The sequence below is a fragment of the Clarias gariepinus genome, chromosome 18 (assembly GCF_024256425.1).
Source record: "Clarias gariepinus isolate MV-2021 ecotype Netherlands chromosome 18, CGAR_prim_01v2, whole genome shotgun sequence".
NCBI classification, from domain to species: domain Eukaryota; kingdom Metazoa; phylum Chordata; class Actinopteri; order Siluriformes; family Clariidae; genus Clarias; species Clarias gariepinus.
In genome coordinates, this window is record NC_071117.1 from 26,207,906 (window position 1) to 26,279,994 (window position 72,089).

Consider the following 72,089-nt stretch of genomic DNA (forward strand, 5'->3'; position numbering starts at 1 on the left):
GATGCCATCTGGTCCTGCTGCTGTCCTGGTGTTCACTCTCTTGAAGGCTCTCCTCACGTCGTGCTCGGTGATGATGAACGCGTTTCCGGTGCTGGCAGTGTCTTCCTGTCTGCAGCTGTTAGCGCCGATAGCATTAGCATCGCTAGCGTCTTTAGCTGCAGCCTGGAAGCAAGCATAGAAGGTGTTCAGCTCGTCTGCCAGAGTCACGTCCGCCTTCGTCATACCGGATGTTGGTGTTTTATAATCCATTATTGTCCTAAATCCCTGCCACAGGCTCCTACAGTCACTCTGTTGGAGTTGTGAATCTAGTTTTCTCCCGTAGCGCTGCTTCGCCTCTTTTACCGCCTTCCGGACGTTGTATGACTCAGCCTTGTATGGTTCCATGTCCCCCGACGCGAGTCCTGTGTTGTAGGCAGCGGTGCGAGATCTCAGAGCGTCGCGGATGGTTTTATCCACCCACGGCTTCTGGTTGGGAAACGTTCTAATAGTCTTTTTCTCTACGGTATCATCCGCTAGTTTCCCAATGAATCCCACAACCTCTTCCGTAAACACGCTGACGTCATCGGAGCTGTTCCTAAACATGTCCCAGTCTGCATCATCAAGTGCGTCCTGTAACACGGCCACCGATTGGTCCGTCCAGCGCGCGACCTCCCTCTGAACCGGAACTTCCTGTTTCAGCCTTTGTTTGTATTTTATTTTATTTTGTTTGTATCCTTGACTGGTCAATAGCAGTGGTCCAGTGTCCTTTCACCCCTGGTGGGGCAAGTGATATGCTGATAAAAGTTCGGTGTTGTGTTTGGTGCTGTGTGAGTGCCTCGTGCAGCTCGTATAAGGCAGTGTCCATGCCGGTGTCGGCCGGCTGAATGGCGTGGTCCGGCACCTCTGGGTTCAGCGATGTCTCGGTGAAGCAGAGGAGATTTCAGTCCTGAATGTCTCTCTGGAACTTTATCCTGGCCCTGAGGTCATTGAGCTTGTTCTCCAGTGACTGGACGTTGGTGAGCAGGATGCTAGGCAGAGGTGTGCAGTGTGCACAGGCTCTCAGCCTGTTCCTGACGCCGGCTCGTTTTCCTCGAGGCCGCCGCGTCGCGCCCTTTGTTGTCCCTCAGGATCTCACTCGGCCAGCTCGGATCTGGAGTTAAAAACGTCGAATTGTAAGTACATTGTACACCAATAGAAACGAGTGTGTCTCTATCATAACTAATGTACTCCATGGTGGTTATTTTGCCGGCTTTAAAACGCTGTAAACTAACTTAAAAAACAAAAACAGAGAAAAGAATCTCATCCCAATTCACCCAGTCTCGGGACTAGCAACCTGGGGATTAAGCGAGAGCAGTTACCAAACTATCTTGGTTATGTAGTGGTAGACATGGAGTTCCTTGAAAGTGTTACAGGTTCTAGAGAGTCTCTCTCAGTCCTGGCCCTGATATGTCCCAGTCCCAGAAGCCCTAATCAGACTTCAGTTATTTTAGGTACCAATGCTAACCTTTTTAAGCGATTGGCTAAACTGTGCCAAGAGAACGGTGGAGTGGATATTGTCCAGACCCTAGGTATTAGAATGGAGGGACTAGCCCTAAGTGGTGCTATGGTGGGTGGTAAAGAGGATGATTCTGTGGGATGGGTGACGTTGAAGGGTCCAGGTTCACTGACTGTCCCTGCTAATAGTGATTGTTGCGCTGTGTGTAATGTAGATTTGCATCAGTCTTTAGCCAAAGAGGTGCTGATGCTGGAAGCTTCCCCCAAGTTTCCCCTTCCAGCAGGAGTGCTGCTACAGTCAATGGTGGTCCCAAACTCTGAGGTAAATGTCACAACCCGCCAAACAATGTCTACACCACAGACAAGCCTGGCTCCTTACCGTCCATACTCCAGTCCGCGTATTACCTTTCGCTGATCTCAGTCACCGCTCCGAGCACACCTGTTGCCTGTTTACCCTGATCGGTTCCTCTATTTTAGTCACTCGGAAAGCTCGGCTCGCCGCCAGATTATTGTGCCTTCCTTGCCAATATTCCCGCGTTTATTTTGCCAAAGTGTTTTCCGTGCTATCGACCTCGTTTTGTTATTTGACCTCGTCTTGCTCAGCGATTTGGATTATCTGCATGTGTTATACCGGCTTCTGACTTCCGCATTGTTATCGACCACGAGAACTGCTCAGCGATTTGGATTATCTGCATGTGTTATACCGGCTTCTGACTTCCGCATTGTTTATCGACCACGAGAACGGCTCAGCGATTTGGATTATCTGTGTGTGTGTGTGTTATACCGGCTTCTGACTCCCGCGTTGTTTATTGACCACGAGAACTGCTCAGCGCTTTGGATTATCGTGTGTGTGTGGATATATCACACGTCTTCTGGATTACGGTATTTGGAATCTGCTGCACACTCCGGATTACGGTGCTAGTGGATCTACTGCACATTTAGGACTGCAAACCTTCATCCTCTGAATCATCTGGAACTCCTCTCCTCCCCAACAAGAACTGTAAGTGCACACTGTTATTGTTCTCTGCTCTTGGGTCCTACCTTTCTCTTTCTGCCGCTATACCCCGGCGCGTGACAGTAAAAGGGAAACGATTTTCTGTGATGTTACACAATGAGTCTAATCGCGGTGTAGTTCTTCCAGTAGGAACTGTTATGGGTCAGTTATGTATCGCAGATCCACTAATGCATGCATTAATGCTAACAACAGAGGCAAGAACTGAGACAGAGTCAACTGAGTTTGATGCTGGCCTCATTGATTTTGGTGACTCACCTATACCTGAGCAGTGGAAACTACGCCTTCAACAGCAGTTGTGTAAGCGAGCTAGTGTATTTTCTCTACATGAATGGGACGTGGGAATTGCCAAAGGCGTTGAGCATAACATTCGTTTGTCAGATCCCCGACCATTTAGAGAGAGGTCCAGGCAAATAGCGCCCGCCGATATCGAAGATGTTCAGAAACATTTGCAAGACTTTGTGGCAGCTGGTATCATTAAGGAGTCTCGTAGTCCTTATGCGTCTCCCATAGTGGTGGTCCGAAAAAAGAATGGCTCTATCCGGATGTGTGTGGACTACCGAACCTTAAATAATCGGACCGTGCCTGATCAATATACTACCCCTCGTATTGACGATGCGCTTGACTGTTTGTCGGGTAGCCGATGGTTCTCTGTATTAGACCTAAGAAGTGGCTATTATCAGATTCCAATGTCTGACATAGATAAAGAGAAAACAGCCTTTATCTGTCCATTGGGGTTCTATCAGTTTGAAAGAATGCCACAAGGAATTACCGGAGCTCCAGCAACCTTTCAAAGGTTGATGGAAAAGACTGTCGGTGACATGAACCTTCTAGAGGTATTGGTTTATTTAGATGACTTGATAGTCTTTGGGAAGTCATTGGAGGAGCATGAACACCGACTCCTCAAAGTACTAGACAGGCTTGAGGAAGCAGGTCTTAAGCTTTCACTGCATAAATGTCAGTTCTGCCAGTCACAGGTGAAATATGTGGGGCATAAAGTCTCTGCAAAGGGTATAGCCACGGACCCAGAAAAGATTACGGCAGTTGCCAACTGGTCTCAGCCCACTGATTTGAAATCTTTGCGGTCTTTCCTGGGATTTTGTGGATACTATAGGCGATTCATAGCCAACTACTCAGCTATTGTTTGACCTCTCACAGAACTTACCAAAGGGTATGCACCAACTCAAAAGTAGCGAAAGCCGACAATAGGGGGCAAAATGTATCTAAAGGAATCTGAGCCGTTTGGTGATAGATGGACTGAAGCATGCACTGATGCATTCCATCAGATTATTCAGTGTCTTACCAGTGCGCCAGTTCAAATTCAAATTCAAATTCAAATTTTATTTCTCACATACACAATCATACAGAGTACAATATGCAGTGAAATGTTTTTGTGCGACCACAGAGTCGCGACGGCAGCCGCCTAAACAGCGCCATCATAGAAGATAAGAAATAGATACATTAGGATACGAGGGTAAAAAAATCCCCTCCCAGACTGTCCTTCGAAAAGGGCAGTGTGCGATCAGGGGTACAAAAATACCTCAGCAACAAGCACATAAAAACATGTAAACACAAGACATAAACATTGCAACGATTAGGGTACAGGGGATAGGAAATGTCCAATGTAGGCAAACAGCTCCAGTCCCTGCAGCTAGAGAGCGCTGGTCCCGATTCCGCCTGCCCACACTGAAGGGAATAAGCACATGCACACGAAGGCGTTGGATATGGGGAAGGTAGAGTGTCTATCTGTAGCTGTTATGTGTGTGCGTGAGTGCGTGCGTATCAGTTTGTAAGCCTGTAGCATCCCGTAATAGTCTGCGCCAGGTGTCCTTGAAGGGGGAGGGAGTAGGATTCCAGAGCGTCTCGTTATCTTGGTCTTCGGGGAGTTTGTTATGACTCCAGCCACGGCCTTGAATGCAGTAGCTGGAAGAAAAAAGGGGCAGCCGAAAAAGAAAATCATATTTTCCAGGTTTCGAACAATATCTGCCAATTTCACAGATATTTAATGTCCATCACTGGTCTGCAGGTCTGTCCAAATCACGTTGCATAGCTGCTAGTCTCTCCAAGATATTATCCAATTTGCGGTCCAGAACCACAGTCTGATTACCGACAGCTCTCGTCACCACTATTTCCCAGCCAGCCAGTCTCTTGGGGTTGAGACTGACTGCTTTTAAGATTTTTCGATATCCAAGTATCCCACCTAATCCAATCAGCAGAATCCCAGTTATCAGAGTTCCGAATAGGTAGATATCTTCAACATTCTCCAGAGACAGTGCGGCCAGGCACACAATGCGCCACTTCTCCCAACTGTCCATCGTGTATCCAGCAGCAAACGTCCCAGCAGGACAAGTAGGTTCCCCAGAACCCACACTTCTCGTCGAGAAGATCGTGTCAATTGCATTCAGAGACCAGTTGATCAAATCCATATTCCTTTTTAATTTTCAAGAGCAAGACGAGGAGAGTCTCTGAATATATTCACAAGACAGACAAGAGAAGCAAGCGGGGAGAGATAAGGGAGGGAGAGCAGATGCGACCGCCTTCGTCAAGAGCCAAGAGGGATCTAGCGTTTGCGGATTCCCATAAGCCGTATGTTCTCCACACTGATGCCAGTTTGAAAGGGCTAGGAGCGGTTTTATATCAGGAACACCCTGAAGGGTTGCGGCCAGTAGCTTTTGCAAGCAGAAGAGTGAGTTCAGCTGAAGAAAAATACACTATACATCATCTTGAGTTTTTGGCTTTAAAATGGGCAGTTGTGGATAAATTCCATGATTATCTGTATGGAGCTAAATTCACTGTAGGCACTGACAATAATCCCCTCACATATGTGTTAACGACAGCAAAGCTGAATGCAACTGGGCATCGCTGGCTGGCTGCCTTAGCTACATATGACTTTACCATTCAGTACCGTCCAGGCAGGAACAACATTGATGCTGACATGTTATCCAGGAGAGGACAGTGGGAAGAGATATCCCAAAATGCTGTAAAATCCATTTGTGAGAAGGTCAGTATCCAAGATGTTCCGAGTTTTCCCCATAGATATGTGGATCAGTTAGGCTCCTCTCCTGAGGGTGTGCCAAATGTTTATGCTTTTCCTATGCAGTTGGACCTACTTTCATTAAAGCAGATGTCCAGGACAGAGTTGGTAGAAGCGCAAAGTAGGGATAAAACTCTCAAGAAGGTGATTAAGGCATTGCTAACAGGAGAATGGCCCGGAGATAGAGAGTCAGATGCGGAGTTGACATTAATGATGAGAGAGAAAGGGCGTTTGATAATGAAAGATGGGCTGCTCCATCGGATAAGCACAAAGCCTGCTGGTGAACAGGTGCTACCGGCTGAACTCAGAAAGCGTATTCTCTGTTCCTTACATGATGATATTCAAGATTCAAGATTCAAATAACTTTATTAATCCCAGAGGGAAATTGCTTATGCTCGGTTACAGGTGCTCACAGTTGTTAACTAAGAAAGGTAATAAAGAATAAAGGTAATAAATAATAATAATAATGATCTTAAAAAAAAAATAAATAAATCTCAAAACAGTAAGTACCATAAGAATATGACTCAGGGCCACTTGTAAGTATTGCACAGTAATCTAGTATTGTTTATGTAATATTGTATTATTGTATGTAATCTTGTATTACATATTTTATTGGGAAGTAGTATTGCAGTAATTATATTATTAATATGGTAAGTGGTAATGTCCTGTCGTGTACCAGTTAGTGAAAAATCCACATACATGTGTGTATGAGTTACAGGGAAGAGTTGTAAATTTTTATGGCCGTTGGGAGAAAGGATCTTCTGTGGCACTTCATAGTAATCAGTCTTTGGCTGAAACTGCTCCTCTGTTCAGCAAAGACACTGTATAGCGGGTGGGAAGGATTGTTCAAAATGGCTTGTACTTTGGATAGAATCCTCCTCTTTGCTACTACATCCACAGAGTCAAGCTTCATGCCTAGCACAGATCCGGCCTTTTTAATTGACTTGTCCAGTTTGTTCTTATCAGACACCTTAATGTTACCACCCCAACAGACCACAGCATAAAAAATGACACTTGCCACAACGGTTTCATAGAACATCCGCAGAATGGTGTTACAGACGTTAAAAGACCTGAGCCTTCGAAAAAAATACAACCGACTCTGTCTTTTCTTGTAGAGTGCCGTTGTGTTGAGTGACCAGTCAAGTTTGTTGTCCAGATGGACTCCGAGATATTTGTATTCAGAGACCATGTCCACTATCTCTCCCTTTACAGATATAGGAGTCACAGGGGTCTTGCTTCTCCTAAAGTCTACAACCATCTCCTTTGTTTTCCTGATGTTTAGTTGTAGGTGGTTACGCTCACACCAGGAAACGAAATAATCCACCACAGACTGGTACTCAGAGGTGTCACCCTCCTTTAAACACCCAACAACCACAGAGTCGTCAGAGAACTTCTGCAGGTGGCATGACTCTAAGTTATATCTAAAGTCAGATGTATATAGAGTGAAAAGAAACGGAGACAGTACAGTCCCCTGGGGAGCTCCAGTGCTGCAGATCAAAGTCTCGGACACACAGTTCTGTAGTCGGACATACTGGGGACGGCAGGTCAGATAGTCCATGATCCAGGAAACCAAGCGGGTGTCAATGTTTATGTTCATTAGTTTCTCCCCCAGTACTGCCGGTTGGATGGTGTTGAAGGCACTGGAGAAGTCAAAGAACATCATCCTTACTGTGGTCCTAGGCTTGTCAAGGTGAGAGTAGGTCTGATGTAGCAGGTGTATTATGGCGTCATCGACTCCCATGATTGGCTGATAGGCAAACTGAAGAGGGTCCAGAGAGGACTTCACCAGGGGACGAAGTGTATCCAGGATCAGTCTCTTGAACACCTTCATAATTTGCGATGTCAAAGCAACAGGCCTGAAATCGTTCTGGGCACAAGGACGTGGTGTTTTGGGTACCGGCGCAATGCATGATGTTTTGCACAGTGCAGGGACTTTTTGCTTCACCTGATCCACTGAGATATTGATTGCTGGGAGTGCAGGAGTAGTTTGTGTAGGGGAGGATATAGAAGCAGGAGAGTGTGGATTGGGGCTGAAGCCGGGAGAAGTGTGAGACATAGGGACATCAAATCTATTAAAGAAAATGTTAAGGTCGTTTGCACGTTCCACATTTCCCTCAATAGTCTGGCCGCTTGTCTTATAGCCAGTGATGCTTCTCATGCCCCTCCACACCTCTCTCGTGTTGTTCTGTTTCAGCCTTTGTTCCAGTTTTCTCCTGTATGACTCTTTCCCCTCCCTGATTTTGCCAGTTAGCATTTTTTGAGCCTTCTTCACTGCTTCCTTATCACCAGCCCTAAAAGCATTTTTTTTTTTTGCATTTAAACACGCTTTAATGTCCTTGGTGACCCAGGGTTTGTTGTTGGGACAACAGCGAATATCTCTCATCGGTACACATGTGTCAACACAGAAGTTAATGTACTCTGTGATGCAGTCCGTCACTCCATCAATGTCCTCGCCCCTGCACTGAGAACCTCCTAGTCCGTAGCCTCGAAACAATTCTACAATGTAGCAGTGGCTCCTTCTGACCACCTTCTTACACTCCTCACTATGGCAGGCTGTCTCTGAACAAGGGGTTTGTATGTTGGCATGAGGTGGACCAGGTTGTGATCCGACTTCCCCAGGGGGGGAAGTGCTGCAGCACTGTAAGCACCTTTAACATTAGCATACAGCAGGTCTAGTGTCCTCTCCCCCCTAGTGTGGCAATCCACATATTCAGTGAAAGTGGGAATAGTCTTGGTCAGCGATGTGTGGTTGAAATCACCGGAGATCAGGAGAAAGGCGTCAGGGTGTCGAGTCCGGCACCCGGAGTTTGGCAGTTACAGAATGAATGACGTCGCAGGCGGCAGCAGCATTCGCGGATGGAGGAATGTACACAGCCGTTATTATCACATGGGAGAATTCTCTGGGTAAATAATATGGGCGAAGTCCGACAGCCAACAGTTCAATATCTGGACTACAAACGCGCTCCTTAACAGTCACATGACCGGGGTTACACCACACGTTGTTGATGTAAACAGCCAACCCCCCTCCTTTCCTCTTACCGCTCTCTCTCCTCGTCCTGTCGCTCCGTATCTCATCCGGAATGTTTAAAGTCCTGTACAGAATCGGGTCTCTGATGCCGGACGGCTTCAGTGCGATCAGCTGTTCCCTGGTGTAAACAAAGGAGCCGGCTCCTTGCTGTTGCGCGCTGATCACCCGGAGCGCCGAAAATGTAATTAACATTGCGTAACTCAGAACAAGAACACTTTCAAAATGCATGGTTTGAAAGGGCGACCTTACTTGGTAAATACAAAATAAAGTTATAAGTAAATAATGGAAAGAAAGTATAATAAAAAGTAAAAACACACGAAAGTTCAGAGAGCAACCGCACCAAGCTGCTGCACTCTTGCGCATGCGCACACAGACACAAAGTATGGGTCATCTAGGAGTAGAGCGAACCCTAGATCTATTACGAAGTAGATTCTATTGGCCAAGAATGGGAGTGGAAGCCGAGCAATATATTAAAGACTGTGGGGGTTGTACTACTCGTAAGACTCCTGGCCGGAAAACAGCTCCTTTACACCAGATTGTGAGTAATGGTCCGATGGATCTGGTTTGCATAGATTTTTTTTCACTTGAGCCTGATTCCAAAGGGATCAGTAATGTGCTAGTGGTAACCAATCATTTTACTAGGTATGCGCAGGCATTCCCTACCAGAAATCTGAAAGCTCGGACGGTAGCTGAAAGTTCTTTGTGCATTACGGATTACCTGCACGAATTCATTCCGATCAGGGTAGAGATTTTGAGAGTCGGTTAATAAGAGAGCTCTTGATGAAGCTGGGAATTCGTAAATCTCGAACTACACCTTACCATCCTCAAGGGGACCCTCAACCAGAAAGGTTTAACCGTACTTTGCTTTCTATGCTTGCTACATTAGGGTCTGAGAAGAAGCGCTCGTGGAGTAAGCATGTCCCTTACTTAGTTCATGCTTATAACAGCACCAAGTGTGATGTTACCGGATACTCACCGTACCTGCTGATGTTTGGCAGAGAGGCTAGGTTGCCGGTAGATGTCTGTTTTGGAACTTCTCCCAATGGTCTTGAAGAGAAGAACTATTCTGAGTATATAGGAAAGTTGAAGGGTGATTTGCAAAGAGCCTACAGCCTGGCCAAAGAACTGGCTGATAAGAGACACCAGCGAAATAAGAAAGCATATGACCAGCAGGTGCGATTCCAAATGGTTGCTCCTCGTGATCGAGTGGTTTTGAGAAATTTAGGGCTTAAAGGCAAACATAAGCTCGAAAGTCGATGGAATTCTACGCCGTATGTGGTGGTGGGAAAGCTTCCCAACCTACCTGTCTACCGATTAAAACCTGAGAATGGTAGAGGGAGAGTGAAAACACTACACAGAGATCACCTTTTGCTCATTAGTCAGTCCATGAGAATGCCTTTTGATGAAATTCAAGAACCTACACCACAAAAAGGGAAGGCACATACTCGGATTGAGGGCCGACACAGGAGAAGAAGGGAAACATTACTGGAAGTGAAAGCTGAGGGGGATTTGTCCTCTGAGGGGGATAGTGTTGTGATATGTACACCTTCTAGAGAGAGTCTAGATAAGTTCTTGAAGAAGACCGGCTATGATAAAACTTCTAGTGCTGTGTCTAGTAATGAAGATCGTGAATCCTTTGTGGGTGATTTAAGTGAAAATGAACGAGAATTCTTTGTTCTCAAGGAAGGTCACCGTAGTGTTCAAGATGTTCAATCTCCAGAGGAAGATTGCCAGGTAGACAGTGATGGTCCGGCGAGCATGCCTGACTTAGACCATTCCGGAGGTGAGATGGAACAAGAGGTTCTGGAAAGCCCGGTTAGAAATACTAACCATAGGTCCAGTGTTATTCCAGACAGGACTAAAGATTTTAAGCTAGGTCTTGGACCTAAGAGACCAGTAAAGCCTGTACTTAGACTAACTTATAACGGGTTAGGAAAGGCTAGTGATCAGCCTATCACAATTGTACACAAAGGCATTACCATTCAGATAGAAAGTTGAAAATTTATTTAGAGTATGGCCCTTCCAGAACTCTGTAGGTCTTATTTGAAAGTCTCATGAGGACATGCAGACGGTTAAGGGGGGGGAGGGTGTAGCCCAGGGTAAAACCTTGGTAATGTCTTTAATATGGTGAAAGCATTAGGTGTTAAATTAACTCAGCGCATGCGCTGTGTTGCTGTGTTATATAACATAGTTTGTATGGAGTGTACTAAATGGCCATGAGGTCGCACAACCTAATTTCAGTGCAAATAGGGTTGGAATAGGATTGCTCGCCAATTCAGTGTTAATATCCCTGTTGGCCGATCGGAGTCATCCTGGAACGGGACTACCGATTGGGGGCGGGGAATGAAAGGGAATGGAAAGGGTGTGTGTGAGTTTTTTAGAAGAGAGGAGCTAGAGGAGACGTCACTGCCCGTGAGCCTTCAAGAAATCTAAAAGTCTCTTTAACAGTTATTTAGGTTACCAAAGTTCTCAAACAGGTGCTGTGAACCTCTTTATGTAAAGTGTGTTAATTCACACGTGTTCAGATAGAAGACGGTGTGTAGTTGGAGTGTTAGCAGGCTATGCTAATGCTATTGTGCTCTACTAAAGTGGTTTGCTACCAAGATTGAGGACCAGGACAATTGGTGAGATTACATCTGAAAGCAGAGCTGACGGATAGCACCCCGTTCTACCGGGAACGTTCGGGGTTCCTCCGTTTGGCCAATGAGGGACACGAGGACATCATGTGGTGACCTGAGGTGCTGACAATCTGGAGTGCAGGATTTTGCCACTGAAACGGGAGTTTGCTGTTCAAGACTCTGGTTGCAACGAGCGACTGGGAAGTATTCCAAACGTTGTGGTGTAACATTTCAACGGAGACTGTGAGTACAGAGCGGTGAAACAGGCCTGCAACGAGTTAAGTTTATGCCGGCATTTTAGTTTGTTTGTTTTACAGCTAGGTGACCTGTCACTTTAGTTAGTATACAGAGGTATACCTAAAAGGATTTGTGTACTAAGGGCAATAATTGTTGTGTTGCTATTTTGGTTTATTTCCAGAATTAGACTAAGTATAGTATTTAAGTTATTCATTTTATTTATATCTATATTTGTTTATTTACAACAGATTGTTTTGTTTATTTCATTTCGATAATTGTTTAAAGTACTTATTTGTGTAAATAAGTAAACAATATAGGTGGTTATTCATACACTCGAGGGTGCGTCTCTTCATTGTTTGTAGTTACTGGGGTTGAGTGTGTCCACAAGGTAGAGCCAGTTAGGCAACGGGTGAGAACCCAACACAAGAATCCAGGTTAAACTGTTAGATATAATTTAATATTCAGCGCCCGGGTTGCCAGGGTGGCCAAAGGGGCGCTACATATATATACAGTGGTTACGCAAGAACGTACACGAAGCTCTTCAGTTTCAAATAATCATTCAACGCTAAACACAAACAGCAAAAGGAATGATGATTTCTGTTCAGCATTGAATGATTATTTAATCATTAATTTAAGCTGCTAAAATCAAGCGCGTGCTTTCACTTTTAAAAATGCAGTGTATAATCAACAAGTATATGTCGCCCCTCTTTATGTATATTCTGACTGAAACAAAGCTGCTTGTGTCGGCTCATATTGGGAGCATTTTGATAAAAGGGGAGATGAAAAGTGAAAGTGTAAACCAACAAAATAGCACAATGCATGTGTGTAAAGGGCTGAAATGTGGTTGTGAATAAAGCTTTTAGTAAACGTCAAATAAATAATAAATAATACACCTTTTAGTGAACCTGAACCCACGGCGAGCGTGTGCGCTCTTTTACTTTGCCGAGTTTTGATCTAAAGTCAGATGAACGTGCGCGTTGATATGAGCGATTTATAAGAGATTTCTCTTTCCCAGAAATACAACAAACACAAATTTATGTGGTAAATAAGCACTGTCTTTGCGGCGCTGTGCAAAACACGCGCCGATTTGAGTCACTTTATTTCAGTCATAATATTCTAACATATTTTTTCACCGCACTGGCAAAAGTAGACTAATGATTATGAATGCGTCGGGGGAAACAGCAAGGAAACTGACTGGCCAAACAAGCACTAACAACAGCTCAAGGACTTTTTTATTATTTAGACTAGCTAATGATTATGTTTGTGGAAAGAATGAACGGTTATATAGCTTCTGTTTGTATCCGTTTATTGTTATAATAAAAAAAAAGTTACATTTAAAGACATCAACATATAAATATAGAAATAACTGGAAAAATAGACTTTCAGAATAGAACATTAGAATAACAAATAAATACACACATCTATGGTCTAATATGGTTACAGTATAATATATCGCGGCTGTGTGACGCATCCTGTACTTTATGTTCCAGACTTTTTGGTGGAAGTTGTTGATGTTTATTTTATTTATTTGTTTTTGTCTTTGATGTTAATTACACAAAGCAGTGTCCTCCCACCTGGGAGTGTCTTCAGCATATTGTATATCAGATAGATGGACATGAATCCTCATCTGTTACATTTTTGGTGACAACAGTTTTTTCAGCACACACTTAATCAATAATATTTTTTAAAGTTTGATCCAGCTTAATAATTCTCCTCTTTAATTTCCTACATAGTCTAATCAGCGCTTAACCGCATGCATAAAGTTTTCGAAAGCGCGGAAAAATTTTGTTGTGCTAAATAAATTTATGCAGTATAATCAGGACCACTTATTTCTATTTACTTTAGGTTGTTATTCTTGCAGTGTTACTGAGTGTGCTATGCCATGTCAGACAACATTTTAAATGAAAACTATTTACCCTCCCCAGGTGTGAATCAGCTGTTCTCACCTATAAACTTGGAGAAACTAAAATGCACCCCTCCTCACTGTGCATGGTTTCAGCAAACTGGGAAGCTGGGATCTTGGATCTTGCTTCAGGCCTTTTCTTAAATTTTTGTAAATTTAAAATCTTTTGGATTCTACATTCTAAAATTGACATTGTTACCATTTTTAATACCTTGAATGAGATTTTTCTTATCATAACATGCGTGGTATTGTTATTAATCACTCTACACTGTTTTAATCACTCTACAATGTTTTAATTTTAGATTTTATTTAAAAATAAGTTAAATAATTAACCAAATAAAATTATTCCATTTGTTTTTTTCCTTTGTAAAATAGCATAAAAAAATGATAGGTTGTTTATCGAGCATTAAAAACAATACAAGGCGTGTTATGATAAGGAAACTTTCTTTCTCTTTTATTCCAGTGATTAAAAAGCTGTCAATTTTGGAATCTGCAGAAGCTCAGTGGTCCGAGACCAACGTAATATTTTTTGTATGATAAAATGACTCGTGGCATGAATTTACACGAATTGCTTTAGTTTCAAATAATCATTTAACGCTGAAACCAAACAGTAAATAATAATAAAAAATATATAATTTCTGTTCAGCATTAAATAATTATTTAATTATTAATAATTAAATGAAGATGAAAAGTAAAATTGTGTACCAACAACACAGCACAATGCATGTGTGTGAATGGTTGAAATGTGGTTGTGAATAAGCGGCGCGCACTGTCTTTGCAGCGCTGTGCAAAACACACGCCGATGTGATCCGCTTTATTTCAGTCATAATATACTAACATATTTTTGCACAACCTCTTGAAGGGCACTTACTGCACAGACCAAACTGTCATCTCCTTGTACTGTTATAAAAATTATAAATATAAACAAACAAACAAAATACGGCTTTTTTTTCTCAGAGGTAAATGGAAAAGTAAAGTCTGTGGTCCGTTGCCTAGCAACACTGAATTAAACGAGGCATAATCGTGTTTGCTTCGGTTATGACATAGCATATTTTATTATCTGCTGTGGTAGATCTGATTTATTCAAACGCAATAATAAAGCTTTATATCCTCAAGAGGGGTCATTACATTGTTTTAGCAATAATTTCACGGAAGCGAGTTCAGAACTAAATCGCTGCTCCTGCTCCATCTAAAGCACAGTTACACTAAACAAACATCCAAGCCGTTCAGAAGCTTCTATTGGATTTTTTTTCTCTCCCTTTGTCCTCTTAGAGACTTTGTAGTTGGTTTTCTCAGTTGAATATGAAAAAAAATATATCACTGATTGTTATTGATATATTAAGTGCAAGTTGATCATGTAGCTAAACTATTTGCTTTGTGTAAAAGCACCATCTAGCGATCATTGTGTGTCAGTGACAGCTTCCCATTAAAAACAGTAAGTGGTCAAATGACCGGTGAATCACTTCTAGGCGCTTCTAGTGTTAAACAGTGAATTTTGGCTAATCAAGGATCAGAATTCTGAACTCCTCAGAGCCTCTAGTGTTCACATAACAAGATCAGAAAGAAATTCTGGGTTCTTTTAGATTAAATAGTTTATAAAAAAATATTATATACAGTAGATAGCCTACACTGGAAATATGAAATGATTATCATCTTTCCTGTATAAGTGTGTTTTTTTCCTTGTAAGTGTTTTTTTCCCTTGTAAATGTGTGCTTTTTCTCTTACAAATTATTTTTTTTTTTCCGTAAAAATTAGCTTTTTCCCGTGTAAATGTGTGCATTTCCCTGTGTGACCGTCTGCTCTTTCCCGTTTGTAGTTGTGCGCAACTAAAGGGAAAAAAAAGCACATTTATAAGGGAAGATGCATACATTTATAAGGGGGAAAAAAGGATGCATTTATAAGAGAAAAAGCACACATTCTCAAGGGAAAAAACACACATATATGGGAAAGATGATTTGCCCTTTTGGCCACTGTAAAATAATATTTTTATGGTCATTATTTTTCCCAATAACAGAGATTATCGCAGAGGCATTTTATTCAATTCATGCCGTTTTTATTTTAAAATGTAATTTTTTCAAGTTCACTTTTTATTTCAAAATCCCGTTTTTCACAATGGCCTATTTATTACATAATGCGACTTTTCAGCAGAATGAGTCGTTCTGTCAATCAAAAGCGATAGGGCGGAGCCAGCTGTGTGATTGGTTTCTCCTTTATTTAGACGTAAGTAATAGCGCATAAAGTATCAATTTAGGTCTAATGGTGCAATACATATTCTATGCAGTAGGTGGCAGTACAGTATCTACTGGTAAATTATCCCTCTCTATCTGATCTGCTAAAATGAGCAGAACACCAGTCCGTCATCTTCCGTGACTTTTGACTTAGCACACAACTTACTAGTACAGTGGAACCTCGGATAACGAGTAACGCGGTTTACGAGTGTTCCCGGAAGACGAGCAAAGATTTTAAATAAATTTTGACTTAAAAATCGAGCGTTGTCGTGGTTTACGAGCTACAAGTATCATGTATAACGCATGCGCTTCTTGTTTTGACACTGAGCATTGCGTCATCACAACTGAGCCAACAGTTTTTCTCTCTCTGGCACTGCAGGTATTCATCTTCCCTGCTGGGTCTTAGTGCTCGTTTCTTACTGGTATAATCAATCTCTGTGTGTGTGTGTGTGTGTGTGTGTGTGTGTGTTTCTTTCTCTTGCGCTGCAGAGAAAGAAACACACACACATGCTCTCTTTCTCTCTCGCCTCTACTGTGTGTCAGTGTTTGAGTGTGTGTGTTGTGTGTGTGTTTTTCTTTCTCTTGCACTGCAGAGTGTGTGTGTGTTATATGTGTGCGCGCATAATTTGACACTGCGCCTGTTTAAACACAAACACACACGCTCTCTTTCTCTCTCGTCGTTAGTGTGTGTCAGTTTTTGAGTGTGTGATATGTGTGTGTGCGCGTAATTTGACACCGTTGCCGGTACACACACTTGTTTTCTCTCCTTTAATGTGTTTGTGTGTGTGTGTGTGTGTGTGTGTGTGTGTGTGAAACAGAGAGGGGGTGCTTCACTCACACACAACCGGCACGGTGTCAAATTACGCTTGCGCAAACACATAACACACACTCAGCAGCGGAGGAGAGAGAAAAACACACACAGCGCCTGTGCGCATAAATGGAAACACTTATTGGTCGGGATTTATTTGTACTTTTTTTAAGGTAACATTCAGGTTAATTTTTTTTATTTTTACTTTATATTTTTTGTTAATTATTTCTATGTATTAATTTTTTGGGGGCTGTGGAATGAATCATTTTAATTTCCATTATTTCTTATGAGAAAATGTGCTTTGATTTATAAGTGTTTTGGAATACGAGCCCGCTTCCAGGACGAATTATGCTCGTAATCCGAGGTTCCACTGTATAAAAATATAATGCAATGCAGAAATAAATGCTTTTTAAGTATATTATTCAAAGTATCACTGTTCCTGATTTTTATTTCTTTCTACATTGTAAAGGAATGCTAAAGGCGTCATCTTGATGCAGTCAGTGTAAGATATACCACTCATCAGTGTAAGCTGCAAGTGCAGCAGGTCAGTGATGATGAACCACTGCCTGCTGATGATGACCAACACCTCTCCCCTTCTCTACCAGAGTGAAAATGATGCCAATCAAACTGAACAGGTAACCTGGAATAAAATTAGTAGCAGCATCAGCTCATGCTAGTAATTATTATTGTAGTCAATATTATTTCAAAATAATATTTTTTCAGCCTCATTTTAAATTAATATTGTCTACAATAATAATTAAAATGAATAAGTTTATTAGCCCGAGATAATGATGCCTCTGATTTTATTCCAGTTTATCTGTTCAGTTGATTTTCACTTGGCTCGGGTACAGATGGGAAGAGGTGTTAGTCATCATCATCACTGACCCTGAGGCTGCTGGATGCAGACTCACTGTCGCTGACCGTAATGTTAGAGCTGTCAGAGCCTGCGGATTTGTAATTTCTCCTCACGCCAGAGGCATAATCTGTTAATTTGAAGAATTTCAGAGCATCTGCTTTTAAAGCTTTTTCTTCTTGTCGCATAAATTTTCAGCTCCTTTTTTTTTTTTTTTCAATTTTCATCCATGGCAATTATTCATTCTTTGCTGTATCGAGAAAGGATCCATATCTCTCCCTCAATAAATTAAAAGTAAATGGGGGCATAGTTTTATAACACGTATGGAATAGGATTATAATACATTCACATGCACACAAACTGTGCCGCTTTGAACAATAGCGTTCAGCGCAAAACTTTTATTAGCCTTTTTCAGCGTCACAAAATTAAAATGTAAAAGGAAAGAAAAAAATAAAACAATAAAGCGTTTTGGTGGGAAGCAGCACAGCTGCGCTCCTGCTCTGTTCTCTCCTCCTCATGCGCACACCTCTGCAGCGCGCACGCGCAGCAACTCTTAAGGTTTATACATACTGTACATACATCTTGTGATATACAACATAGTTTTGGCCATTACAAAAAACAAGCACTTTATCGGCGGCGCCTGTACGATTAATGCACTCATCTATCTGCATAAAAAAAGAGATGCAATATTATAGTTTCCGTCATTTTAAAATAAATTTACGTACTGAATGGGCCGGCCACATTGACCAGTGGCCCACCGGGAGAACGCCAGGTACTCTAGACGGCCAATATGCCACTGAGCCTAGCACGTTATTGCTAGCTGTAGCAGCGGTCCGCAGAGCAGGTATCCAGGGATACTAATCAATGTTAAAGGATCAGCAAATAGGCGCGCAGGTCCATAATAATAAGTAAAATTATATAGCAGAGAGCAATATATTTCACAATAATAAGCTTTTTTTCAAAATATGTTCCATTATTTTACAATATCATTCTCATATTACATTTCTGTGTCTTATTTATTCATGGAGTGATTTATTTCATCATGTACTATTTATTTATTTAATTTTAAACACTTTGGAGTTCCATAATTGACTGCTTCAGTTAACTGCAGTGTCCAAGCAGTCATATACTATTGTGGCGTGGGCGGGGTTTCGATTAGGAACCATCATGCTTTGCGGGAAGGGTTGTTATGTGTTCACCCTGTTGGGGAAAGGTGTTTGGGTTAGTGACTTCGGCCAGGTTGTGTGTGTGTGTGTGTGTTAGAAGTGTGTCCTGTTGATTGTGTGACTTGTTGAATGTACCGAGCTGAATAAAATACTCCCAGCCATTTGCATTGGGCAGCAAGGAAGCTCACTCGCCTCTCCAAGTTCCTTCTTAGCGGTGAAAAATGCTACACTATATTCAATATATAACATAACTTTCGTCAACACAGTTTTTTTAAATAGATGATGTGGTAAAAAAGAGGGAGAAAAATGATTAATAAAACTGATTTAAATCACTTAATACACAACCCATGATGCTTATGCTATTTATAATTAATAAATTAATAAAACTACTTTTTGTAAAAAATTTTACGACATCCTTAACAATACTTAAAGACATAGTAACATCTATAATTTATCTATACCAATCGTTGTAGGTACGGAATACAAGTGCGGGCTTCAGTATGTACAGTATTTTACATTACCTTGTATTTTTCTATTTCCGTTTAATACACGGGTAGATAATAAAGCTTAAAATGTAACTTTTGCTTGGGTTTGTTTTCGTTATATTTTTTATGTTTTCGCTGATGTTTTTTTCGCTGATTTGAAATTGGCATAACAAATCGATTAATGGCACATATCTGGAACAAATCTGTCCATATGGATCAGTATTTATTTAGTCATTTAACCAGCATAACGTCCCCCATCAAAGATCTGATGGGACATTAATCACTTATCACAACTGTGAATAGATGCGGCAGGAGAGACAGATCACATCCCCTTAAACATTCACACTTCAAACAATACTAAAATAACTAAACTGTTCCAGAGGGTCAGCGCCTGTTATCAGGACAGGAATCACTTACAGGATATTACTGTATTTTTTACTGCTTATATATTTTAGCCATAGTTTCATTTGATTTTACACGATTTCATGTGTTATTTGTGTGTGTGTATGTGTTTGTGCGAGAGAGTAAGAGAGAGCTAACGCGTGCGTTATAAACCTATGAACACAGTTGTTCAAAAGAAATACTAAACAGACACATGGTCTTTTTTGTTCTCAAGTGAAATACATCAATACGTTAATAATTTACACCATGATACCATTAGTGCAGAAGGATCTGAAGAGACTTGTCTCTATTAAATCATGACTTTCAAATGTTTACAGTATATTTGAACCGTAGGCAGTGTTTATTTTGCTGAACATTACAAAACATTGGGGACAACATTTTCACACCGTATCGAGTGTATCCCTTTGAAAGGGAACGTCTCGGGTTACTTTGCTGTAACCCTGTTCCCTGAAAAGGCGGAATGAGATGCTGTGCTCCAATGCCGCACTGCCTGCGTGACCGGACGTCCCTTCAGATAAAATCGATCTGAGAAATGTTTGCGGTTTACTCCTATTTATGAACTGCAGGTGTGTCTCATCAGAAGACGTCACCTGACCGAGGTTATATAACCCAAAATTTGGCGTGTTTAATACACACATGCTTCACAACTGGCAACACGAAAAGATGTTCCCATAGCGTTTTCACGCAGCATCAAGTGTAGCCTTTGAAAGGGAACAGTACATACAGATATTTACAAAAACAAAGACTAAGAATTTTAATTTAGTAAATCGGAGATTATAAACTGAGACAGATGTTGAGTCTTAATGTTTTTTTTTTTTTGGTTTATACAGATAAAAATGACCTTTTTTATGCTTAATAAACTGGACATTTCTAGCACAACATTATTTGTGCAGCAAAGATGCATGAATAATGCTGTGCCAATTTCAAAAAAGAATCCTCTAGTTAAAAAATACACCAACACCAACAATGGCCATTTAGTTAAATAAGCTTCATATGTATCTACATTTTGTTACATGACATGAGCTATAGGTTAGAATTCTAAACTCCTTAGAAATTGTAGTGTTCAGTGACTACATACAGTAGGTAGACAACCAGAATGCCTATTACCGTCGTGCTCACGCCGTGGGAAATCGTGCGCATAAAGTTTTCCAGAGCGCGAAGGAATTTTGTTGTATTAAATAAGATTTATGCAGTATAATCATGACCTCTTCTTTCTATTTGTCCTGGGATGTTGTTCTTTTAGTGTTACTGTGTGTGCTTTACAATGGCAGACAACATTCAAATGCAAATTATACACCCTCCCCAGGCGTGAATCAGCTGTTCTCACCTATACATTCAGAGAAACCTAAATGCACGCCTTCCCACTTTAAGACCTGGATTTTGAATACCTGCAGTGATTCAGGCCTCTTTTTAAATTTTTGCAAATTTCATCTTCTGGATTTTAGATTCTAAAATTGACATTATTACTGTTTTTAATCCCTGGAATAGAAATGGAAATTTACCTTATCATAACATAAATTGTATTGGTTGTAATCACTCTATACACAATCATTTTCTTTGGGATTTTTTTATAAAATATTGAAAGTTATTTTTTTAATAAAATATAAAAATAAAAAACAAAAAAAGGTCCATTTGTATTTTCCTTTCCTAAAATAGAATAAAAATCACTGGTTGTGTATAGAGTGATCAAAAACAATACAAGGCATGTTGTGATAAAACTTTCTATCTCTTCAATTCCAGCGATTAAAAAACATTACCAATGTCAATTTTAGAATCTGCAGAAGCTGAGTGATCTGAGCACAACCTTTTGCGGGCGCGCTTTTCTCTGAATACGCTAAGAAACACGCATCTCGGTTCATTCATTTTACCCTCTTTTATTTGGGGTAAAGTGAATGATGTGCTTAACTTTTTTTTTTTTTAGCAGAGCTTTTGTTCCACTGAATAATCCACTATTAACACCTTTCAACGCACACACACACCAAAACACAATGAAAGCAGATAAAACGTCACACCAGCACATCCCTCCCCCAAACAGCGCAGCAATGAACATTTACTTACATATAAATTTAGTTGTTTACATAAATCACTAATCAATAGCTCATGATACATACATTTAAACAATTTCTTTATACAGATGTACCTGTTTTACATGAAAATTTACAGTCTTGTAGCTGAATGATTTACTCCGATAAAGAGCAGTATAAGAACAGTGGTAGCTGGTGCACCTAAAAATAAATGCAGGATTATTTTTTACAGTCTAAATAAAAATGTTTTTATAAATGTGGGCTATTTTTATCTACTTCAAATATTTGTTAATTTAGTTTAAATGAGTTTCAGGGCTCAGGGCGTTGAGCATCGTGATCCTGCTCTTTACTGTTCTTTACTGACTCTGACTATTTTAATAATTTCTTAATAAATTAGTGATTTTTTTTTTTGTTTCGGCTGTGATGAAGATCATGTCATTTCGTCGTCTCCGCAGCAGTGGACGCGCCTATAATTAACTTTTCATATGAATTACATAATCTTAAATTTTTAAATTTATTTCAGGTAATAAATCTACTACAAATTTAAAGAACACAAAATATAAGATGACATAAGACCCTAGCTTTTTTAATTACACATAATAAAATCTAAAGGCTTAATGTGTTAACGTTTACGTTTCTTAAATTCTATCTTAAAAAATATTTAATTTAATTAAAATTATAAATTTGTACTGTAATGTACCTACTGTGATTATGAATTAATTCACAATGTTTTACTTGATTTTATCTGCAACTACGTGCGGCTCTCGATGAGCTGCGGCTCATTAATCCTGGAGAGAATGAACTAAGGCGTGAGACGTCGGTCTATAGTTATATAGCGCCACTCAGCGGTAAAAGCCAGCAAACACACAAACCCAAATGCTGTCGCCATGCGTCGCGACTGTAAAAGTAACATACCGCTTGTCCACCTACTGTAGCAGCAGATGAGAAAAAAAGCTTTTTCCTTAAATTAAATACCATATTTTAAAAATTAGATAAAATGTGCAGTATGTAGTCTAAATGATGAATCTTAATAAAAAGATTATACAGATGTACATGATAAATACAATATAAAAATCATATAAAGAAAAGACAACAATTGTATTTGCAATGCAGGAAAAACATATGAAAAGACATGTTTAAAAAAAACATTGACTAACTGTCATAAGTAGAGCAGATGAAGTTGAGTTGAGAGCTCTCAGGCAGGTCGATCCACTGCTGCTTTCTTCCAGACTGCACTGCTCCACTTCTCATTTCTTGGTTGCAGTCTTTATTCCATTTCCAGTTCAGTGCCCAGTCCTCATAGCAGATCATCGATCCAAAAACCCAGAACCAGATATGCTGAGTGCAGTCATAACGCAGGCCGAGCCACACGTGTTCACTGGAGGCATTTTGAGCCACTTCCTTCACCCAGAGCTGCATCTCCTGAGTACGCACTGAGACCAGGTCATAATAATTCTCCCTGCAGTAATTTAGAGCTTCTCGCCAGGTCAGATTCTGCTTGATCAGGATCAGTTTGTCTGAGGAAAAAAAAAATTATAAATACATTTGTATTGTTTTGTACATTTGTAAACACTTTCATTGATATTTTTTAATGCATATTTAGCAGAGGAACATTAAACCAGCAAGAGAATCTAGATACAATATTCAAAATGTTATTGTCACTTGCACATTTTATCCAGAGATCAATGTGTTATTGTATTTATAAAATAAGCTGAATTTTATACAATTAATGACAAAACAATACTGTATCATTAAATATTACTAATTAGAAAAAGCACATCATTGTATTACAGTTAATTAACTCACTCTCATGGCAGATGAACGGGAGTTTTTTTGTACAGTCCACATCACTCCAATAGAGTTGATCAGATACATTCACTGCAGCACAGTTCAAACCTCCACTGGGTTTGTTAGAGCTCCAGTATCTGAATGAAAAATTACTCTGATCTGCCCATTTCCAGGAGTCTTTAAACAAACCAATCCAAACCATTGAAGATGGGGAACTTATATTAGTGATCTTCTGATTCTCAGTTTGGTTTCTCACACTGACCAGGTCGTCGTAGTAATTTCTGCAGTAGTTCTGAGCATCACACCAGCTTTTCGTCTGATTAATCAATATGTATTCATTGCTGGTTTTGTTCTTTCCTAAAAGACATTGAATTTACGACATGAACAATTATTTTAGATTTTTTTTCTCTAAAATAAAAATAAATTAATTTAATAAATTTTCTTAACAAAATATATTTCTGCCATATTTATTTAAATAAATAAAAAGATATACAAATAAATCAATAAAATCCCCCCCCCCCAAAAAAAAAAAAAACTACAAAGAGTTTTTTTTTTGTGTGTGTGTGTGTGTGTTTGGGGAGGGGGGCTGGGTGGATAAGATTATTCTACCAAATCATGTGACTTTTTTTTTTTTTTTTTTTTAAAGCCACCTCAATTAAAAAAAAAAAAGTAACAACTTGCTGGTCAAACAAAATATTTGACATTGCTGTTTAGTTTAAACAATGTGTACTGATTTCAAAATCTTAAGTTGACTTAAGTCAGCTCAAGTAGTATTGGTTATGGGCTCAATTATATTTCTCTAGGACTAACTTTTCATTTACTAGCCCAACTTTTCATTTATTTAAAAAATGGTAAGTTGTCTTTTATTGTAGCCCATTGATGGTTCAAGTGATGAACAAGTTAGCCTAACAACACCCCAACAATTAAAACACACAAACATTACTTTAAAAAAGAAACAAATAACTTTATTCTTCTAAAACTTATGAAAGTTAAAATCTGTGTAAAACAGGAGAATACAGGTTCTATTTTGCTTAAAGGTCAATAAAATAGCTGGATAACACAAGATGCATATCAGTGCATACCAGATGCTTATTTACATTTACAATTAGGCATTTGGCAGACACAAACACACACACACACACACACACACACACACACACAAAAGAGTCTATGGCAACAAGAGTTATTATTATTTTTTTTTTTCTCAACATGAGACTCTGAGGGGTAGCATGTCTTCCTAAGTCCAATAGTAATAATAACTTGCATGGCTTCATACGTGTATGTCCAGTCCTTTTGGAATGTACAGATCACAGATCTGTCCAAACATCACTCCTAAAGCTGCTGGATAGTTACCCAGGCCCACTGCTACTACAAGTTCAACAGCTTGTTCATGATCCTCCAGTAGCTCCAAAAAAACAACTGTCACCCCTTTGCCTTGATTTTCCACAGCAAAGCTCTGGTTATAAAGACAAAGATGATACAATTCACAAAATATCTAGTTATGATATTAAAAAAATAATATTCATAAGGCTATACACCACAAAAGTAAAATACTGTTTCTGGAATTCTAATTATGGATTAAAGCTACATTTAAAAGAGTTATATATTTTCTAGGGTTTTACTTTGTCATTCTCAGGGGTAACTATTTGTTTTACATAGTTATAGTTTTTTTTTATTGGTTTAAAATAACTGGGTATCTAATCAATTTGTTTTTTTATACAAATAAGTTAACTGATATAACACTCATAGATGAGCATTAGTGACTCTAAAGCCTCACTAACATGGACATTTATATACCTTAACTTATCGAGTACTGAAGCACCACTAATCCTTAACCGTTAAACACTTCTAGGTTTTTCTCAATCTTTTAATAGTTAAACGCTTTTGCTGTTGCAAGGAAAAAGTTAAGGCAAAGTGAAAAAGGATAGATACAATTTAGCTTAATAGCTCCTGTACAGTACATTAGCTAAGCTCACCTTAATAATGTCAGTAAGCCTCAGTATAATGATAAGCTGAAATACACCAGCCTCACATATATAATGTTAAGTGTTTAAAATACCTGTAATTTATTTAAATAAATAAATACTTACCCAGAATAAAGAGTCTACAAAATGGCCATCTTCACCTCTTTATCAGTCTGCTGGGGGTGGGTCACAGGATTGCATCACATGAAAGGTAAAATTTAGGCTTAACTTAATTTTTTGAACTTGAAAAAAATAATAATATTTGTCTTCAAAGTTTTTAAGAACACAATGTTACCTGTTTTCTGCTGTCTAATAGTATCCTTAAAAATACATTGGTTTGCAACAAAAATACACAGCCTAGAACAACCCAGAAGTTTCATTTGTAATCCAGACAAACTTAATGAGTTTTAAGGATGTGGAATACCTTTTGCAAAACATTCATTGTTAATGAAATAGCATTCTTTTTTAATTAAAATTAATCCAGAACATCTTACCATCATAACATACAAAATAAGATGTAGAATTACAGGGGTAATCATGCCAAACGCCACTGGGTACCTCCATTTGAACACAGAACTCGATTCCACCATAGTTGTTTGGTTGACCAGAAGCCCAGTTTCTGTAAGTGTCATCGTCTTTGTAGAAATTTTCACTTGCAAATGACCACCACCATTGTGAAGGTTCCTGCTTATTTAGGCCAATCCAAGATTGAATTGCAGTTTCTTTGATCAGGGTGTCATTAAGCTTATTAATTTCTTCCATATTGTTAATGGTGGCCATGTCCGTGTATTTCTGTCTGCAGTATGCCTGAGCTTCAATCCAGGTTTTATTCTCATTAACAAAGTGATAGCGATGAGGAATATATGCCCCTGTACCACATAGTACTGTCAGAAACATAAAAAAAAACCTCATTATTCTGTCTCGCTATACATTATTCTAATTTTATCCAGTATGTAAGTAAAATGCTTAAACGACCGTCCGTGACCCTAAAAATAAAAGATTATTAATAAAAAAGAAATACAATAGAAAATAAATTTAGCTAAGATATAAATAATATATCAATATTATTATAAAAGACATATATAGTCTTTATATATAGAAGACAAAATATATAATATAAGGAAAATATTTGAAAAATATAGATCTCGCCATTAGGAATGCATGTTTCGAGAAAAGGCATCCTGCGACAGTTGTTGTGGCCATCCTGTACCTGTCACGCAGGTGTGATATCCGGATGTACTGATCCTGTGCAGGTGTTGTTACACGTGGTCTTCCACTGCGAGGATGATCAGCTGTCCTCTCTGTCTCCCCTTAGCGCTGTCTTAGGTGTCTCACAGTGCGGACATGGCAATTTATTGCCCTAGCCACATCAGCAGTCCTCATGCCTCCCTGCAGCATGCCTAATGCACGTTCACGCAGATTTTTTTTTTTGTGTTTGTTTCATTTCATGTCTGTAGTTTTATCAATGAATCTGCTCATATCTGCGCACACGTTTATCAACCTTTTGATCAAAAAGCGTGTACGCGCAACTCACTTTCACTTTGCAAAAGGCTGTGTTTATTGTTTAGTGTATATTAAAAATGCATATACACAATGAAACAATATTGTTTTAGGCTAACTTATTATACATTTTTGTATTATTTGTTGTATTTCGTTTTTTTGCACTCGTGCAGGTGCGTTACAATGATAACAACAATAATAACAATAATAAATTCGGAGCACTACTACTACTACTAATAATAATAATAATAATACTGAATGGAGAAAGTGCAGTTAACAAAGTATCATCATAGAAGGAAAGAAGAAAATGAAGAATAAATACATATCAGTATTTACAGTTTGAGCTTGACATGTTTATGAGCTCCGTCGCTTGCTGTCATTGGGCGCCTAAGAGAGAGAACACATTTTTGGCTTTAGTAGACACACAATACTTCAGACTGAAACACGACTGCCCCATACCGGTAATGAAGGGCATTTTCACAGCTTCGCGGGATCCATTTTCTCGAAACATGCGTTTTTAATGGCCAGATCTGTAGTAGTTATTCAGTTACCAATTTTTCCACTCGGTAACTTTTTAAGTTGACTTCTACAGGCTAATTTACACTGATCAGCAGTCGGCGCCTGCTGTAACCAGCAGATCAAAGCAGCAGTTATCGGCTATGTAGCCTTCTTTTGTTTTGGAGGCCAGGGTTGGTTGGTTGGTTAAAAGCACGTTTGAAGTAGAAGATAACATTAAAAGCACATACAAACTCTACATATATACATACACACCTGCAGTATGAGACGCGCACGCAGACACACACAATCTCTTCGATGCGAGTCGATTTGTTTAAGTCATAATACAATATACATATTTTTGCTGTGTAGTTTTTTTTTTTGTGCAAAAGGATTGCATTTAAATAGAAGTTTTATTGGTGTTCCAAATGGCCAGTCATCTACTGCTCGACTTTCAAGACAATCTACCAGGTCTGTTTCTTCTCCAGAGAAAGCATAATATGAGAAAAGTCTTAAATCTAACTATTAAGTCTGATTTAATTGCTATCATTAATTTTATGTTTTCCTAGGGAAATAAAATTTTGGCAGAAACGTCTGCTCTGTCTTGTTAATTCATCTAATCCCCCCCCCCCACACACACACACACACACAGTAGTTGACAACAGCGCACACAGTTTGATAAATTTACACCTATCATGAATAAAAGGTGAGAAGAGATTCCGCAGAATCTTCTGACAAAATGCTTGCTCTGAAGGACTATACTTAACAAAAATATAGAGACTAAAAATCATATTTATATTAAGATAATAAATTAAATAATACATTTATATTAAGAAAGGACTTTATCTCAAAGCCTGACCGACCAAGTTTCTCATTCACTGCTCAAGTAGTTAAATATGCTTATACTGTAGATATGTAGGTTACATTTTAAAAGTACAATTGCAAGTACATTACAAACTGCATGTAATGTTGTAAAATATGATTAAAACAGTATTAGACACGTATATATGATATGGTAGTATATACAATAAAAAAGCTATTTACACATGTGTGCCTTAATGTAAAGCAAATGCAATTATTAATTTATTGTGTATATTTAACTTCATTCAGCCATTTACGTTATATGAAAAACAATGTGCTTATTAGCCCACTCTTATTTTCTGTTCAAATTTAACGATGCTCGGGCATGTGTGCTAGCCTAAAACAATATTGTTTCCAATGTTGAAGCAAACATGTTTTGTTTTAGTCTATTCGCTTAATAAAATACGACAGCGTGCTCCGAGGTGAACACCCACAAAACCCCCAGTTACAATAATTACTGTAATACCTCTTTTTACCTTTTATTCACGGTAGGTGTGAAGTTATCAAACCAGTTTCTCTGATGGGGGAATTCACAAAATTGAGGTGTTTAAAACGAATTAACAAGACCGAGCAGACGTCTCTGCCTAAAATGTATTTCGCCAGCAAAGCAAAAACATAAATTAAAACATAAACATGAATAGAAATAAAATGTTTAACAGTACCAATTAAAACAGACTTTATAGTGTAATTCATAAATTTACCGAATATATTCAGATTTTGTAAAATATTGAAACCTGTTTCTTCCTAGACCATCACAATAAACTTAAGCTTAGCATGTCTACTGTACTTTACTTGTTTTAATCTGTAAGGTTTAAGTGGAATACATTTTGTGTATAAGCTTAAATATTCCTTTTTATTTTTGGACAGGTGTATTATGTTTGATCTGCATTATTGCGAGAGTCTTTTGATGGTGCTCGATGTCGACACATTTTTACATTTTACATACGTTTTAAATATTTTGGCATATTCACGAATCAGGACATTCGTATAGTTAATATTATCAGATAAATCAGGAAATTAAGTGAATTTTAAGACCATTTAAACCAAGGCATTGCCATGAGGCATTGTTTTGTCCCTATTACAAAAACTATATAGGAAACCTATTAAGAATTTTACAGCACAATTTTGGGCATTATTATGAAAAGCACATATACACACATTCTTTATAAACGATCTATTGTAAAACAAAATAAAATTCATGTTTGCTTCAGCATTGGAAAAAATATTGTTTTAGGCTAACTAATTATACAAAATTCTTCGTTGTACTTGGTCTGGCTTTTAGATAAAGTCCTTCTACAACCATCTGGTGGATATTCAGTAAAGCACAACACATTTGTTTAACCCTCTGAGGTCCGGGGTGATTTTGGGGCCCTTGAGATGTTTGGACATGTTCTGATATTTGTGCTTTTTTCAGCTACTTATAATATATTATTGACCAATCTGTATTTTTCTTTGAACCAGCACAAACTGTTCTACAATAATACGTGACCAAAATGAATGTGTGTTTGCATTTTTTAGGAAAAAGAATATTATGCATGGTTAGTAAGTTTTGTGAAAATAAAAGAAGCTTAAATAAGGCCATGAAACTCATACAGAACATTTGTTCACAAGACTTATTGAGAACTGGACTGGTGAACTAGTGTTTTTGCTTCAAAATGATGTGAAAATGATATTGTTTACTTGCTCACAGAAAACAATATAGTGATTAAAATTTTTTAAGTCACTTTTTAAGTGTAAAGGCTCCATGCGAGAAGGCGTGAACTATCATTACTAATGCAGTGATTCACACCTGAGAAGAAAAAGGCCTGCATACTGATCTGCATAATGAGCCATCAGACAGGTATGTGACTGACAGAGGGAGGAAAGTTTTAAGAAAGAATCTGATGACAAAATAAGGTATATATTTTCAGTGTTAAGGTTATTTGAGAATGTATTTGACACACACAAAAAAACTTAAGATTTACTTGTGAGTTCAGGTAAACAGTTTATTAGGCCTAAACAATTAAAGTTGACTTTTTAGCTGCATTACTGCAGTCACTATAACAGAATATATAGCTGTTATCACAAATTACACATAAATTACATGTTAAAATATAAAAGTGTAAGAACAGTGCCAAAAAAACACTGATGACGCCAATAAGAACCTAAATTACACTTTTAGTTTTCATCGTACAGACAAGACCTATATATTAATCGAATCTGTAAAGTGTCTACTTTTATTTGTATGCACACATGTTAAAAATTAAACTTTGTGCATTAATAAAATATAGAAAACAAACCGGGTGCGCTGTCTGTCGCTTTGGTCTGCGTGAACTGCAGGGAGAAACACGTCATTAAAATGAACTGAAACTTAGCAAATACTCCACAGAGAGACACAAAATACATATCTATAGAAAGCTTGAATTGTCTACATTTACATTTACCAATACAACTCAAAAACAAATAATCAGTTTTATGCTTTTTTTCATTACAACTAACGTGATCCAGCCTCCCTGTGCGCGCGCTGTTGATGAGCCATTTGCTTGAGCTTTAGTATGGCCACCAATTTCGAATATTCTAATAATATGTTAGATTAAACAATCTTTCACCGTTCTAATACCAAGGCATCACCAAGTTGTTGCCATTTATGACCAGGTGTACCTTGCATGTGTTAAGGACATAATGGGGCATCCTGGTGGGGCATTCAGAAAAAAAAAACATGCTAATCTTGGTTCCTTATGTTCAATTGATAATGTTGTCTATGGATTAGATTATTTGGCTTTGGAGGAGAGCTGAACACAAAAGAATCAACTTTAGTGTTTTCTGGATTTTTTTTTTGCTTGCAGTGCTTCCTATATCACTCTATATAAAGGGATACACTAAAAGACCAGTTAAGATTCTAGGATTGAAAAATATATGTATAACAAAACAGACAGATCAAAAGAATGACTTTAAGTTGTTTTGCTCACTTTGAAGTGAAAGTTGAAATAAATTAAAACATAAACTTTAATAGCAAAACAATACAGATACAATACAAAAATGATATTTTTTTCTTTTCCTTTAAAACTAAGTTTAAGGTCTTTTGTAGCCAGTAAACCTAGATATCTTATTTTAACTCTTTTTGGTGTTTTGCTTTTTGTTTACTGGTCTGAATTAAAACCTCTGACCCACAAATTAAAACAAAATTACAATAAAGGCAATCTAAAATTAGAAATAACCAACTAACTGTTATAGTACAAACACTCAAGAACAACTGCAATATTTGAAAAGTTCTATGAGTAAAAGAGTCTCTATGTGTACTGCAAACTCTTGTAGTGCAAATGTTCAATAGTGAAAAATGTCAAACAGTGTAATAATCAGAATGAGGTAGTTTTGTGAGAAACACCACTAGGAATGGATAAATTCCACCTGTAATAATGGACAAGGTGCCAACCACTTAATGAATCGCAGGATTATCTTCTAATAGTCTTTTTCAACATTTTCTAACTAGGTAGCTAGCCATCTCAGGATCACATCTTAACTTAGGCTCAGGAAAAACCCTGACCTGTTAATACACTGTGTCACACCATTACAAACAATAAATATGACTATTATATTGAACATATCTTTTATATGTAAACTTGAACTAATCAAAAAACTTTTTAATTTTCTTAATCTGAGCATGTCACTTAACGCACATAAAATCAGTTACATAAATGATTAGTTGCTGATTTGCAGTTTTGAGCCCTTCAGAAATACAATCCACAAAGTTACAACAACATGTGAATACTGGATGCAGATAAACTCACATAAAACATTAACAAATCATTTAAAAGATTTGCTTGTCATATTTTGAGACAAGTCTGGGGAATTTCAACACACTTTATACCAACCACATCAACACTCACAGGGTTTACAATCACATGTCATCCACTTCAATAATCATGAAGTATCATGCTTGGATGACCCAAATAAGATTTTTACAAATGTTAAGACATTATCCAATGCATTATTTATGCATTTTAAACTAAGATGACCAAATCAGTGTTGACACTTAAAAAAAATGCATTTCTGCATCTGTGTTACATACTGGTGACATCATCGCAGTGCGTATCTCACAACAAGCATCAAAAGGCAGTCAAAAGGGAGAGCGGAAATTTGAGAACCGGTAGATCAAAGGGCGGGGTGTTAAAAACAAAACCGTAGACGAGAAGCCGAAAACCAGAAGAGGAAGCGCAAGGTCAAAACCGGGAGATCAAAGAGCAAGGCAAACAAATCCGAGACGAGAAACCGAAAGCGAAAATGAGAACCAAAACAAGATTGGCAACGTGAAATCAGAAGAGAAAACAAACGTGAGAAAATCAAGGCATGAAACACACAATAACCCAGCGGTTAGAGCCACGCACAGCATGTGCTAAAATGCTGGATTAATCACAGGGAAATGAGCAACCGGTAAGCAGACGGGGCGGAAACGGGAGCGTAGGAAATGGACATGAGGCGAGGAGGCGTAGCTGGGATACATGAAACGTAGGGTTGACTTGTCGCATTGTAGAGGGGAGCCAGACCTTGACGGCGCATGGATTGACAATCTTGGTGATGGTAAAGGGCCCAATGTATCGGGGAGGGAGTTTACGAGAGGCGGCCTTTAGGTGGATATCTCGGGTGGAGAGCATGACTATCTGCCCCACTCTGTACTTAGGGGCCTGAGAGCACCTGCAGTCTGCTTGTTCTTTGTACTTATTACCGACTCGCAATAAGGTCTTCCTTGCTTGCAGCCATGTCTTTTTGCAGCGTCGGATGAAGGCTTGGGCGGACGGAACTTTTACCTCCTCTTCCTAAGATGAAAACAGGTGTGGCTGAAACCCTAAAATGGAAATGCCAATTAGCCTAACCTGCATATCTTTGGACTGTGGGAGGAAACCGAAGTACCCAGAGGGGAGAACGTCTCGGGTTACTTTGCTGTAACCCTGTTCCCTAAAAAGGCGGGAACGAAGTGCTGCGTGAAAACGCTATGGGAACATTTTTTCGTGTTGCCGGTTGTGAAGCATGTGTGTATCAAATACGCCAAATTTTGGCTTATATAACCTCGGTCAGGTGACATCGTCTGATGAGACACACCTGCAGGTTATAAATAGGAGTAAACCGGAAACATTCCTCATATTGATTTTGTCTGAAAGGACGTCCGGTCACGTGAGCAGTGCGGCATTGGAACGCAGCATCTTGTTCCTGCCTTTTCAGGGAACAGGGTTACAGCAAAGTAACCCGAGACGTTTTCTTTCAAAGGCTACACTCGATGCTGCGTGGGAGCGAGAATACCAACGCCGCCACACTGCAAGTGTCTGGACCCCCGGGTTGTGTAGCGTGTGCACACAAAGACCGAGGAGGTCTCAGAACTATCTCTGGGAAGCTGACTCGAGGACCCGTGACCCCGGAGTAGCAGGCACATCCAGGCTATAAAATCTAACAAATGTGTGCGGAGAGGACCAACCTGCCGCGTCGCACACTTGCTGCAGGGGAACACCTCTTGCCAGAGCGATAGATATGGCAATCCCCCTGGTCGAATGAGCCCTAATTCCTAAAGGCCAAGTGAGCCCACGCACCTCATAGGAGAGGGCAATAGCATCCCTCACCCAGTGTGACAGAGTCTGTGTAGTGGCGGCTGCCCCCTGGTTGCGGCCCCCATAGGATATAAAGAGCTCTGTTTTATGCCACTGGCCGGTGCGGTGGACGTAAATCTGAAGAGCACGTACTGGACACAGTAAGAGAAGTCTCTTCTGCTCCGGAGCTGTAAAAGGCGGAGGACAGAAGGCCTCAAGAACAACAGGGTGCATGTTTGAGAATGGAACTTTCGGAAGATAGTTTTGGTGAGGATGCAGAACAGCCCTGACTAGCCCAGGGGCAAGGTCTAGGCAGGATGGGGAGACTGACAAGGCGTGCAGATCTCCAACTCTTTTCAGAGAGGTAATGGCCATCAGAAAAACTATCTTAAGGGTCAGAAACCTGACAGGCGCTGACTCTAGAGGTTCGAAAGGGGTGTCAATTAGACCTTCGAGCATGACAGATAAACCCCATGACGGGACAGTGGCTCTAGTGGGTGGCCTCAACCGTTTAGCTCCACGAATGAAACAGGCAACTAAAGGGTGCTTTCCCATTGTTACCCCATCAGTAGGAACGTGGCAGGCTGAAATAGTGGCTACGTACATCCTGAGAGTACTAGGGCACAAGCCCGAGGACAACTTTTCCTGCAGGAACTCCAGTACTAAAGCCATTCGGAAACGTACATTCACATCAACTACCAAACAGAGTTTTATCAGTAATCTCCCAGAGTTCCCAACTTCGATTAGATCACCGTCTGACCCCACAGAACTCGATCAGGCGACTGAATATTTAGAGTCGACGTTTCGCAATACCTTAGATAATGTAGCTCCAGTCAAAAGAAAAATTATTAGAGATAAAAAACTTGCTCCCTGGTATAACGATCACACGCGCACTTTAAAACAGACCGCTCGGAAATTAGAACGTAAATGGCGTCAAACTAAATTACTAGTATTTCAAATAGCATGGAAGGAGAGCATCCTGAACTATAGAAAAGCTCTTAGTGTAGCTAGATCAACATATCTTTCCACTCTTATAGAAAATAACAAAAATAATCCTAGATTCTTATTTAATGCTGTAGCCAAATTAACCAGAAATAAGACCACTGCAGAAATCTCCACAACAACATCATGCAATAGTGAGGACTTCATGAACTTTTTTAATAATAAAATTGTAAATATTAGGCATAAAATTGAGGTTTTGAAACCGAACAATGTAATTGATGCAGATGTTAATCTAGCCATGTCAGATCAGAACCTAGAATACTTTACTCCCCTTGAAGAGAATGAACTAATTTTTCTCATCTCTTCTTCAAATTCATCAACCTGTATATTAGATCCTGTACCGACACATTTTCTTAAACAGATAGTACCAGCAATAATAGAACCCCTGTTGAGAATAATTAATTCTTCACTCAGCATTGGATATGTTCCAAAATCTTTTAAATTAGCAGTTATCAAACCAATAATTAAGAAACCTGACCTCGACCCCTGTCAGCTGTCCAGTTACAGACCAATATCAAACCTTCCCTTTATCTCTAAGATCCTGGAAAAGATAGTAGCGGAGCAGCTATGCTCATATATACATAGAAATGGCATACATGAACTGTATCAGTCAGGATTTAGGCCTCATCACAGTACAGAGACAGCGCTCGTTAAAGTAGTAAATGACATTCTATTGGCCTCTGATCAGGGTTGTGTAACTATGCTTGTATTACTTGACCTCAGTGCAGCTTTTGACACCGTTGATCACGCTATTCTTCTTCACAGATTAGAAAATGTAGTGGGAATTAAGGGTACAGCCCTCTCCTGGCTCAGATCCTATCTGACCCATCGTTATCAGTATGTAGACTTAAATGGTGATTATTCTGCATGTTCTCTGGTGGAGTTTGGCGTTCCGCAGGGTTCAGTTTTAGGTCCACTGCTTTTTTCCCTTTACATGCTTCCTCTGGGCAACATAATCCGTAAGCATGGTATTAGTTTTCATTGTTATGCTGACGATACACAGTTATATGTCTCAGCAAAACCTGATGAGAAAAAACAGCTTACTTTAATTGAGCAATGTGTGCAGGACATAAGAAATTGGATGCTAATTAACTTCCTTCTGCTAAATCCGGATAAGACAGAAGTTCTAGTCATAGGACCGCATACAGCTAGGAGTAAAATTTTAGATCACACCGTAACTTTAGATGGCCTTTCTGTTCCATCAAATGCAACAGTGAAAGACCTTGGTGTGATTATTGATTCCAGCCTTTCATTTGAAGCACATGTAGATAATATTACCAGGATAGCATTCTTTCATCTCAGAAATATTGCCAGAATAAGAAATTTTTTGTCGCTAAACGACGCAGAAAAACTAGTTCATGCTTTTATCACCTCTAGGTTGGACTATTGTAATGCCTTACTGTCTGGTTGTTCAGCTAGATGCATAAATAAGCTTCAGCTAGTCCAAAATGCAGCAGCGAGAGTCCTCACCAGAACCAGAAGATATGAGCACATCACCCCTATCTTATCTTCACTCCATTGGCTCCCTGTGAAATTTCGCATTGATTACTCTTGACATATAAAGCATTAAATGGTCTCGCGCCACAGTACCTGAGCGAACTGCTAGTGTCTTACGATCCGCCACGCCTACTTCGATCAAAGGATGCAGGCTGCTTGTCAGTACCGCGTATTATGAAAAATACAGCTGGGGGCAGAGCTTTTTCTTACAAAGCCCCAAAGTTATGGAATAGTCTTCCAAATAGTGTTCGGGACTCAGACACAGTCTCAGTGTTTAAGTCCAGGCTAAAAACCTATTTATTTAGCCAAGCGTTTTTATAAATAGATTTGCCATAGGTAAAGGAGCAGATCTGGGGGACTCATGGACATAGAGTATTATGGTGAACTGGTATGTTTGGATGCTGTCTTCCTCACTCTCATTGATCACTCAGGTTTGCTGACGGTGAGGTGATTGTTTGCTTTACATGTCAGGAAGCCCTCATGTTTGTGTTTCCTTCTGGCTCTCTCTTTTAGTTATGCTGTCATAGTTAGTCCTGCCGGAGTCTCTGCTTGCACTCTACAGTTAATATACATTCACATTATACATTGTGTGACTGTGACCATACCTAACTGCCATCTCTCCTCTTCTTCTCTTCCCCCCCCTCTTTCTTTTTCCTCTCTCCTCCTGTCCCCCCCTTTCACTCTTTCTCTCTCTCTCTGTCGAGCTACACATGTCGTTCCTGAGCTGCCAGTGATCCAGACTCCCTCTGCCCTCCGGACCTGTCTGACCCATCCTGGTGCCCCGCTTCTGGCTGAAGATCTCGTCACATGGATGGGTGTGTCTCTCTGGGATGCGTCTGGTGTCTGGGAATGATTCTCTCTACCTAGAAAATGGTTCTGGCCTTGACTGGTGTTGGCAACTGTTTCTCTGGTGACTTGACAGTTCGATAGTTCATGACTGGAACTTCTTACAAGTCTACCTGGGTCTTCAATAACTACCTGGACTCCATATTAACATCAATTAACATCAGCTATTATAGCTGAACTGCCTCCCACCCTACACACTGTATAAATGCAGATCATTTACTGCTTTCTGTTTCACCCAAAAGAGGATGGGTTCCCTGTTGAGTCTGGTTCCTCTCAAGGTTTCTTCCTATTACCATCTCAGGGAGTTTTTCCTTGCCACTGTCGCCCTCGGCTTGCTCACCAGGGACAAACTGACCATTTTGATTCATACAAATTCACATTTTATACAAACTTAAATAATTCTTTTGACTATGTAAAGCTGCTTTGCGGCAATGAAAATTGCTAAAAGCGCTATACAAATAAAATTGAATTGAATTGAATTGAATTGAATTCGGCAGTGAACTGGGTCCACCTGCTCCATCATGCAACAACTTCCAAATACATTCCATTTGAGGGCGTAGGCTTTCCTAGTGGAGGGAGCCCTAGCATTTAAAATAGTGTCAATAACGCTGGCTGAAAGGCCAGCTTGACTTAGTTGGTCCTGTTCAGGGGCCAAACATGAAGGTTCCAAAGCTCGGGCCGGGGATGAAATATTGTTCCCTGCACCTGAGACAGAAGATCCCTCCTCACTGGAATCACCCATGGTCATATTCATTAATAAGTCTAAATCTTCTAAATTTCAGCACGATCCTCTGTCAACCCAACTTGTTAAAGCTTGTACATCCTCACTTTCCTCTTTAATAATGCAAATCATTCACTTCTCCCTATCCTCCGGCATTGTCCCATCATCCCACAAAACAGCTACAATTACTACGATCATTAAAAAAAATAGGCGTAAACCCTAATAATCTCAACAGTTTCGTCTGATTTCAAATCTTCCTTACATTTCTAAAATTTTGGAAAAAGTAGTTGCAATACAGGTTAAATCTCACCTAAGTGACAATAACCTCTTTGAATTATTTCAGTCTGGAGTCTGTACTGAACATAGTATGGAAACTTCTCTGGTTAATGTTACCAATTAACTTTAAATGGCGGCTGATGCTAGACTATTAACCATTCTTGTCTTGCTAAATTTAAATGCAGCCCACGCTTTTGCACTTCATTCTATTAGACCATTTAGCTATAATTGGCATCACTGACATCCCTCTTACCTGGTTCACCTTATACCTCTCTGACTATACCCAGTTTCTGCAATGAAAAAAATTCTATTCTCAGCCTCTCCCAGTCAGCTGTGGGTGTTCCCCGAGGCTCTGTCATTGGCCCCTTTCTGTTCTTCATTTACCTCTTCCCTCTTGGACACATCTTTAAAAAAATAAGTATACATTTCCATTGTTATGCAGATCATGCACAACTTTATATCTTTACAAAGTCTGACTCAGCTCTTCCACGTCTCACCAACTACTTAAATGAAATAAACATGTGTTTTTTCTGCTATTTTCTCAAACTTAACAGCAATAAGGTAAAGGTCATCCTCATGGGGCCGAAATTCACCTTATCCAAGTCCAACATGTTTCTCACTCTGCATTGGTTACTTAGTTCCTGCCTCTTCTCAGGATGGCACTAAATCCTTCGAGGACCATATAAACAATATCTGCCAATCATGTTACCTCCAGCTACGTAACATTTCTCGTCTTCAACTGCTTCTCATCCCACACTCCTTTGGCACTCTAATTCATGCACTGGTCACCTCCATTATTGATTGGTGTAATTCACTTTTAACTGGCATACCACACAAACACCTACATAAACTGAAACTTATCCAGAACTGCCCATATCATAACCCAATCACTATTAATACATCACATTACCCCCACCCTTCAACAACAACACTGGCTCCTCATCAAATACAGTGTAGAGTTTGAAATTTTCCTTCTCACTTTAAAAGCACTTAATAATTTCACTCTCCCTTACATACTGTATTAGAGTTTATTAAATTCTACACTCCTCTAACACTCTCTGCTCTTCTTTATCAAGTCTCCTTTTTACACTCCCTGCCCGCTACTCTGGAAATCTCACCCTGAAACATCCCTAACACAGATTCTCCGAACAAATTCAAAACTCAATTTAAGACCAATTTATTCAGAAATGTTGTTTTTACTCAAGTACCAGTACTGTTACTTCAGTGAAATTTTACTGAAGTACAAGTAAAGTTACCATTATAAAAATCTACTCAGGTAAAAAAAAAAAAAGTAGCTTATTAAAAATTTACTCAGAGTAAAAGCTACCTAGTTAGTCTTTTTTTAACAGCAGGGATGGGATGGGTCATTCAAGTGTAGTTCAAAAAAGACAAGTAGATATAAATCTCAGCCTAAAAAATAAATACATAAATATAATTAATACAAAATAAAAAGAACAAATTAAAAAAATTCATCCGCACTTTACCTTTCAAAAAAGGAAAAATGAAAAGTGTTTCTGTTTATGCACGAAGGCGCTGTGTGTGTGTGTGTGTGTGTGTGTCTGTGTTTGGGTGTGAAGCTAAAATAAGAGGAGAGGAGGAATGAACCCCTCCCCTCTTTGTCTTTTCGTCTTACACAGTAACTCTTCCTCATCTTTTCTTTGAGTTTCACACACACACATTAATGAAAAGACTGTTTTATTGGAAAAAAATAGCAAGGAACATCGCTAACTACTCTCGCATGAGCACACGCTAATGGAATCACTGCTGTAAAGCAAAAATAAAACAAATTAACCTGCACTTTACCTGCAGGATAATATCAGGGTAGCTGTCTGCAAGCTGAAACCCATAAGAAGTTGGGTAACGTTGCCCATAATACGTGGCTTTGAAGACACACAGTCCTTTTTTTGGAGTTGCCTGCTCATAAGCCAGACCTCATCCCAGTAGACCAACCAAAACTCTAATTATGGTGGTTGCTGCTAAGGAAATTGTAAATGCTTTAGTTACTTTTTCTTGCCAATTATAAATTGGCACAAAGGCACATAGTCCTCTCCAAAGACTATCCTGGTCATATTTGGTGGTCCAGGACATCCCACTAAAAATTCATGGTCTGTTCCACTGATGCCAAGGCAGTCAGACAAAGCCTGGAGGGTTTGGCATGGTGGTTGTTGTAAAGCTGCACTTGAGCATGGGCATGCAAACAAGCACAAGGCCATAACAGCTCATGAGCACATTGCAATGGCTTGAAAGTCCCTTAGTTGGATTTTGTGAAAAGTTTGGTGCCAGTGCCAGCACAAACTCCTCAATGCCATGCGGTATTGTCAGCATCCCTCAGACCTGGTAGTGTCACAAGCACAATGTCCCCAATGATAGGTTACATCGGTAAAGCCTGGCATGGGTGCCTGTATGATGTTTTCAAAGCTGGGGTGCACTGCAGCCATGATGTTCCTAAAGTCTGGCAATAATGCCAGCTTGGCACTTTCATACCTGTAGCATGTGGAAGGGAACATGTTCTTGAGGCATTCCATGATGAAAGAAGAAACATTTTAAACCTAGCAAAGAGCACTGCTGGGCTAGGATAAAATGGTGCAGTGTTTGACAAACATTTGGGCAGTGCAGGGCATACTATACTCAGCAAAAAAAGAAACGTCCCTTTTTCAAGACTGTGTATTTCAACAATAATGTAAAAATCCAAATAACTTTACAGATCTTCATTGTAAAGGGTTTAAACAATGTTTTTCATGCATGTTCAATTAACCATAATCAGTTAATTAACATGCACCTGTGGAATGGTCGTTAAGACCTTAACAGCTTACAGAAAGTAGGCATTTAAGGTCACAGTTCTAAAAACACAGGACACTAAAGAGACTTGTCCACCGACTGTAAAAAACACCTAAAGAAAAATGCCCAGGGTCCCTGCTCATCTGCGTGAACGTGCATTAGGCATGCTGCAGGGAGGCATGAGGACTGCTGATGTGGCTAGGGCAATATATTGCCATGTGCGCACTGTGAGACGCCTAAGATAGCGCTACAGAGAGACAGGAAGGACAGCTGATCATCCTCGCAGTCGAAGACCACATGTAGCAACACCTGCACAGGATCAGGACATCCAAATATCACACTTGCGTGACAGGTACAGGATGGCCACAACAACTGCCCGAGTCACACCAGGAACACACAATCCCTCCATCAGTGCTCGGAGTGTCTGCAATAGGCAGTCCATGAGGAGGAGATGCACTGCAGTACTTCAAGCAGCTGGTGGCCACACCAGATACTGACTGGTACATTTAATTTTGAGTCTTCCTTCATTCAGGGACACATTGTGAAAATTTTTTAGTTTATGTCTTATGGTGTTGACTCTTTTAGTGTTCATACAAATATTTACACATTAAGTTTACTGAAAGTAAAAACAGTTGAAAGTCAGAGGACGTTTCTTTTTTCTTTGCTGAGTATATATTTTGGGCACAACAGAGCTTACATCTGGCTAACAGAAATCATGTCTAAATTAAAAAGAGACTTGTATCAGGCCTAAAATGTCTAATAGAAATAAGATCATAACTAATATGGCTAACAGGGCAGAGGTAACACAACTTGATTCATAAAAAAAACAGGGATTTAACTGTGGTTGAAACTTGGAAGCCAACTAGAGTTGAACCAGTTGAATGGTGAGCATAGCCCCTTGTTCCTGTAGCTCTAGGAGTGCTGTGGCTCCTGTAGTGTTGGTAAAAAAAAGCTGAACATATTTTCAGTTGTACAGCAAGCTGTGGTGTTTGTTCCTGGATGTGCAGATGTCATCGTTCTGTCTGTTATTTACTGTGTGCCAAGAGCTTATGGCATAGTGTAAGCCAAGAGCCCATTCAGGTGAACTGCATTGTTTGCTTTCTGCCCAGGCTCATCTCAAAGTGCCGTGCAAGATCACGCATCTTTAGCATGTTTCACATTGTTGGTGGCTTACCAGATCATGAGCAGCTGCCTACAAACTGAAAGCTGTCCTGAATTACCTTCACCCGCAATAATATTATTTAGGTGACCCATATGCTACACTGAAAGTTTAGTCTTGATAGCAAACAGTAAGAGCAGATGTAGAATTTATTATCAAAAAATATAACTTCAATAACAAAATCCAGAACGTATAAATCAACCATAACTGAACTTTGAAAAATATACATAATAAACCAAAACAGTTAAACAAACAGATGAAAGACAAATATGAGTGAAAACCCAGATTAAATAAAACATTAAATTAAGAGAATATCAAATCTTTGTGAACAAACTGAAAAGCAGGATATTATGACAGACATAAATATGAAAATAAAAGTCCTGTAACACTGCTTAACATAAATAGCCCCACTGGTACAGAGTACTGTCCAGGGGATATCCTTGACAACATGATGATGAGGATTAAATAACACTAGAACAATTAATCTACCAATACAGAATTGAATAATCACAGTGACATAGTAATATATTTGAATATAAATGGGCAACAAAAAGAACTGAAACATTGTTATACACTTAATACGGTTTAATTCAGCATGTACACTGTTGCTTTTACAGTGGAACCTTGGATTACGAGCACAATTTGTTCCGGAAGCTGGTTCATATTCCAAAACACTCGTAAACAAAATCTAAGTCTTCCATAAGAAAGAATGGGAACTCAAATTGTACATTCCACAGGCCAAAAAAATAAATACATAAAAACAATTAACACAAAATATAAAGTAAAAAAAAAAACCTGACAAATAAGTGTTTCTATTTGTGTGCGCAGGCACTGTGTAAATCTAAAATAAGCTCCCCTTTTCCCCTTCTCGTCTTACACAGTTACCCTTTCTCCACTTTATTCACACACATGCGCACACAATGAAAACACTGCTTTATCTGAAAAATAAACAAGAAATCTCTCTAATGAAACTCGATTGAGCGACACACTAACGGAATCACTACTGTAATGTATAAATAAAACAAATTAATCTGCACTTTACCTTTAAAAAAAATTGCGACAGGGCAGTGTTTGTGTAGAGCAGAGAAAGAGTGTGTGTGTCTGTGTCATGCACACTCAATACTGTAATAATGTAACTTCATTGACTCTTCTTATTCCAAAAAATTTGGGGTAAAATTTGAGGCGTCATACCAGCCCGTTCGGATTACATCTGTCGACGGTCGGCCCCTATTCACCAGTCCCATCACCACCCAAACTCAACCCATCACTTTCATCATCGACCAACATCAAGAACAGATCAGTTTTCACGTCACCATCATCTTTTCTCCTCCCATCATCCTTGGACATCCGTGGCTTCTTTAACATGACCCCCTCATCTCCTGGACACAAAACCGGATTTTACAGTGGGGCGTAACCTGCACCAAACTATGCCTAAGGGCGTCGGCTGGGACGTGCTCTAGGGAGTCCGAGGCCCCCGACGTTGACACCAACGCCATCCCAGAGACATATTGAGACCTGGCAGAGGTATTCTGCAAATGACGAGCCACCCACCTTTCTCCACAACGCCCATATGACCGCGCCATAGATCTCCAACCCGGCACGGTACCACCCCGCGGCCACCTCTACTCATTGACATCTACAGAGACGCAGGCGATGGAGGAGTACGTAACCAACGCCCTCTGCCAAGGTACCATCAGGCCCTCCTCACCTGCTGCCGCGGGGTTCTTCTTCGTAAAGATGAGGGGCGGCGAACTTCGCCCATGTGTCGACTATTGGGGGCTAAATAACATCACGTGGAAGACGGCTTTCATCACCCCCACTGGACATTATAAAAGCATTGTGATCCCATTTGGACTATGCAATGCCCCCGCCGCATTTCATCACCTCATCAATGATGTTCTCCGAGACATGCTAGGACGGTGGGCATTTGCATATCTAGATGATATCCTTATCTACTCCCATACCACTAAGGAACACACCCAGCATGTGTGGCCATTGACCCGCAGGAGCTAGAGGTTGTGCATCATTGGCATCGCTTTATCCGGGACTACAGTACAGTTGCTGCGCCCCTAACCGCCCTGACCCGTCCCTCATCTCTCCCTTTCCACCGCAACCCTTCTGCCATCTCCAACTTCAGAAGACTCTGCCACCGTTTCACCACCGCTTCTATTCTTCTTCATCCTGACGTCAGGAAACCATTCGTTGTGGAGGTGGATGCTTTAGATGTGGGCACTGAAGCTGTTCTCTCTCAACGAGGTCCAGATCAAAAACTAAACCCATGTAGTTTCTTCTCCAAAAAATTTGACCCCACTCCTCAGCGATACAAGGTAGGGGACCGCGAGCTGCTGGCCATAAAGTGGGCTTTGGAGGAATGGCGTCACTGGCTCCAGGGCGCCAGAGAGCCCTTCATCATCTGGACGGACCATCAAAACCTTATCTCCATCAGGAACCTGAAGCAGCTGAATCCCCGACAGGCGGAAAATTATAATTTCCATCTCTCATATCGCCCGGGATCCAAAAACACTAAAGTTGATGCTCTCTCTCAGCAACTTAAGCTGGATTCCCCCCAGGCGAACCCGCGCCTGTTCTTCCTTCGGCCAAAATCATCACACCACTTTAACTGGACTTGAAAACGAGGGTCCGCGAGGCGCAGACCACCAAGACCGAACCGGCAGGTGTACCACCTGGACGAATCTATGTACCCAAAACCATGAGATCCAAGGTCCTCCAATGGGGCCACTCCTCCCCCCTCTCAGGACACCCAGGCACGTTCAGGCGTGTCCAGGGTGCGCCAGGGCCAAAGACATTAACCAACCTACGCCGGGAGACCTTCAACCCCTTCCGGTTCCCTGTCAATCCTAGACGCACATTGCCGTCGACTTTGTTGTGAGCCTGCCGGTCTTCGAAGGAAAAGACACCATCATAACCATCGTCGATCGGTTCTTTGAGGCCGTGCATCTGGTGGCCCTCGCCGGACTCCCGTCAGCCAAACTTACAGCCGAGCTAACATTAGAGCACGTAGTCCGTCTGCATGGGTTCCCTTAGGACATCGTCTCGGACAGAGGGCCCCAGTTTACTGCCAAATTCTGGAAGGCCTTCTGCCGTCTGATCAACTCCACCTGCAGTCTATCGTTGGGATACCATCCACAGACTAACGGTCAGACGGAGCGCACCAACCAACAACTGGAGCGCTATCTGAGATGTTTTATCGCCGACCGTCAGCGCTGCTGGGCTCGCTACCTCATCTGGGCTGAACTTTCACACAATCTCCATGTATCTTCAGCCACGAAGCTAAGCCCATTTGAGGTGTGCTACGGCTTCCAACCTTCGATGTTCAACCTTCAAGAACCGGAGGTTGATGTGCCGTCAGCCCAACAGTTGGTCTGCTCCAGCTTCCTGCGGCGCTCCGGATCCATCCCGTATTTTACATCTCTTAACTAAAACCCTTGCTCTCTTTGCATTACATAAAAACAGATTATTTGTTTCCAGAAATGAATTGGTAAATGTTAAAGTAGACAATTAAAGCTTTCTATAGATATGTATTTTGTGTCTCTCTGTGGAGTATTTGCTGAGTTTCAGTTTATTTTAATGACGTTTTTCTCCCTGCAGTTCACGCAGACCAACACGACAGACAACGCGTGTGTGTCAAATACATTCTCAAATAACCTTAACACTAAAAATATATACCTTATTTTGTCCTCAGATTCTTTCTTGTAACTCTCCTCTCTTAGTCACATACCTGATGGCTCATTATGCAGATCAGTATGCAGGCCCTTGTCTACTCAGGTGTGAATCACTGCATTAGTAATGATAGTTCACGCCTTCTCGACCCTTTACACATTTAAAAAGTGACTTAAAAATGTTATTCACTATATTGTTTTCTGTGAGCAAGTAAACAAGAGCATTTTCACATCATTTTGAAGCAAAAACACTAGTCCACCAGCCCAGTTCTCAAAAAGTCTTGTGAACAAATGTTCTGTATGAGTTTCATGGCCTTATTAGAGCTACTTTTATTTTCACAAAACTGTGATGGGGATACTAACCATGCATAATATTTTTTTTTCCTGAAAAATGCGAACATATACATTCATTTTGGTCAGGTATTATTGTAGAGCAGTTTGTGCTGATTACAAGAAAAATACAGGTTGGTCAATAATACATTATAAGTAGCTGAAAAAAAGCACAAATATCAGAGCATGTCCAAACATCTGAAGGGCCCCAAAATCACCTCGGACCTCAGAGGGTTAACAATAAATCTCTTCTGATTTTCTGCTCATGATCTTTACACACCTTTTTTTGTACTTTAGTCTCTCTGTGAAGAGGACAAATGAACTACTTTGCATGAAACAGGTGACCATAATTACATGTTTGTTCTGTAATAGACTAAAGGACCTTCTAGGAACGAGGTAAATGTTGCTTTTCAATTGCAAACAGGTTGACACAAGTTAACTAATTATGCAACTTTAAAACTACTGAAGTATGTCAGGTTGACAGGAAACTTTTAGGGGGCGCTAGTGTGCGAGCGTATGGAGTAGACGTGTGTTAACACAGCTCCTCTTCGCAATATTAATAATTAAGTATTACATACCAGATATATAAAAAAATTGGGGCCAGTCAACCAGTTTTACCTTTCTGAATATCTAATTGACATATATAAGTTGTAAGGTTAGTCATGTCGAAGGCAATTCAGTCTAAACTTACTGCTAGCCATAAAAGTAAAGAGGCTAATGTTAGCTCTCCCTCTGTGGCTAGCAAATTAACCCGCTCGGAGTCTTCCCACTCAGCGGAGATGTCACTGGCTATGTGCAAAGAGCTTTGTAAAGAGATGTCAGAGGCCATTCTTCGCGGCATTAACGAACGTTTCGACGCATTCGAGGTAAAATTTCAGTCTCTTTTGACCTCACAAGCCGACCTGGAGTCTCAGGTGCTCACTCAAGAGCAAGCTGTCAATGACCATGAAACCCAGATTCAACTTCTGGAAAAGAAATGTTCCGAACTGACCAGCGCTAACAAGCAACTGCAAACTAAAGTTTTCGATTCGGAAGCACGCTCCCGCAGAAACAACATTAAAATTGTGGGCATTCCAGAAGGAGAAGAAATTTTTCAAACCCACAGAATTTGTTTCCAAGTTGATTTTGCAACTGTTCTCAGCGGAACATTTCCCAAAGCCTGTGTCTATTGACCGTGCTCACCGCTCACTCCAGCCGAAGCTGGCTCCGGGCGCAAACCCACGCACTATCATGGCACGTGTTCACCATTATCAACAGAAAGAACTGATCATTCGCCTCGGTAGACAACAACCTCTGGAATATAACAGGAAGAGAATTTTTATCTTCCCGGACTACACAAACGAGGTATTGATGCAACGCCGTGCTTTCCGTGATGTGCTGCGAATTCTTCGAGACACAGGTGTCACACACAGCTTACGTTACCCGGCCAAGCTTCACATCCATCATCCAGACGGAGCACCCACCATCTTTTCAGATCCAAAAGAAGCAACACGGTTTGTGGAAGAGAATTATTCCCGTTCAGAGGCTGTCAAATAATAATTTTTACTATTATTTTTTTAATTTGTGGCAAGTAAAAACTGGCTGTGCCAAGTGAATTTTTGAACTGGTTGAACTGGTCCAATTCATGTTAGAGGTTGGGAGTCTTCAGTTAAGTTCATGGTATCATTTATAGGCTTTACACTGATGTTTCACTATCTACAGTTTCATAATTTGTGTACATCACTAAAGAAGCATATATCAATCAATATAATTGTTTCACAGAACAACGAAGATTAAGATGTAATTGGATTTCACAGGTTTACCAATCACCCTTTACTTCCAAGTCCCGAGGCGTTGCCATTCTCTATCGCAAAAACGTACTACTTACTAATTCGCGCGCAGACCCAAATGGAAAATACATTATCATTTCTGGCAGTATTAACTCAATCCCTGTTACTTTCCTTAACATATATGGTCCAAATTTTGATGACCCATTATTTTTTAAAAAGGTTTTTAATCTGCTTTCAGACGATAATAAAACAAACATTATAATCGGAGGGGACTTTAATTGTGTTCTGGATCCCTATTTAGACAGAGTATCCTCTTGTCCCCCACCCAATATTGCATCACCTCAAACTTTAAATAATTTAATCAAATCTAGGAATCTCATTGATATCTGGAGACTTATCTCTGATCATAGTCCCCTACTAATGACCATTGATTTTACCCTTCCCAAACAACATTACTCATGGCGTTTCAACCCCTTGTTATTGGCTGACAATAAATTTCGTGAAAGCATGGCAGTAAAGATAAGCGAGTTTATTGAAATAAATGACACAGGGGAGGTATCAGATTCAACCCTTTGGGAAACACTTAAGGTGGTAATGCGTGGTCATATCATTTCTTATGAATCTTCTGTTAGAAAGGAAAGGGACAAGCGTCTAATAGAAATTGAAAACATCCTTCTCATGCTTGAATCAGCATACTAAATTTCAAAATCCCCATTAGAGTTCAATGAAATTGTGAAGTTTAAATATGAATATAACTGCATTGTAGGATGTCAGGTTAATAATTCACTTCTTAAACTGAAACAAAAGCAATTTGAATTAGGAGACAAGCCGCAGAAACTGTTAGCACAGCAACTTAAAAGCTCTCAAGCTACTAGGTCAATCTATAGAATTAAATCAAATTCAGCCGTTTTGCTCACCAACCCTATGGACATCAACAACAGGTTTAGAGAGTTTTATAGTGACCTCTATTCCTCTAAATGTAATGTCACAGAATCTGACCTAGATACCTTTTTTGACTCTATGGATAATCCAAGGCTCAGCGATCTGGCTAGGGAAGAATTGGACTTTGATTTTATCAAGGAAGAACTACTTTCGGTAATTAAATAATTTCCTTCCGGGAAGGCTGGATTTTCTAGCGAATATTATAAAGCATTTTCAGACTTACTAACTACATTATTACTCAGAATGATTTGTCATTCCGCAAAAGAGAAGACATTACCCAAAACTTTGTGTAAGGGCCATATTTCATTCTTGTGATTTGTTGTTATGTTTATCTTATTTCAGTTTATTAGTTAAGCATTAAGCATTACCAGTACCCTGGAAAGACCCATCGATAAGCTGTGCCTCATATCTGAAATGGACTGTTAATTACCTTATAAAGTAGTCATGTTCCTTTCACTTAGTACGCAGCGATATGAATACCTTAAGTTAAACCGTTAACAAATGTTTAAAGTGTTAAGAAAGCTGATTCAAATTTTTATCCAATAGTAAATTTTGTGGCCCAATTGTAAAAAAAGGAAAAAACAACAAAACCAAAAAATGTGTGTAATTGTCAGTCTTCCTGCCTGTCAATTAGGGGCTGGAAATGTAAGGGCCATATTTCATTCTTGTGATTTGTTGTTATGTTTATCTTATTTCAGTTTATTAGTTAAGCATTAAGCATTAAGTATCATACTTATAATTTGTATTGTGACATCATTTTATGAGTTGTTCTGTGACATCATCCCACAGTTATGCAGTTTCATGTCTATCATGCACGTTAGTTGTTAGTTGTTGTTAAGACACGGAAGGATACAGGTGTGGAGCACACAAGCTTTTGACCGTGAGACAGTAAGCTAAAAGGAATACAGTAAAATGAGTTGTCGTAACTGTAATCTATCGAAGCTACAGAACACAGCAAGCGACTTGTCGTGACTACAGTGGATTTATGCAAGAAACTGTAACAACCGTTGTTTTTGATGTTAAAAATAAACAAGAGACAAAGAAATCAACGAAAGTCTGAAGTCGTCAGTAAAACTGTGTAACAAAAGACACGCGTCAGAACTTGTGAATAACATGCACGTACACTTTGTACGAGGCCAATATCTGTCTCTTACTGAAAAAAGGAAAAGAAGACAGTGACCCCGCCAATTATAGGCCAATTGCTCTTCAAAACTTCGACAGAAAAGTTATTACAAAGGTGCTGGCAAACAGATTGAGTAAACATCTTACATCTATTATTCATCCTGATCAGACTGGGTTTATTCCAGGAAGGTTTTCCTTCTTTAATGTCAGACGACTGCTTAATACAATATACGCAGATCATGGCAAGACTAATCAAACAGCTATTATATCCTTGGATGCACAGAAAGCTTTCGACCAGATAGAATGGCCATATATGTTTGAGTCGTTGCGGCGCTTTGGCATTGGTGAATTATTCATCTCTTGGGTAAAAATAATCTATAACAGTCCAGTATGCTCAATTATAACCAACGGTAATAAGTCAGTTTTATTCCCTCTACATCGTTCGGTTCAACAAGGCTGCCCTCTTTCACCTGCTCTTTTTGCTATTGCATTGGAGCCGCTTCCCTTAAAAATCAGAGGTCACCCTGATATCGAAGGCCTAACACTGATTAGTTTATATGCTAATGATATCCTGTTATATCTGCAAAATGTAGAAAAATCAGTTCCTATTTTGTTGGAATTAATTAATTCATTTGGAAGATTGTCAGGATATACCATCAACTGGACAAAAAGTGATATTATGCCATTGTTGGGTATCTATAGCCCAGATTTCTTTGGAAATACATCATTTAGGATAGTCAGCGATCAGATCACTTACCTGGGCTTAAGAATTCCCAAAAATTCTAAATTAATATTTAAACTAAATTATTTAGAGTTCACATCTAGGTTAAAGCAGAATATAGATTGCTGGAAAATTCTCCCTTTATCCATGATTGGCCGTATTAACTCCATTAAAATAGTGTCCCTCCCCAGATTTCTTTATCTGTGTCAAAATTTACCTATCTTTCTCACATCTGCATTTTTTAAAACCTTGGATTCAGTTATTCTTTCTTATATCTGGAATTATAAAACTCCCAGGATATCTAAAGCTCACCTGCAAAAGCCCAAAGCTTGGCCTTCCCATGTTTAGACAGTTCTACTGGGCTGCTAATGCGAGAGCATTAATGTATTGGAACACCTGCCGCACAATGGATCATGCACCTGATTCCCCTCTGTGGGTAAAAATGGAAGCTAACTCATTTGGTGACTCCTTACAGGCCTTGCTGTTCTCTAAGCTGGGTAAACCTAACACTCTAAGTTATATAACAAGAAACTCTTCACAATTTTTAACCAGATCGAGAAGGTGCTCAATATACCCGAGACTTCAGTAAGAACCCCCATCTGTTTTAATCATTCTTTTCTGCCACCATGGTCAGACAAATGCTATGATGCTTGGAGTAGGAGTGGACTAACTACCATCCAAGATTTTTATATTAATGGTAAATTTGCCTCCTTTGATCAGATAAGGGACAAATTCCAGCTTCCCAATTCACATTTTTTCCGCTATTTACAAGTTAGGCATTATGTCAGAGATAAAATAAAAAACTTTGAAAGTATACCAATCCAACATTCTTTCATCGACGTCTTGGTGCGTCCCCCTGACTCCAGACAAATGGTCTCATCGTTTGTATCCGTTTTCAGCAGTCAAGTTAAAACACCTACTGACCATCTACGAAAGGCGTGGAGTAGCGAGTTGGGCATTGACCTGTCTGAATCCTTGTGGACTGAAATTATGGCCAGAATACATTCTTGTTCCATTAACAGTAGACACCATTTAATTCAGTTTAAAGTCATACAAAAGATATTAGTCCTCATGCTGAACTAGCAATCTTTGGTTGTTCAGAATCAACGCTGCATCTACCTAAAGCCTTACAGAAATCTTTGATGCTTGGTATGAACACCGCCAAGAGGCTAATTTTAACAGACTGGAAATCTCACTCTGCGCCATCTTTTCAAAGGTGGATTTTGGAAATGGTGTCTATTATCCGGATGGAAAAATTAAGGTACACACGATCCAATTTCTTGGATATATTTTTCGATATTTGAAGTCCGTTTCTTTCCTATCTGGAGAACGACAAAGACAGGAATACTGTTCATATTTAACAATTCATAGCCTACTATTGCATGTTGTACATTTATTGTACCCCCTGGCAGCTTAGTTATTTAGTTATCTATTTTTTAAGTTTATTTATTTATTTGTAAGTGTATGTGTGTAATCATTTAATTGTTAGTTTTAGTGTGTGTGTTTTTTTTGTTTTTTTTCTTATTATGTTTTTTTCAGGTACTGTGTGTAGTAAATGTGTAGGTATGTTTCAATCTGTTGGTTGTTAATAATGTAAAATTAATAAATATAATTAAAAAAAAAAAACAGGGAACTTTTACATTTAGCCAAATATGGTGAGAGATGGAGGGAGAATACAAAGCTTTGAATTTATTTGTGTATGTCAGGCATTTATTGTATTTTTGCTCAGCTCTTTGCATATTGCCAAAGAAAAAGATTTTATCCCTGTAACAGGTTTCTGCCTGTTGTTCTTACCTCTGATGACATATTGATGTTACATGAATAAAGAACAGTTATTTTTGCATGAGCTGTTCCTGTTTACATACAGACTTGAGGTGTTTTTTTTTTCTTGACACACACACAGTGTCTAAGTAAATGTCCTTTGTTAGTGTACATTAATACATATTTCATATATTTGTCCCTTACTTGAGTAGTTTTATTAGAGGATACTTTTTTTTTACTTTTACTCCACTACATTGTGCAACTAATATATGTACTTTGTACTTTACTATCTCATATCCTCAGTAAAAAATTTTATCTTGTAGCAAGTGTTTGACATCAGAAGGAGAAACTTTTGCGGACAGGGTTAGGAACAGCATGATCATAATTGGGAAGCAGAAAGCAAGCAAGAGGGAAAGAAAGAGAGGGGAGAGAGAGAGAGAGAGAAAAAACAAGACTTTTACTATGACTGTCAGCTAACGCAATCTCAGTTTCACTGATACTTAAATAATTTTTAAAGGTAAGTACATGTACTTGTATCAAGTAGAAAAGTACTGTGAATAAAGGACTTTTACTTGAGCAGTATTTATCTAGGGTATCGCCTCGGGTTACTTTGCTGTAACCCTGTTCCCTGAAAAGGCGGGAACGAGATGCTGCGTGAAAACGCTATGGGAACATCTTTTCGTGTTGCCAGTTGTGAAGCATGTGTGTATCAAACACGCAAAATTTTGGCTTATATAACCACGGTCAGGTGACGTCATCTGATAAGACGCACCTACAATTTATAAATAGGAGTAAACCGGAAACATTCTTTAGATCGATTTTGCCCAAAGGGTCATCCGGTCACGCAGGCAGTGCGGGACTGGAGCGCAGCATCTCGTTCCTGCCTTTTCAGGGAACATGGTTACAGCAAAGTAACACGAGACGTTCCCTTTTAAAGGCTACACTCGATCCTGCGTGAAAACGCTATGGAAACAAAAGTACCAACGCCGCCGCACTGCAAGTTTGTGTAGCGTGTGCGCACAAAGGCCGAGGAGGTTTCAGAATTATCTCTGGGAGGCTGACTCGAGGACTCGTGAGCGCGGAATAGCATGAAAATCCAGGCTGTAAAATCTAACAAATGTGTGCAGAGAGGACCAACCTGCTGCATCACACACTTGCTGCAGGGGAATACCTCTTGCCAGTGCAATAAATGAGGCGATCCCCCTGGGTGAATGAGCCTTAATTCCTAGAGGCGAAGTGAGCCCTAGCGCCTCATAGGAGAGGGCAATAGCATCTCTCACCCAGTGTGACAAGATCTGTGTAGTGGTGGCCGCCCCCCAGTTGCGGCCCCCATGGCATATAAAGAGCTGTTCTGTAACTTACGCCACTGGCTGGTGAGGTGGGCGTAAATCTAAAGAGCACATACTACACACAGTAAGTGAAGTCTCTCCTGCTCCGGAGCTGTAAAAGGCAGAGGACAATGGCCCGGACTAGCTCAGGGGCAAAGTCCAGGCAGGATGGGGAGACTGACAAGGCGTGCAGATCTCCAATCCTCTTCAGAGAGGTAATGGCCATCAAAAAAAAAATCTTAAGGGTCAGAAACCTGACAGGCGCTGACTCTAGTGGCTCGAAAGGGGTGTCGACTAGACCTTCGAGCACGATAGATAGATCCCATGAAGGGACAGTGGCTCTAGTGGGTGGCCTCAACCGTTTAGCTCCATGAATGAAACGGGCAACTAAAGGGCGTTTCCAACAATCAGAACGTGACAGGCTGAAATAGCGGCTACGTCCGTCCTGAGAGTACTAGGGCACAAGCCCAAGGACAACTTTTCCTGCAGAAACTCCAGCACTGAAACAATTCGGCAGTGGAATTTAGACTAGTGTCAATTACGCTGGCTGAAAGACCAACTTGACTTAGTTGGTCCCATTCAGGGGCCAAACATGAAGGTTTCAAAGCTCGGACCGGGGATGAAATATTGTCCCCTGCGCCTGAGACAGAAGATCTCTCCTCACTGGAATCAGCCGTGGTGAGCCCCCGAGAAGAGATATTAGGTCCGAGAACCACACTCTGGTCGGCCAACAGGACACTATCAATAAGAGGCGCAAACGCTGTTGATGGACCCCTACCAGGACTCCCGGGATCAGAGCTATCGGAGGAAACGCATAGAGGCATAATTTGGGCCATGTATGGGCCATGGCGTCCAGACCCAGGGGAGCTGGACGAGTCAGATAGTAATAGAGGGGACATTGTGCTGTCTCTTGGGAGGCAAAGAGGTCCACCTCTGCTGTAAAATTTTTTCCCAGATCTGACTGACTACTTTGGGATGGAGACTACATTCCCCGTGTGTCACAGCTTGTCTGGACAACATGTCTGCTCCCACATTCATGTGCCCATGAATGTTAATCGCCTGAGGGACAGGAGCTTGTCCTGTGCCCAAAGCAGAACCTGGTGCGCTAGCTTGTTCAAGCAGCACGAGCGCAGTCCGCCTTGGCGATTTTGATGACAAGACGGACCTAGAGTGGGACCCAAAGTCAGGAACCAGGGTCTGAACCACATAGAAAGGGTATGAAGTCCTTTGCGTGTAACCCTTATTTGCCTTTGGGGATTGGCCCTTGCATAAAAAACCCTGGCTCTTAGCCACAACTGAAAAGCTAATATGTGCAGAAGGCCCAAAGGTATCACCGTGGATGCAGCTGCCATGAGGCCTAAACATTTTTGAAAGTGATGTACAGTCACTCTCTGGTCTAGCCTGATTTCCTTCAGGACATTGAGAATGGACTTAATACGAGCGCGGGACAGCTGTGCCTGCATAACGATCAAGTCCCATGTGACACCCAAGTATGTTGTCCTCTGAGCCGGAAATAGAACGCTTTTCGTAGACTTGAGTCTCAATCCTAACAAATGGCGCTGAGCTAGGACGACATACCGATGTTAAAGTGCTAGCTCCTGAGACGGGGTCAGGATCAGCCAGTTGTCTATGTAATTTAAAATACGGATGCCCTGGAGTCGCAATGGAGCCAGGACTGCATCCATACACTTTGTGTATGTGCGGGGTGATAGAGCTGGACTAAATGGAAGGACCAGATACTGATAAGCTTTGCCACCGAAAGTAAACCTCAGGAACTTCATGTGTTGTGACAAAATTTGTATGAGAAAAAATGCGTCCTTTAGATCTATTGTCACAAACCAATCCCTTGGTTGGATTTGTGAGACAATGATTTTGACAGTCAGCATTTTAAATCTTTACTTTTTGAGATTGCGGTTCAGCTCGCGAAGATCTAGGATTGTACGCAGCCCCCATTTTTCTCGGAGACCAAGAAATAACGACTGTAGTAGCCTGACTCTATGTCTAGAAGGGAAACGTGTTCTATGGCCCCTTTCTCCAGCAACGCCTGCAGTTTGAGAGTCAGCAGATGCGGTATTACGGAAGTGGAGACCATGCCGTTGAAGGCGGGCATGCCGTTGAAGGCGGGTTGAAGGAGGGCGATGTGCAAACTTAATCCTGTAGCCTTTTTCTACAGTCTTTAACACCCAGGGAGATATGCCTGGCAGTAGCTTCCACGCTGCCAGTTACTCCGAAAGGGGCACAAGTAGCACTTCGCCTGCATGAGTGAGACCGGGGCATCAAGGAGGAATGTTCGATCCTTATCCTTGATGCCTGTCAAATTTAACCCACAGGTGCCTCTCTGCGGACACCAGGGAAGCCATAGAACAGCTGATAGCACAGGCCGTCTGCTTGGTTGCACGAAGGGACAAGTCACTAGCCTGGCATAATTCTGTGAATGCTATCTCATTCACGATGCTGCTTGTGCTCAAATCCTTTAGCAGACCGGCCTGGTATGCCTGCAAGACCGCCATGGTCTGCAAAGAAGCGCCGGCCTGACCTGCTGCTTGGAAAGCCTTTCCTGCCAGGGTAGAAGTAGTTCTACACGACTTAAGAAGAGAGATAGCCTGCGAGCGTCTTTTCTATCTGGGGCATCACCATATAACCTCATGCTTTTGCATCAACGGTATTCGCATAAAACGAAGTCGATGGTACAAAGATACGGAATGAATAAGGCTTGCTTCAAGAACGAGTTAATTCGTTGTGGAGGTCATCAAAAAAGGGGAAAGAGCGGCGTTGTGGCTTCATCTCCTGGCCGCCCGACAGAAATCTGTCATCTAATTTTGAGCGTTTGGGGAAGGCTTGCTCCTGTGGCCAATCGATGTGCAGCCACTCGACTACACGCGTTATAACTTTAAGCAGCTCCTCATACTCTCTATCATCCTTAGAGGAGCGTTCTGAGGTAGCTATTTCCATTTCCACAGAAGCAAGAGAGCGAGTCTCTTCTACACACTCGCGAAAAGCACCGGAGTGGAAGGATCTTTTTAAACTCCGCCATTATATTGATGAGTTAAACACTTTTCTTTGCTTTTTACTTTGCTTTTGATTGTTTGTCGGTTTCATGATATTGCACACTCTTAGCGTGCTAAGAAAACTCTTAAGATATATCTTACATTGAGTGATTACTTTAAGTGTGTTCCCTGAACTGTCCCTTGGGAGTCTTCTTAAATCTTCTAAAGTCACTGCCTCTTAGTGCCGTGATAACGTTTCCATCTTACCACGCAAAAAAAATTAAACATGTTCATCATGCGTAAGCTCGCGGACCTTGCAGATCTTCGCTGGACATCGGGCGGGCACTTGAGGCGGCTCATGGTGCCTAATACCCCTATCTCACTTATGTGTTCCGCTAAGTTCTGCATGGTCCGCAAGCTTTCGCAAGGACCGACAAAAAAAGTTAAACATTAAATTTTTTATGCGGAAAGATAGAAACATAATCACAGCGCAAAAACTTGCGGTAAATCATGATGAACCTTACTTACAGCCACTGTGCAAAACTGCATGGGTGAGAAAGGACTATAAAACCGTATGTCACAGCGAGTCAAACCACGTAGGTGAGATAGGTGTACAGATAGAGCCACGCCAAATTGCCGCAACCGTGTGAATGGCGTACGGCTGCCCTATGCACACTGTAATTCCCCCTCCTTTTCCTTCGGGAAAGGCGTGTCAAAATTTCACAGAAAACACGCCCATTTAAGCCCTATTCAAGCGGAAACTGTCCAAAAACTCCCAAGTTCAATGGATGCAAGGATTGTGAAGGTGATATTAAAGAAGGGGTCCTATGTCAAGATGCAACATGTCCTGTTAGAATGTTTTTGATTAAAATAGCTTTTTATTTCAGTAAATATGACCCCCTAAAGCTGCAAATTCAACAAAAGCCCATTTTTAGTTCTTTACAGCCTATAAAATGTTTTAACTCTGTTATGCATAATAATTTGCAACAGTGCATTTTCATTTTTTTTTTTAAATAAATATCAATAGGAGGTTTGTTCAATAAAATTCAAATTATACACTAATGGTTGATAACTAGAAAATTACACTGACTGTCATTTGCATTGACTAATTATGAAAATCAGAGAAAGATATCATTTGCATAATAATTTGGAACGTAGTGTAAACCACACAACTCCGTTTTCAGTTTAGCACAACAACACGCTGTATCACAGCCAAATTGTTTGCCACCTGTTTAATATTAAAAGTGATTGCCAATTTTAATGCATTAGTCACATTATGAAATAGGCTAGTTTAAAGTCACTCTATTATTTCTATTATCATATAAAATTAAATTCTTAAAAAGGCCTACAGCATATTTCATAATTAATACGACTTTAATAATGTGTGATAATGTGCTTGCATACACCGCTAATTTATAAAGACTGCTGCTCTGTGGCGACGACTAGCGTCTTGAGCTGAAACTACGCTAAGAGTGAGTTAAGGTTGGTCCAGACCAACCTTACGAGCATGTGACTTACCTAAAAGATACTTAGCGTACGAATGTTTTGGGAAATGCGGCATAATGTTAAGAGAATAATGTTAAGGTACAACTTAAGGACTACTTAGCGATAAGAAGCTTTTGAAAAACCAAAAGCCCTGATACTATATCGCTAACCCTGCATCTCACCATGCATGTTTATGAAGAGTACAACAATTACATACAGAGATTCACTATGCACTATAATTCACTAATCAAATTCACATTCCCTATTTTAGTAACCACATTCATACACACACACACACACACACACACACACATGCACACACAATTCTTTATTTACACTGACCTGAGAAGAGCAGCATCACTGAAATGAGACGAGGCATATCTGCAGGAAAAAACATCTTGAAAACATTTACATTATTATTTATAATTATATGAAGGAAATCAATCACTTTATCAGGCTCTCGCTCTCGTTCAAAAAAATCTGTCATTTTATTAAAAAGTAGACGTTTCTGTCATAAACATGACTTTTACAAAGCAATGACAATTGAGTTGTAATATTACAGAAGTCTAATATTCACTTAATATGTAAAAATTTAACAGTAAAACCAAGCAAGGTATTTTTTTCTCACAAACACACACACGTTCCACACACGTCCCTAAGTGAGATGTTACTAAAGAATCAATAACACATTAGAAAGATAGCATTATATAAATCTTATATTCAGGTTACAGTCAAAGCTTTTGTCTGAACCGTACTTTTATACAAAATTAAGACCTTCTGACCAATCATATTTAAGAATTCAGGTTTACTGTGCTATAAATATATATACACACACACACATATATATATATATATATATATATATATATATATATATATATATATATATAAAATAGATGAAAAGTGTCCATACCTCATGTGTGTCATGTACTCCACTCAGGGTCTGTGTTGTGAGTTATCACTTTTTGTAGCTGAACAAAACAAACATCATTTTAAAGAGTAAAAGGTATGTGTCCTCTTTTAACTCCTCCCATATTTTTGCCTTCAGTGTCAGCGCTCCCAGTGTGGGTAAACAGGAAACTTCAACTATTTTGCAAGGGGGGGGTCAACGGTGATTTTCAAACAAACTTGATGACCCCCTGTTCCTGCTGCTGATCAGCTTCTTCACAACATGATTCCTTTCACAAACCCTACATTATTTTACAAACCCTACATTCATAAAGGAGGCTTTCTAGAGTTAAAGGGGTAAAAACTAATGCCAAACACTGTCTGAATTATGGGATGGTGATGTGTATGTCTCTTTGTGTGATGGATAAAAAGACAGATAGACAAAGGGATAGACAGAGAGTGCTTTATTAATCGCAGTTAATTATTACATTTCTCTGGTACTCTCTGTGTACTCTCACAGCTCTTTGCATATTTCTCTAGAAACAGATGTTATCTCGATATCAGCTGTTTATCAGAGTTTAGCTGTTGCAGCGACGCAGTCATTATTTTCAGGAATTAAAAGGTAACCATGTTAAAAGGGGCTTATATATAGGCTGTTTTTTCATGAATTTAAATAAACTACTGACAGGTAATCAGAAACAGCTGAATTTACAGTGGTGTGTGAACTTGGTGCTAAAGCTTAGTTTTGCACTTTTTTTTATTCAATAATTTAAAAAGCTCAGAAAGGTAACAGATGTTACTAGCATGCTTTATTTAAACTTGTACAGTGCTGATGCAAAAGTTTTAACAGTTAACTATTGAGGGTATAATTTTAATGAAATAACAATTTGAATCTATTTTAATATGAGTGTGAAACATAAAAACATTTTAAAAACTAGAAATTTATAAAAAAAAAAAAAATCTGGACTGTAGAAGTTTCACTCATCATCAACACCCAGTCAATAATGCTGCTGAATTTCCTTTTCTTTCTTCCTTTCTTTCTTCCTTTCTTTCTTTCTTTCTATTGTTTTCTTTTTCTTTATTTTTGAATATAATTTTTAAATAAAATTAATAGTTTTTTTATTTAACAACATTGTCATAAATAGAGACAATTTGAAATATACACTGTTGAAGTTGTATCAGCACCTTTACAATCTTATTTATTTTATTATACACTAACTGTTCCAAAAAATTTGCCATTACAAAAGGGTCAAATTACTGGTTAGCATCAAGCATAAAAACTACAAAAGGCATTTGAAATGACTAGAACTGGGTTAAGAACCATTCAACATATTATCAACAAAAGGGAGGATAGTCCTGAATCATCCTGAACTAGTAAACTAAACCATCAACTTATGTTCGTAGACTATTGACTTTATGTACCGTAAGAAATCTGGCCAGAAATTGTGATCACTTAAACTCTTTACACTACGTTCCAAATTATTATGCAAATGATATCTTTCTTTGATTTTCATAATTAGTCAATGCAAATGACTCAGTATAATTTATAATCAGTCAGTATAATTTTCTAGTTATCAACCATTAGTGTATAATTTGAATTTTATTGAACAAACCTCCTATTGATAACAATATTTATTTCAAAAATAAAAAAACTGAAAATGCACTGTTCCAAATTATTACGCACAACAGAGTTAAAACATTTTATAGGTTGTAAAGAACTGAAAATGGGCTTTTGTTGAATTTGCATCCTACAACATCCAACATCCTAACAGGGCATGTTGCATCTTGACATAGAACCCCTTCTTTAATATTACCTACACAATCCTTGCATCCATTGAACTTGGGAGTTTTTGGACAGTTTCTGCTTGAATTTCTTTGCAGGATGTCAGAATAGCCTCCCAGAGCTGCTGTTTTGATGCAAACCGCCTCCCACCTTCATAGATCTTTTGCTTGAGGATGCTCCAAAGGTTTTGGGTTTAAGGTCAGGGGAAGGTTGTGGCCACACCATGATCTTTTATGCCCATAGCAGCCAATGACACAGTGACACAGAGGTATTCTTTGCAGCATTAGATGGTGCATTGTCGTGCATGAAGATAATTTTGTTACGGAAGGCATGGTTCTTCTTTTATTACCATGAAAGAAAGTGGTCAGTCAATATACTTTGCAGGGGTCATTTTCACACCTCCAGGGACCCTACAGGGGTCTTCCAGCTCTCTCCCCATGATTCCGGCCCAAAACATGACCCTGGCATCTCCTTGCTGATGTCGCAGCCTTGTTGGGACATGGTGGCCAGCCACCAACCATCCACTACTCCATCTATCTGGACCATCCAGGGCTGCACGACACTCATCAGTAACCAAGACTGTTTAAAAAATTAGTCTTCATGTATGCCTGGGCCCACTGCAACCGTTTCTGCTTGTGAGCATTGGTTAGGAGTGGCTGAATAGTAGGTTTATGCACAACTGCAAGCCTCTGAAGAATCCCGCACCTTGAGTTTCGTGGGACTCCAGAGGCACCAGTAGCTTCAAATACCTGTTTGATGCTTTGTAATGGCATTTTAGCAGCTACTCTCTTAATCCGATGAATTTGTTTGGCAGAAACCTTCCTTATTCTGCCTTTATCTGCACAAACCTGTCTGTACACTGAATCAGCCACAAATGTCTACACAGTATGAAATTCACGCTTAAGTTTTCATAAAATATTTAATGTTTTCATACCTTGTCCAAGGCATTGCAATATTTGATGGTTTTCGGCAGCATAGAGATCCTTTTTCTTTCCCATATTGCTTGAAATTTGATTGGGTTTATCTGGCAAACAAATTTTTACACGTGTCTGAGATTCATTTCAGTGATCCCAAGAGCCCCGAGACACAACACCATCCATGAGTTTAATTTAAAAACTAAACATTCAATGAATGTTATCACCCAAATGAGGATGGGTTACCTGTCCAATATGGTTTCTCTCAACATTTCTTCCTAGAGAAGAAATGAGTTTTTCCTAGTCATTGTCACCTTGTAATAATTTTGATTCATTCAAATTTTTCACAATTTATATAAATTTCCTAATTTTCTTTTAATTGTGTAAAGATGCTTTGCGACAATTATTTAAAGTGCTATACAAATAAAATTTAATTGAATTAAATAAGAAAACCACTTCTAATATGCAAGTCTCACCAGAAAAAAGACTTCAGTTAGTTAAAGAGCATGAAGTTGGAGAAATGAATGAATGTCATGTCGTGTGACGAATTCCAGAGCACTGGAAAGTGCATAAGATGATCACACATCATAAATAGTGGCCACTGTACAAATTGGATTGGATTCTGAAAAAATCTGTTACCACACATGCACTGACCACCACATTTTGCTGAAATCAAAGCTAAACATGACTAAATAAAATTTGTGCACCAGACTTAACACCACTTAACTTTAAACTTAATAATCATATAAATAATATATTAAACAGAATTATAATTTAACAAGATCTTGGAGAGTGAGAGGATTTCAGAAAAGTGGAGGAGAAGTGTATTGGTGCCAATTTTTAAAGACAAGGGAGATTTGCAGAGCTGTGGCAATACAATGAAGCTTTGGGAAAGAGTAGTGGAAGCTAGGTGACATTGCGCTCTGTAGCGAGAGCAGGGAACAGGTGAAGGAAAATTTGAAGAGGTGGAGGTATGCTCTGGAAACCAGAGGAATGAAGGTTAGCCGCAGTAAGACAGAATACATGTGTGTGAATGAGAGGAACCCAAGAGGAACAGTGAGGATACAGGGAGCAGAGGTAAAGAAGGTGCTGAACTTTAAGTACTTAAGGTCAATGGTCGAGAGCAACGGAGAGTGTGGAAAGGAGGTGAAGAGGCGGGTACAGGCAGGTTGGAACATGTTGAGAAAACTGACAGGTGCGATAAAAGAGTATCAGCAAAAATGAATAGAAAGGTGTACAGGACAGTAGTGAGACCAGCAATGCTCTACGGATTAGAGACAGTGGCACTGAAAAAAAGACAGGAGCTAGAGGTAGCAGAGCTGAAGACATTGAGGTTCTCTTTGCGAGTGACATGGATGGACAGGTTCAAGAATGAGTTCATCAGAGGGACAACCCATGTTCGATGTTTTGGAGATAAAGTCAGAGAGGCCAGATTAAGGTAGTTTGGACATGTTCAGAGGAGAGATGGTGAATATATTGGTAGAAGGATGCTGGGGTTTAAACTGCCAGGCACAAGGTCTTTATGAATGCAGTGAGAAAGGAACATGAAGTTAGTTGGTGTGAGAGAAGAGGATGCAAAGGATAGGGTTAGATGGAGGCAAATGATTCGCTGTGGCAACCCCTAGACAAACAGCCGAAAGACAATAAAGAAGATATATATATATATACAATATAATATATATATATATATATATATATATATATATATATATATATATATATATATTATTGTATATATATATATATATATATATATATTTTATATTACCTTTCCTGAGGCTAAGGTTAAGATCAACACATAAAAACATGTTACAAAGATAAGAGAAACAAAGATCTGTTTCTCTGGCAGGATGCAAAGAGCTAAGCAGAAGGACAAAAGAACAAATGACATGCAAAAAAGCATACAGTGCATCAGGAAAGTATTCACAGCATATCACTTCTTTCACATTTTATGTCACAGCCTTATTGTAAAATGGATTAAATATTTTTTTTCTTCAGAATTCTACACACAACACCCCATAATAACAACATGAAAAAGGTTACTTAAGATTTTTGCAAATGTATTAAAAATAAAAACAATTTATATAGCACATGTACATAAGTATTCACAGCCTTTGCAAAATTAAGCTTAGGCGCATCCTAGTTCCCCTGATCATCCTTGAGATGTTTAATTGAAGTATGCTTAATTGAAGTCCACCTGTCATAAATTCATTTGATTTGACATGATTTAGAAAGGCACACATCTGTCTATATAAGGTATAAAAGGGAGTTGACAGTTCATGTCAGAGCACAAACCAAGCATGAAATCAAAGGAATTGTCTGTAGACTTCCGAGATACTGTAGGATTGTCTCAAGGCACAAATCTGGGAATGGTTACAGAAATATTTCTGCTGCTTTGAAGGTCCCAATGAGCACAGTGCCCGATATAATCCCTAAGTAGAAGAAGTTTAAAGCCACCAGGACTCTACTCAGAGCTGACCGGCCATCTAAACTGAGCAATTGGGGGAGAAGGGCCTTAGTCAGGGAGGTGACCAAGAACCCAAGGGTCACTCTGTCAGAGCTCCAGAGGTCCTCTGTAAAGAGAGGAGAACCTTCCAGAAGGACAACCATCTCTGCAGCAATTCACCAATTAGGCCTATATGGTAGAGTGGCCAAAGAGTCTCATCAGACCTGAGAATTTTGTTTCTCATGGTCTGAGAGTCTTTTAGGTGCCTTTTGGCAAACTCCAGATGGGCTACCATGTGCCTTTAACTAAGGAATGGCTTCCGTCTGACCACTCTACCATATAGGTCTGACTTTCCGGATGCACTGTGTGTTCACCCAATCCCACCACCATACTTTTCCAGCCAGACTTAAGCCCAATCCCAATTCTATTTTCTACCCCTTCCCCTACCCCTCGCCCCTTCCCCTTGTCCCTTGAAACAAAGTGGAAAGGGGAAGGGTTAAAATATTTCAGTTGTGAATAAGAAATGGGACACCACTACAACACTGTTATACGTCATCATACGTATCTGTTAATTTACATGTACACATATGGCCGTAAGCAAAACAAACAATGCAGTATCAAATGCTTGGCAAACTGCTGTGCTACTGAACTTTCATATTTGTTTGTAGCATGCAGTAAAGTGTATATGACATAAAAATATTTTTTTGTAATATCTTGCAATCTGTGCTATCCGCTTGCAAACTTTAGCTTTTTTTTTTTTGCAAACGTTTCTTTACAGAACATCACCATAAACACAAACACAAAACTAAAGGTAATATACATATAATGAAAACTTGTCATAAAAATCCTTATTAATGGCAAAAATTAGTTACATTTATGGGTCTGCTTGCTCGAGTGAGCAGCCATGTTGAAAATTTTGCTTAGCCCTTCGTTTGAAGTGAGGTCCTGAAAAATCTTTGTTTGGAGGGCTATCTGGCCCTTCCCCTTACCCCTACCCCTGCAACCAAAAGAGAAATGAGACACCCCTACTCCTTCACGTGAACGCGCCAAACGGAGGGGTAGGGCTAAGTGTAGGGGTAAGGGGTAGAATTGGGTGTTCGGGCTTTAATGGTAATATATGTATGTTACTGTAATAGGTTTGGAAAACGGGGGCAACCACAAACATGGGCAAATGGTGAGGTCTTACAAAAAAGGGAAAAGGATAAGGTTTAAAGGAGGGAAGTAGGGGAAAAAAGGAGGAATGACACGTGCATATGCTGGTTTGTGGGCAGTGCTCCGCTGGCATGCGGGCACAGGCTGGTGAGCAGTGGTAGTGTGGTTTACTTGTGATGGCTCTCCTCTTATGGAATTCCATCTGCCTCTTTGAAGTCTCTGGGGCAGATTACATTGCCTCGCTCAAATGCCTCTCTTCTGTATCTGTAGAACAACTCTGTTCAATAGATCCTCGGATTTACAACACCAGCTCAACAGGCATTCATTAATGTAGACAGCTCACCAGCAGTGCCTATTCCCATGGCCACACCCCTTAACACACCGGCAAAAGTGGGGGTTGCCTACCTAGTAAGCTTCAGAGTGAATGAGGAGCGATATAAGATTTAGGCGCACACCATGACACTGCCCCTCCCTTAGCTCTAAGCTCACGGTTATTGCTGGCTTATTTCAACTCATGATGGTACAGAACTTGGATAATGACACTGTCCTACTAGTTTCAGCCAGGATCTTTACAAGGTCTTTTGCTGTTGTCCTGGGGTTAAATCGCACAATTCGCACCAAAAGCCTTTCCTCCCTGGGACTCAGAATCTGTATCCTTTAAGAGATGTATGATTGTTGTACATTCCCATGTACCATCATGAGTTAAAAGAGTATGCTGAGAGGAGAAAGCCATTAACTCCACATGGGGGCAATAATCTTAATTTCTGGAGACATGCGCTTCTTGTTTTGATCCAGACCGTCACATGACACAACTGAGCTAATTTGTTCTCTCTTGCGCTGCAGACTTGTGGGTAATTGCCTCCCCTGCTCGGTCTTAGTGTGCATCTCTTACTGGTATAATTAACATCGGTGCACGCGTGTACTGCCTACTATAACACTGTGACCGTGTATGCATGTAAAGATATTTTATTTTATGTTTGTATGAGTGTGTTTACAGCATGCATGTGAAAAGAGTGGAGGAAGGGTAATTGTGTAAGATGAGAAGGGGAAGAGGGGAGCTAACTTTAGATTCACACACACACACAAACACAAACAAACAGCGCCTTATTTTAAAAAGGTAAAGTGCAGGTTAATTTGTTTTAACTTTACTTAATATTTTGTTTTAATTATCTTTATGTATATATATATTTTTTGAGCTGTGGAACAAATAATTTAAGTTTCCATTATTTTTCATGGGAAAATTCGATTTGGTAAGCATGTTTTGGAATGAATTATGCTCATAATTCAAGGTTCTACTGCAAATATGTATATATATATATATATATATATATATATATATATATATATATATAGACACTTATTGTCAATAGCATATAAATTTGAGAATGTTTTAAAGCATGTTTATTGTTCCTTAAATATGCTGCACAAAATTTTACTTAAACTTCTCCTTCCAGGTAGTTGTGTCTGAAACAATTATGTTTGGGGCGGTGAGGATGGTTTAGTGATTTTTGAGCAATTTGGCGTCTTTGATCATTTATTTTTGTGGATATAAATTCAGGCCGTGGTCTTCAGTAAGATCACTTGAGATCTTTCTGTTTGCAATCATTCAATGTAACAGTAGCCATCATCTTGCAAAACGCAAACAGCCTATTAAGAAAAGAGAATGTTTTTAAAAGAAGCGATGGCACGAAAAACAAGTATAAAAAAGGCATAAAAGAAATATTAGCAGAAGGGTAGTTCATGTGATCAGTTATGTCACAGCATCTAGCTTTTTTTTCACGAATTTGGTGCGTTTTTTCTCCAGGTGGCCGTGTACACATTACTAAACAGAACCAATCAACACAATAGTTTACTGTGCATAGATAAAGTATGCGGAAGACACAGAAACTACTACACTCAACAAAAATATAAACACAACACCTTTGTTTCTGCTCCAATTTTTCATGAGATGGACTTAAAGATCTAAAATTCATTCCAGATACACAATATTACCATTTCTCTCAAACATTGTTCACAAATTTACATTTACATTTAGGCATTTGGCAGACGCTCTTATCCAGAGCGACTTACAAAAAGTGCTTTAAAGTTTACATCATTGGATACATACTTACACTGGGCTAACTAGGTTAATAACTAAGTGCCATTAGTCCAAAACAACTGGGAAGAGTTTTTTTTTTTTTTTTTTTTTTCAAATCAGTCTAAATGTGTGATAGTGAGCACTTCTGCTTTGCTGAGATAAGGTGCTGCCACATCAAGATGCTGATCTGACATTATTGAACATATCAAAAATCGTCTCGGGTTACTTGCTGTAACCCTGGTCCCTGAAAAGGCGGGAACGAGATGCTGTGTGAAAACACTATGGGAAACATCTTGTCATGTTGCCGGTTGTGAGGCATGTGTGTACCAAACACGCCAAATTTTAGGCTTTTATAACCTCGGTGGGTGACGTCATCTGATAAGACACACCTGCAGGTTATAAATAGGAGTGAACCGGAAACATTCCTCAGATTGATTTGTCTGAACAGACGTCCGGTCACGTAGGCAGTGCGGCATTGGGACGCAGCATCTTGTTCCCGCCTTTTTGAGGGAACAGGGTTACAGCAAAGTAACCTGAGACGTTCCCTTTCAAAGGCTACACTTGATGCTGCGTGAAAACGCTATGGGAACGAGAGTGCCAACGCCGCCGCACTGCAAGTGTCTGGACTCCAAGGTTGTGTAGCGTATGCGCACAAGGCAAAGAAGGTCTCAGAACTATGTCTGGGTAGCTGGGGAGCCCGGAGTAGCAATGAACATACAGACTCTAAATGTAATAAATGTGTGCAGAGAGGACAACCCTCCGTGTCACACACTTGCTGAAGGGGAATACCTCTTGCTAGTGCAATAGATGAGACGATCCCCCAGGTTGAATGAGCCCTGATTTCTAGAGGCGAAGTGAGCCCATGCGCCTCATAGGAGGGGGCAATAGCCCAGTGTAGTGGGGGCCACCCCCCGTTGCGGCCCCAGACCATGTAAAAACTGCTCTGACTTACGCCACTAGCTGATGCAGTGGACGTAAATCTAAAGAGCACGTACTGGACACAGTAAGTGAAGTCTTTCCTGCTCCGAAACTGTAAAGGCGGATGGCAGAATGCTTTAAAAACAATAGGGTGCATGTTGGCAAATGTGTGCAGAGAGGACCAACCCTCCGCGTCACACACTTGCTGCAGGGGAATACCTCTTGCTAGTGCAATAGATGAGGCGATCCCCCTGGTTGAATGAGCCCTGATTCCTAAAGGTGAAGTGAGCCCACGCGCCTCATAGGAGAGGGCAATAGCATCTCTCATGCAGCTTGCGGCTTCAAAACATGTAAAAGCTGCTCTGACTTACGCCACTGGCTAATGCGGTGGACGTAAATCTGAAGAGCACGTACTGGACACAGTAAGTGAAGTCTCTCCTGCCCCAAAGCTGTAAAGGCGGAGGACAGAAGGCTTCAAAACAATATGATGCATATTGGCAAATGTGTGCGGAGAGGACCAACCCTCCGCGTCACACACTTGCTGCAAGGGAATACCTCTTGCTAGTGCAATAGATGAGGCGATTCCCCTGGTTGAATGAGCCCTGATTTCTAGAGGCGAAGTGAGCCCACGTGCCTCATAGGAGAGGGCAATAGCATCTCTCACGCAGCTTGTGGCCCCAAAACATGTAAAAGCTGCTCTGACTTACGCCACTGGCTAATGCGGTGGACGTAAATCTGAAGAGCACGTACTGGACACAGTAAGTGAAGTCTCTCCTGCCCCAAAGCTGTAAAGGCGGAGGACAGAAGGCTTCAAAACAATATGATGCATATTGGCAAATGTGTGCGGAGAGGACCAACCCTCCGCGTCACACACTTGCTGCAAGGGAATACCTCTTGCTAGTGCAATAGATGAGGCGATTCCCCTGGTTGAATGAGCCCTGATTTCTAGAGGCGAAGTGAGCCCACGTGCCTCATAGGAGAGGGCAATAGCATCTCTCACGCAGCTTGTGGCCCCAAAACATGTAAAAGCTGCTCTGACTTACGCCACTGGCTGATTAATTACGCTGGCTGGAAGACCCGCTTGACTTAGTTGGTCCTGTTCAGGGACCGCCAAGGCGTCCAGACGCAGGGGCTGGAAGTCAGAGAGTAGTAAAGGGGACTTTTGCTGATCTTGCGAGGCAAAGAGGTCCACCTCCGCTACATGAAATTTTCCCAGAATGTAAATCGCCCTGAGGGATAGGAACCTGGTGCGCTAGCTATTTAGCGGCGTGAGCACAGTCCGCCCTGGCAATTAATATATGAGACTGCCATGGTGTTGTCCACCCGCACTAGGACATGGTAGTCTCAGCTGCTGGAGAAAGTGCTTTAGGGCCCGAAATAGAGCCATCATTTTGAGGCAATTGATGTGCCACGCAAAAAGATGGCCTCTTCAGCTCCCTTGGGCTGGACGGTCATCTAAGACCGCACCCCAGCCCATGAGGGAAGCGTCTGTCGTTAGCATCTGCGACAACAGGACAAACTTAGAGTGGGACCCAGAGTTAGAAACCGGGGTCTGAACCACATAGGAAGGGTACGAAGCACCTGGCGCGTAGCCCTTATTGGGGATTGGCCCTAGAGTAAAATCCCCTGGTTCTTAGCCACAACTGAAATGCTCTCATGTGCAGAAGGCCCAAAGGTGTCACTGTGGATACAGCTGCCATGAGAGCTAGGATCTCTGAAAGTGATGGTCACTTTCTGGTCTAGCTTGATTTCCTTGACGGTGTTGAGAATGGATTCGACACGAGCGGGAGACAACTGTGCCTGTTTACGCTCAAATTCCATGTGACACCCAAAAATGTTGCCCTCTAAACAGGAAAGAGCATGCTTTCATGGCATTGGATCTCAATCCTAAGAAACAAATAGTAGCTAGGACGACATGCTGATGTCGAAGCGCTAGCTACTGAGACTGGGTCAGCCAGTCATGTAATTCGAATACGGATGCTCTGGAGTCGTAAGAGCCAGAACTACATCCATGTATTTTGTGTATGTGCGGGTGAGAGAGCTAGACCAAATGGAAGGACCCGATACTGGTAAGCTTCGCGCACGAAAGCGAACTTCAGGAACCTCCTGTGTTGTGGCAATATTTCTATTGATTTATTTTTAGATAGCGGTAAAGCCCGCAAAATCAAAAAAATTTGGATGCAGCCCCCCGTTCCTCTTGCGCACTTTCCGGTTTCATGGAAGTTGAGACCACGCCATTGAAACGCGGAGGGTGATGTGAAAACTGAATCCTGTAGTTTCTCTGTACAGTGCTTAGTACCCAAGGAGATATACTTGGCAGTAGCTTCCACGCTGCCAGTTTCTCAGAAAGGGGAAAAGTCTTGGTTAAACGGGGAGGATGTTAGATGTTTGGCATCCTTAAACATGGCAGGAAAAAAATGAAGAACTAACATTTTATTGGAGACTGGAGTTGCCCGAAATACCAGTGGTGGCGGAGCAAGAACACCAACCTCCTGGGGGTGCCAGGGAGAACACTTCATTCTTTGAAAGGAATGAAGTGTGCCTCTCCCCATTGGGGGGGGCACCCCCCACGGTCCTGGGCACATGAACCTCAGGGCTTCTTTGTTAAGACAATATGCCAGTCTGACCTTTTTTGAGGCGGATTGTGTGACGCAACCTAATCTTTCAAGGGGGTGCCCAGCTCAAAAACACTCTCCTTGTGTGTTTCACGCCTCGCAACAGTCAGACCCGGTCGAGACTGGGTGGCCGACAGTCCCGACTCTTAAACACGGCGGGGAAGGAACTTTCCGAAGGCTTCTTATATAACTTCGCCTTGTGAACCTAGTGGCGACCGAGTTAACGACATCGCCAAGTAGGCCTGGAGGCGAGATGTAGCATCGAGTAGGAATACACGATGCTTCTCCTTGATGCCCCTGAGATTCAATTACAAGTGCCTCTCCAAGGAAACCATCGCAGCCATAAAATGGCCGATAGCACGAGCTGTCTGCTTTGTTGCACGAAGAAACAAGTCTGTGGCCTGGCGTAAGTCCTATACGCCCTACCTTGAAGAGCCCCGCCAGTAATCAAGTCTCTCAGCAGGTCAGCCTGGTAGGCGTGCAAAACCGCCATGGTGTGCAATGGAGCACCAACCTGACCTGCTGCCTGAAAAGCTCTTAAGTCCAGGAAATATAAAAAGTTTACACCGCTTGAAAGGAAGTAATAGCTTTTCAGGAAGGATGATGTCCCAGAAGAGAGATAGCCTGGAAGCGTCTCTTCTATCTTGGTGTCATCATATAGACCCACGCTTCTACCTCAACTATATTTAAATAAATAAATAAGGTAATGGCAGGAAAACACGGGATAAATACAGCTTACCCCATGAAAGGGTTAACTCATATGGAGATTGCTAAGAAAAGGGGAGAGAGCGTCGTTGAGGCTCTGCCCCCCGGCCACCCGACAGAACCTGCCGTCTATTTAATTAATTTATTTTTTAAGCGCTTAGAGGCTATTACCATCTCCGCGGAAGCAAGAGAGGATGTTTATTCTTGTCCATTCACAAGAAGCGCCAGGGCGCGCTTGAGAGCGGACAGAGGAACTTCCTGATCCGATGAGAACGCGAAAGAAAGGAGTTTTTAAATCCGTCTCTCACTGCTCTGCCGGATGCACGAGTTTAAGCCCCAGGAATGCGCGGCGACTCGAAGCTTCTTAAGGAAGCGTGCATGTAGCACTTAATCAAAGCAGTAAAGTGTAGAGATCGCCCTCCGATATGGATTATACACACAGAGGGACATCTCGTTTAAAACTCTGCCATTATCGGTGAGTTAAACACTTATTTTGCTAGTTAGACACAACACGCTCACAACTAGGTGAAGACAAGAATCTATGGAATGTTTCCGGTTTACCTCTATTTATAACCTGCAGGTGCGTCTTATCAGATGACGTCACCCACTGAGGTTATAAAAGCCAAAAATTTGGCGTGTTTGGTACACACATGCTTCACAAACAGCAACATGACAAGATGTTTCCCATAGCGTTTTCACGCAGCATCAAGTGTAGCCTTTGAAAGGGAACCTCAATTAACAGCATACTGTGAT

At 40.4% G+C, this 72,089-nt stretch overlaps 1 protein-coding gene across 1 annotated transcript; it reads right to left on the reverse strand.

Moving 5' to 3' along the window:
- Nucleotides 1-22,318: 22,318 nt before the first annotated feature.
- Nucleotides 22,319-58,231, reverse strand: LOC128506258 (macrophage mannose receptor 1-like). Its single transcript, XM_053476618.1, has 3 exons — nt 58,181-58,231; nt 25,518-25,907; nt 22,319-22,788 (listed from the first exon to the last, which is right to left on the reverse strand). Exons 1-3 carry the CDS (start codon nt 58,215-58,217, stop codon nt 22,424-22,426), a joined length of 792 nt encoding a protein of 263 aa, XP_053332593.1. The 5' UTR covers nt 58,218-58,231; the 3' UTR covers nt 22,319-22,423.
- Nucleotides 58,232-72,089: the final 13,858 nt, after the last annotated feature.

Bases quoted from the DNA above. Each gene is read 5' to 3' on its own strand.
- LOC128506258 (XM_053476618.1), bottom strand. From the start codon at position 58,217: ATGCCTCGTCTCATTTCAGTGATGCTGCTCTTCTCAG. The intron at 25,908-58,180 runs GTCAGTGTAAAT...TGTTTCTGACAG, and splicing joins AGTGATGCTGCTCTTCTCAG to TACTATGTGGTACAGGGGCA. The intron at 22,789-25,517 runs GTAAGATGTTCT...TTTTTTCCTCAG, and splicing joins TTATTTTGTATGTTATGATG to ACAAACTGATCCTGATCAAG.